The 71,678-nt window shown below is 32.4% G+C and overlaps 6 protein-coding genes across 9 annotated transcripts; 3 read left to right on the forward strand and 3 right to left on the reverse strand.

The window, feature by feature from the left end:
* Positions 1-5,730: 5,730 nt before the first annotated feature.
* LOC119609019 lies at positions 5,731-6,284 on the forward strand. Its single transcript, XM_037963690.1, has 2 exons — positions 5,731-5,973; positions 6,096-6,284. The coding sequence occupies exons 1-2, from the start codon at positions 5,731-5,733 to the stop codon at positions 6,282-6,284; spliced, it is 432 nt and encodes a 143-aa protein (XP_037819618.1).
* Positions 6,285-6,542: 258 nt separating this feature from the next.
* On the reverse strand, positions 6,543-17,625 carry LOC119609020 (dihydrolipoyllysine-residue succinyltransferase component of 2-oxoglutarate dehydrogenase complex, mitochondrial). Its single transcript, XM_037963691.1, has 7 exons — positions 17,351-17,625; positions 16,745-16,839; positions 16,563-16,673; positions 13,317-13,886; positions 11,775-11,919; positions 7,016-7,321; positions 6,543-6,954 (listed from the first exon to the last, which is right to left on the reverse strand). The coding sequence occupies exons 1-7, from the start codon at positions 17,432-17,434 to the stop codon at positions 6,820-6,822; spliced, it is 1,446 nt and encodes a 481-aa protein (XP_037819619.1). The 5' UTR covers positions 17,435-17,625; the 3' UTR covers positions 6,543-6,819.
* Positions 17,626-20,001: 2,376 nt separating this feature from the next.
* LOC119609022 (C-1-tetrahydrofolate synthase, cytoplasmic) lies at positions 20,002-37,935 on the forward strand. 4 transcript variants are annotated; one of them, XM_037963693.1, is made up of 10 exons: positions 20,080-20,222; positions 28,719-28,790; positions 28,875-29,085; positions 30,783-31,142; positions 31,214-31,325; positions 33,254-33,479; positions 33,550-33,723; positions 34,001-35,152; positions 37,162-37,447; positions 37,517-37,935. In XM_037963693.1, exons 1-10 carry the CDS (start codon positions 20,152-20,154, stop codon positions 37,757-37,759), a joined length of 2,907 nt encoding a protein of 968 aa, XP_037819621.1. In that variant the 5' UTR covers positions 20,080-20,151; the 3' UTR covers positions 37,760-37,935. The 4 variants fall into 4 exon arrangements, with proteins under 4 accessions (XP_037819624.1, XP_037819621.1, XP_037819622.1 ...); XM_037963694.1 differs by lacking the exon at positions 20,080-20,222 and adding an exon at positions 20,563-20,807; XM_037963695.1 differs by lacking the exon at positions 20,080-20,222 and adding an exon at positions 28,522-28,601.
* On the forward strand, positions 20,011-23,482 carry LOC119609024 (probable methyltransferase-like protein 15 homolog). Its single transcript, XM_037963697.1, has 2 exons — positions 20,011-20,222; positions 21,955-23,482. The coding sequence occupies exon 2, from the start codon at positions 22,243-22,245 to the stop codon at positions 23,320-23,322; it is 1,080 nt and encodes a 359-aa protein (XP_037819625.1). The 5' UTR covers positions 20,011-20,222; positions 21,955-22,242; the 3' UTR covers positions 23,323-23,482.
* On the reverse strand, positions 37,861-54,896 carry LOC119609021 (cadherin-23-like). The gene is made up of 29 exons (XM_037963692.1): positions 54,281-54,896; positions 51,877-52,032; positions 51,655-51,739; positions 51,390-51,573; positions 51,074-51,243; positions 50,828-51,008; positions 50,690-50,768; positions 50,540-50,634; positions 50,297-50,476; positions 50,062-50,238; positions 46,025-46,218; positions 45,738-45,966; positions 45,345-45,681; positions 45,170-45,283; positions 45,048-45,108; positions 44,834-44,990; positions 44,639-44,774; positions 44,375-44,575; positions 44,203-44,318; positions 44,047-44,143; positions 41,242-41,497; positions 41,046-41,173; positions 40,896-40,987; positions 40,657-40,783; positions 40,485-40,595; positions 40,130-40,419; positions 39,763-40,071; positions 38,164-38,735; positions 37,861-38,107 (listed from the first exon to the last, which is right to left on the reverse strand). Exons 1-29 carry the CDS (start codon positions 54,360-54,362, stop codon positions 37,906-37,908), a joined length of 5,118 nt encoding a protein of 1,705 aa, XP_037819620.1. The 5' UTR covers positions 54,363-54,896; the 3' UTR covers positions 37,861-37,905.
* Positions 54,897-55,054: 158 nt separating this feature from the next.
* Positions 55,055-56,676, reverse strand: LOC119609026 (peptide deformylase, mitochondrial-like). Its single transcript, XM_037963699.1, has 2 exons — positions 56,184-56,676; positions 55,055-55,546 (listed from the first exon to the last, which is right to left on the reverse strand). The coding sequence occupies exons 1-2, from the start codon at positions 56,589-56,591 to the stop codon at positions 55,235-55,237; spliced, it is 720 nt and encodes a 239-aa protein (XP_037819627.1). The 5' UTR covers positions 56,592-56,676; the 3' UTR covers positions 55,055-55,234.
* Positions 56,677-71,678: the final 15,002 nt, after the last annotated feature.

A 71,678-nucleotide genomic window follows, 5' to 3' on the forward strand; every position in this document is an offset into this window, starting at 1 on the left:
TTTAATTAGCCATATTAATTACTATTTAAATTAAAAACAAGTAAGAAAGTATAGTCGGGCGTGACCGACCCTACATCAGTTATAAATATTAAATGTGATTTATTTTTCATAATAAAGCATTTATCTTCTATTACCTTGTTCCGATACATTTAAGCAATTTATTAATAAACAAGTAAGAGTGTTATATTCGGCTGTGCCGAATCTTGTATACCCACCATCAAATCATTGCCAAAAAGGAATGCTTCCTTATAAATAAACTTTGATATTTAAGAATCGATGCTTTTGTTATTATCAAAACAATTTTCTCATTTATTACATCTATGTATAGGGAAATTTTTGTCGAATTTTGTCGCTGTCCTTGTATTTTTAAGGTAGCAAAAAGCGTTAGAGTTATTTTCTGAGGGGACGTTTGGTCAATTATGGACCGATCCTCGTCAAATTTTCTATAACGATTTTAGTTTAGGCTAGTAATGAGCGTTAAAGTCATTTTCCGAAGGGGACCGTATATGGGGGTAGGATAAATTATGGACCGATCGTTATAAAATTTTACAAAGCGATTTAGGTTTCTATAGAATAAGTTTATGTCGAATTTCATCGCTATAGATGCTTCTTTTAGACCATTCTGAGCGTTAAAGTATTTTTCTGAAGGGGACCTTATATGGGGAGTAGGGTCAATTATGAACCGATCCATATACAATTTTACAAAGCGATTTAGGTTCCTATAAAATATGTTCATCTCGAATTTCATCGCTATAGATGCTTCTTTTGGACAGTTATGAGCGTTAAAGTCATTTTCTGAAGGGGAACTTATATGGGGGGTAGGGTCAATTATGGACCGATCCTTATAAAATTTTACAATGATAAAAAGGTTCCTAAAAATATGTTTATGTCGAATTTCATCGCTATAGATGCTTTTTTTAGTCAGTTATGAGCGTTAATGTCATTTTCTAAGCGGGACCTTATATGGGGGATAGGGTCAATTATGGACCGATTCTTATAAAATCTTACAATGATATTAAGGTTCCAAAAAAATATGTTTAAGTCGAATTTCATCGCTATAGCTGCTTTTTTTAGTCAGTTATGAGCGTTAATGTCGTTTTCTGAGGGGTACCTTATATGGGGAATAGGGTCAATTATGGACCGATGCTTATAAAATTTTACAATGATATTAAGGTTCCTAAAAAATATGTATATGTCGAATTTCATCGCTATGGCTGCTTTTTTTAGTCAGTTATGAGCGTTAATGTCATTTTCTGAGGGGGACCTTATATGGGGGATAGGGTCAATTATGGACCGATCCTTATAAAATTTTACAATGATATTAAAATTCCTATAAAATATGTTTATGTCGAATTTCATTGCTATAGCTGCTTTTTTTAGTCAGTTATGAGCGTTAATGTCATTTTCTGAGGGGGGCCTTATATGGGGGATAGGGTCAATTATGGACCGATCCTTATAAAATTTTACAATGATACTAAGATTCCTAAAAAATATGTTTATGACGAATTTCATCGCTATAGCTGCTTCTTTTAGTCAGTTATGAGCGTTAATGTCATTTTCTGAGGGGGACCTTATATGGGGGATAGGGTCAATTATGGACCGATCCTTATAAAATTTTACAATGATACTAAGATTCCTAAAAAATATGTTTATGACGAATTTCATCGCTATAGCTGCTTCTTTTAGTCAGTTATGAGCGTTAATGTCATTTTCTGAGGGGGACCTTATATGGGGGATAGGGTCAATTATGGACCGATCGTTATAAAATTTTACAATGATATTAAGATTCCTATAAAATATGTTTAAGTCGAATTTCATCGCTATAGCTGCTTTTTTAATCAGTTATGAGCGTTAATGTCATTTTCTGAGGAGGACCTAATATGGGGGATAGGGTCAATTATAGACCGATCCTTATAAAATTTTACAATGATATTAAGGTTCCTAAAAAATATGTATATGTCGAATTTCATCGCTATGGCTGCTTTTTTTTTAGTCAGTTATGAGCGTTAATGTCATTTTCTGAGGGGGACCTTATATGGGGGATAGGGTCAATTATGGACCGATCCTTATAAAATTTTACAATGATATTAAGATTCCTATAAAATATGTTTATGTCGAATTTCATTGCTATAGCTGCTTTTTTTAGTCAGTTATGAGCGTTAATGTCATTTTCTGAGGGGGACCTTATATGGGGGATAGGGTCAATTATGGACCGATCCTTATAAAATTTTACAATGATACTAAGATTCCTAAAAAATATGTTTATGACGAATTTCATCGCTATAGCTGCTTCTTTTAGTCAGTTATGAGCGTTAATGTCATTTTCTGAGGGGGACCTTATATGGGGGATAGGGTCAATTATGGACCGATCCTTATAAAATTTTACAATGATATTAAGATTCCTATAAAATATGTTTATGTCGAATTTCATTGCTATAGCTGCTTTTTTTAGTCAGTTATGAGCGTTATTGTCATTTTCTGAGGGGGACCTTATATGGGGGATAGGGTCAATTATGGACCGATCCTTATAAAATTTTACAATGATACTAAGATTCCTAAAAAATATGTTTATGACGAATTTCATCGCTATAGCTGCTTCTTTTAGTCAGTTATGAGCGTTAATGTCATTTTCTGAGGGGGACCTTATATGGGGGCTAGGCGAAATCGTGGACCGATATTGCCCATTTTCAATACCAAACAAACTGCATCAATATAAAATATTTGTGCAAAATTTCAGCTCGCTAGCTGCTTCCGTTTGGACTCTATCGTGTTTTCAACAGACGGACAGACAGACGGACGGACATGGCTAGATCGTCTTAGAATTTAATGAGGTTCCAGAATATATATACTTTTATGGGTCCTAGATGAATATTTCGATGTGTTACAAACGGAATGACAAAAACAATATACCCCCCATCTTTTTGATGGTGGGTATAAAAATTAATTTTCTGAAAAAGGCTTTATATGTGGGCTAGGGTCAAATATGGACCAAGTCCGACAAAAATTTATATTTATATAATATTTATTTGCGCTGAATTCCATCGCGATATTTGTGTTTATAAGTTAATTTTTGACATTCAAGTAATTTTCTGAAGAGGACTTTGTATGGGGGCTAGGGTCAAATGAGGCCCAATCTCTATGAAATTTGGCAAAGTCATCAAGGCTTGCATAAAACTTAGTTCTGCCACTTTTTATCGATATACAGGTATATTTAACATAATTATGAGCTCAGAAGCCCTTTTCGGGGGGTTCTGTTGTATGAGGGCTAGGTGAAATAATGGACGGATTTTAACCATTTTCAGTAGGCTTCTGGGCTTTTGGGCAAAAAAAAAAGCGTGTGTGCCAAATTTCATCCAATTATCTTGAAAATTGTGACCTGTACCTTGCAAGGTTTAAATGGACAACCAGCCAGACGGATGGACGGGCATAGCTTAATGGACTCAGAAAACGATTCTAAGCCGATTGGTATACTTTAGGACGAATATTTTTGTATGTTACAAACATCAGCACTAATCCAATATACCCTCCCCACAAGTAAGTAACAATCAGATATGGACGGTCGTATGATGCCCTATCTATCTATCTATCTATCTATCTATCTATCTATCTATCTATCTATCTATCTATCTATCTATCTATCTATCTATCTATCTATCTATCTATCTATCTATCTATCTATCTATCTATCTATCTATCTACCTATCTATCTATCTATCTATCTATCTATCTATCTATCTATCTATCTATCTATCTATCTATCTATCTATCTATCTATCTATCTATCTATCTATCTATCTATCTATCTATCTATCTATCTATCTATCTATCTATCTATCTATCTATCTATCTATCTATCTATCTATCTATCTATCTATCTATCTATCTATCTATCTATCTATCTATCTATCTATCTATCTATCTATCTATCTATCTATCTATCTATCTATCTATCTATCTATCTATCTATCTATCTATCTATCTATCTATCTATCTATCTATCTATCTATCTATCTATCTATCTATCTATCTATCTATCTATCTATCTATCTATCTATCTATCTATCTATCTATCTATCTATCTATCTATCTATCTATCTATCTATCTATCTATCTATCTATCTATCTATCTATCTATCTATCTATCTATCTATCTATCTATCTATCTATCTATCTATCTATCTATCTATCTATCTATCTATCTATCTATCTATCTATCTATATATCTATCTATCTATCTATCTATCTATCTATCTATCTATCTATCTATCTATCTATCTATCTATCTATCTATCTATCTATCTATCTATCTATCTATCTATCTATCTATCTATCTATCTATCTATCTATCTATCTATCTATCTATCTATCTATCTATCTATCTATCTATCTATCTATCTATCTATCTATCTATCTATCTATCTATCTATCTATCTATCTATCTATCTTATCTATCTATCTATCTATCTATCTATCTATCTATCTATCTATCTATCTATCTATCTATCTATCTATCTATCTATCTATCTATCTATCTATCTATCTATCTATCTATCTATCTATCTATCTATCTATCTATCTATCTATCTATCTATCTATCTATCTATCTATCTATCTATCTATCTATCTATCTATCTATCTATCTATCTATCTATCTACTATCTATCTATCTATCTATCTATCTATCTATCTATCTATCTATCTATCTATCTATCTATCTATCTATCTATCTATCTATCTATCTATCTATCTATCTATCTATCTATCTATCTATCTATCTATCTATCTATCTATCTATCTATCTATCTATCTATCTATCTATCTATCTATCTATCTATCTATCTATCTATCTATCTATCTATCTATCTATCTATCTATCTATCTATCTATCTATCTATCTATCTATCTATCTATCTATCTATCTATCTATCTATCTATCTATCTATCTATCTATCTATCTATCTATCTATCTATCTATCTATCTATCTATCTATCTATCTATCTATCTATCTATCTATCTATCTTTCTAACTATATATCTATCTATCTATCTATCTATCTATCGATCTATCTATCTATCTATCTATCTATCTATCTATCTATCTATCTATCTGAATTACTACTATTATCATGAATTCTTCAAAGATATTTTCAAGATTTAATTTTCAGAATAAATTTTTGAATCATGCTCACTTAAAATTTTTAAAATAAATAATAGATTTTGAACGAATCGTATAAAACGATTTAATTAAACTATAGTAGATTATATTAGAGCGACTCATATTTATAAATAGTTTTTCCACAACCATTCTTCCCCTTGTTCCACATCCTATGATTTGGAAAACAATAAAAACCAAATATCAAAACATAATGACTTAATTAAAAAAGATCTTATTAGCGATAATGTTATTAACGAGACATATTTTGATACACTCATTAACCATAATTGATTTATAAATAGTTGATAAATATAAAATACTTTCCCATAACATTTGCAGTTTAACTGGAACATTTAAAAGACCAACGATGAAAATTTTATTGTGTTTAACTATAATAATTTCTACAAATAAAATTGTCTTATCCTGGGTAAATTAAATGATACTTTATAAGAGAGAAAGTTTTTTTTTTTTTCATTTAAAAAACTCATTTTAAGCGTCCCTTCAACGTTCACCTAACCGATGTAACATGTTTTAGTAATAGTTCTAAAATATCCTATATCAACTGCTCGATTGGTATGGACAGTAATAAGGGAGGATTAAATTTTAATGTGAAGTTTGAGGAAGAAATCAATAAGCCCATGTTTGATGTGATATTAACTTTAAAACGTAACAGCCAACCGGATTTTGTTTTAATCAATACATCATTTAATGCTTGTTCCTTTTTCGAAAATAACAATATTATGCAAATGTTGAAACTAATACGAGATGAGGTTTATTTGTATTCGGAAAATTTTCCCAAAGAATGTCCCATTAAGAAGGTGAGTATAGGGAATAGTGTTCTATAAGTTGAGATTTTTTTGAAGAAAATGTTTGGTAAAAGTTTATCAAAAATTTCAATAAATTGTTAACAATTTTAAAAGTAATTTCTTTTCACTTTCAGAACACTGAGGTCAATATTATAAACCTATACTTTAAAGCCGATAACTTGCCCAGTTATGTGCCGGAATGTAAATTTTCCTTAACATACAAACTTTGGCAATTAAAGGAAAAACTTCTTGAAACCACGATAATGGGTTCGGTGGAAAACAAAATAAAAATGCGCAAAAAGCCTTTAAAAAATACGAATTAAAAATAAAATATACATTTGCTTATATTGGTTTTTAAGACAATATTTTGTTATTTTTTTGTTCTTTTTTTTAATTTTTAGTTTCTTTAATAAATTAAAATAAAACATTTACACAAACATAAAAAAATAGAAGAATTGTTGTAGATAAAGTAGATGATTGTGACAGCAAAATAAACGTAGAAAGTATATAGAATTATTAGCCGGTACTTTGCATAAACATATTTTACATTTATAATTTTAAAGTTTAAACAACAATAGTGATTTTGATAGTTTTATAAATTTATCTTTTTATTTACGAAATAAAACTTGTGTTGTAGAGTTTTTACTTTTTTTTTTAAGTTGGTTTGGTTTGTTTTCCAGTGATTAAGTAGTAGACTTTTATTCATTTCATTTTCATATGCAAGCTGTTTAAACTTTTTTGTGTGTGTGTGTTTTTTGGGTTTTTTTGTATACAAGACTACAACAGCAAACATAAAAGAATTTATACATTGTTCTACAAAGATTTGAAAACTTTTATGTTTAGCTCAAGAGAGTTAATTTACAAGCCAGCTAAAATAATTCTGGGATCTTCAACGGCAGCCTTAATTTTACGTAAGAACATAACAGCCTCACGACCATCAATCAATCGGTGATCGTAAGTAAGAGCTACATACATCATGGGGCGAATGACAACCTGTTAATTAATAAAAAATCGATGTAATTTAATGTTTTCAATTTATATTATTCATATTTACCTGTCCCTTAACAGCAACGGGTCTCTCAAAGATACCATGCATACCCAAGATAGCACTTTGTGGTGGATTGATAATAGGTGTACCCATAAGGGAACCGAATACACCACCATTACTAATGGTGAAGGTACCACCGTCCATATCTTCAACAGCAATAGCACCCTTGCGAGCCTTGTCACCCAAAGCAGCCATAGCAATTTCAATATCAGCATAATTCATGCCTTCAACATTTCTGATAACAGGCACCACCAAACCTTTAGGGGTAGCAACGGCTACAGAAATATCAACATAATCACGATATACGATTTCCTGTAAATGTTTAAAAAAGACAAATATATTAGTGTTTAATTCATGTGAATTTAATAAAATTGTTTAAATTATTTTGTGAATTTAAAACAAATTAAACTCATTTTGTTTCTAAACAGATTAAATAGTTAATTTTCATCACATCTTCTAACTCATAATGTTAATTCGTTCAATAGTCTAGTCTATAGTCTAGTCTATAATCTAGTCTATAGTCTAGTCTATAATCTAGTCTATAGTCTAGTCTATAGTCTAGTCTATAGTCTAGTCTATAGTCTAGTCTATAGTCTAGTCTATAGTCTAGTCTATAGTCTAGTCTATAGTCTAGTCTATAGTCTAGTCTATAGTCTAGTCTATAGTCTAGTCTATAGTCTAGTCTATAGTCTAGTCTATAGTCTAGTCTATAGTCTAGTCTATAGTCTAGTCTATAGTCTAGTTATAGTCTAGTCTAAGTCTAGTCTATAGTCTAGTCTATAGTCTAGTCTATAGTCTAGTCTATAGTCTAGTAGTCTAGTATAGTCTAGTCTATAGTCTAGTCTATAGTCTATAGTCTATAGTCTAGTCTATAGTCTAGTCTATAGTCTAGTCTATAGTCTAGTCTATAGTCCTAGTCTATAGTCCAGTCTATAGTCTATAGTCCAGTCTATAGTCTAGTCTATAGTCTAGTCTATAGAGTCTAGTCTATAGTCCTAGTTCTATAGTCTAGTCCTATAGTCTAGGCTATAGTCCTAGTCTATAGTCTAGTCCTATAGTCTAGTCTATAGTCCTAGGTCTATAGTCTAGTCTATAGTCCTAGTATATAGTCCAGTCTATAGTCCTATTCTATAGTCTAGTCTATAGTCCTCTAGTCTATAGTCTAGTCTATAGTCTCTAGTCTATAGTCTAGTCTAGTAGTCTAGTGTCCTTATAGTCCAGTCGATAGTAGTCTCTAGTCCTATAGTCGAGTTCTATAGTCTTAGTCTATAAGTCTAGTCTATAGTCTAGTCTATAGTCTTCTATAGTTAGTCTATAGTCTAGTCTATAGTCTAGTCTATAGTCTAGTCTATAGTCTAGTCTATAAGTCTAGTCTATAGTCTAGTCTAATAGTCTAGTCTTAGTCTGTCTATAGTCTACTGTCCTATAGTCCTAGTCTATACTAGTCTATCTATAGTCTAGTCATAGTCAGTATAGTCTAGTCTATAGTCTAGTCTATAGTCTATCTATAGTCTAGTCTATAGTCTAGTCTATAGTCTAGTCTTATTTCTATAGTCTATCTATAGTCTAGTCTATAGTCCCTCAGTCTATCTATCTATATCTAGTCTATAGTCTAGTCTATAGTCTAGTCTATAGTCTATAGTCTAGTCTAGTCTATAGTCTAGTCTATAGTCTAGTCTATAGTCTAGTCTATAGTCTAGTCTATAGTCTAGTCTATAGTCTAGTCTATAATCTAGTCTATAGTCTAGTCTATAGTCTAGTCTAAGTCTAGTCTATAGTCTAGTCTATAGTCTAGTCTATAGTCTAGTCTATAGTCTAGTCTATAGTCTAGTCTATAGTCTAGTCTATAGTCTAGTCTATAGTCTAGTCTATAGTCTAGTCTAGTCTAGTCTATAGTCTAGTCTATAGTCTAGTCTATAGTCTAGTCTATAGTCTAGTCTATAGTCTAGTCTATAGTCTAGTCTATAGTCTAGTCTATAGTCTAGTCTATAGTCTAGTCTATAGTCTAGTCTATAGTCTAGTCTATAGTCTAGTCTATAGTCTAGTCTATAGTCTAGTCTATAGTCTAGTCTATAGTCTAGTCTATAGTCTAGTCTATAGTCTAGTCTATAGTCTAGTCTATAGTCTAGTCTATAGTCTAGTCTATAGTCTAGTCTATAGTCTAGTCTATAGTCTAGTCTATAGTCTAGTCTATAGTCTAGTCTATAGTCTAGTCTATAGTCTAGTCTATAGTCTAGTCTATAGTCTAGTCTATAGTCTAGTCTATAGTCTAGTCTATAGTCTAGTCTAGTCTAGTCATAGTCTAGTCTAAGTCTAGTCTATAGTCTAGTCTATAGTCTAGTCTATAGTCTAGTCTACAGTCTAGTCTATAGTCTAGTCTATAGTCTAGTCTATAGTCTAGTCTATAGTCTAGTCTATAGTCTAGTCTATAGTCTAGTCTATAGTCTAGTCTATAGTCTAGTCTATAGTCTAGTCTAGTCTAGTCTAGTCTATAGTCTAGTCTAGTCTATAGTCTAGTCTAGTCTATAGTCTAGTCTATAGTCTAGTCTATAGTCTAGTCTATAGTCTAGTCTATAGTCTAGTCTAGTCTATAGTCTAGTCTAGTCTAGTCTATAGTCTAGTCTAGTCTATAGTCTAGTCTATAGTCTAGTCTATAGTCTAGTCTATAGGCTAGTCTATAGTCTAGTCTATAGGCTAGTCTATAGTCTAGTCTATAGGCTAGTCTATAGTCTAGTCTATAGTTTAGTCTATAGGCTAGTCTATAGTCTAGTCTATAGTCTAGTCTATAGTTTAGTCTATAGGCTAGTCTATAGTCTAGTCTATAGTCTAGTCTATAGTCTAGTCTATAGTCTAGTCTATAGTCTAATCTATAGTCTAGTCTATAGTCTAGTCTATAGTCTAGTCTATAGTCTAGTCTATAGTCTAGTCTATAGTCTAGTCTATAGTCTAGTCTATAGTCTAGTCTATAGTCTAGTCTATAGTCTAGTCTACAGTCTAGTCTATAGTCTAGTCTATAGTCTAGTCTATAGTCTAGTCTATAGTCTAGTCTATAGTCTAGTCTATAGTCTAGTCTATAGTCTAGTCTATAGTCTAGTCTATAGTCTAGTCTATAGTCTAGTCTATAGTCTAGTCTATAGTCTAGTCTTAGTCTAGTCTATAGTCTAGTCTATAGTCTATAGTCTAGTTATAGTCTAGTCTATAGTCTTAGTCTAGTCTATAGTCCCTAGTCTATAGTTAGTCTCTAGTCTAAGTCTAGTCTAAATAGTCTAGTCTATAGTCTAGTCTATAGTCTAGTCTATAGTCTAGTCTATAGTCTAGTCTATAGTCGAAAGTCTATAGTCTATAGTCTAATAGTCAGCATAAGTCTAAGTCTATCTAGTCTAGTCTATAGTCTAGTCTATAGTCTAGTCTATATAGTCTAGTCTCTAGTCTATCTATATTAGTCTAAAGTCTCTATAGTATAGTCTATAGTCTAGTCTATAGTCTAGTCTATAGTCTAGTCTATTGTCTAGTCTATTATAGTATATTATATAGTGTATTCTATAGTCTCTAATCTAGTGTATTGTCTGGGTCTATATTCTAGTCTATAGCCTGTCTATCTTGTCTAGCTGAAAATTAGTTTAGTTCCTTAAAACCTAGTATAGTACTATTTTTGTTATAAGTTAATACTATTTTAAAATTTTGATTTTCCATTCCTGATGTAAACATTTTCTTATCATTGTATTTTTGTATAAGAGAGAGAGAGAGAATATGAGTATTTCATCTTATATAAACAAAAATCGTTAAACAAATCTTATTTAAACTTCTTCACCTAGTAATATGTACAAATTATGCGCATAAATAAAGAAATCAAACAGAAAATTAAAGCAAAAATAAGTAAATAAACAAAAAGCAAAAGCTAACGAAATCTGCAAAAAGTAAATTGTTGACTCATGATCATCACGATTTAAAATTTTGGAAATACAACTGACGTCACAAGTCAGCAGACCTAGAAAATAAAGTAAAAATGTATTTCACAAAATAACTAGAGAATTGCGTAAAACTTATATGTATACAATTGCTTTAGGGAAAGAGTAAAAAAAGAAATATAAGAATCGCCACATTATATTTAAAGAAATATTTGTTAAAACGATAATTATGACGAAAAGAAAAGATCAAATGAAAGAAATGGTTAGGTAGGCAAACAAAAAAAAAGTTTAATGAAAGCCAACCAACCAAAAGCTTAATGCAGTATAATATATGTACATTATTTTTTAAATTTAATTACCGTTTGCCTTTGTATTTAGTTCATTTATAAGAAATTTTTATATAAATGTTGTATTTTTTCAGATAAAGTTATCAAAACGATAAAAAATAAAGAACATAAAAATAAACATAGCGACTGTAGAATATAAGCAATTGCTACGTTTTTTAGAACAATCTTGATTAATGTAGAAGAAATTAAAAAAAATTCTTTTTCTTCAATTATAAATAAAATAAATGATCGTTTTTTAAATAATTTTATCCCAAATAATCTTTAGATATTTAAATATTATATTAATATACTTAATCACAATTTTGCAATTGCAAATGATCGATGGTTTCTTGAAATTCTAAATTCTTTTGTCTAATTAAAGCTTTAAGAATGAAGTACTTTTAAACTATTATGAACGATCAAAACCGTTTTAAAAAGTTTTTAATGAATAAACCTTCATTCAAAAGGTTCGTTTCTTAAACTTCTAAAATTACTGTAAATCGTTAAAACGGCATTCAAGTTTATACTTACAGCACCATCAATAACCGCATTTACAACGGGTTGATCTTGCAAGGCATAGGCAGCAGCTTTGGTAAAGATGGACATGAAACCAATCTTAATGCCAAATTTCTTTTGGAAGGCTTCCAAGTGTTCCTTACGGAAGGCCATAGCACCACTAAGAAAATTAAAATATTTAAGTATAAATTGCCAAATAACTTTTGCTATAGAAATGTTGTCAGAGTATCTCAACTGTTCTAGTTCAGTTGGTAGTATCAGTTCTAGTTCAGTTAGTCAGTCTAGTTCAGTTCTAGTTCAGTTCTAGTCAGTTCTAGTTCAGTTCTAGTTCAGTTCTAGTTCAGTTCTAGTTCAGTTCTAGTTCAGTTCTAGTTCAGTTCTAGTTCAGTTCTAGTTCAGTTCTAGTTCAGTTCTAGTTCAGTTCTAGTTCAGTTCTAGTTTGTTCAGTTCTAGTTCAGTTCTAGTTCAGTTCTAGTTCAGTTCTAGTTCAGTTCTAGTTCAGTTCTAGTTCAGTTCTAGTTCAGTTCTAGTTCAGTTCTAGTTCAGTTCTAGTTCAGTTCTAGTTCAGTTCTAGTTCAGTTCTAGTTCAGTTCTAGTTCAGTTCTAGTTCAGTTCTAGTTCAGTTCTAGTTCAGTTCTAGTTCAGTTCTAGTTCAGTTCTAGTTCAGTTCTAGTTCAGTTCTAGTTCAGTTCTAGTTCAGTTCTAGTTCAGTTCTAGTTCAGTTCTAGTTCAGTTCTAGTTCAGTTCTAGTTCAGTTCTAGTTCAGTTCTAGTTCAGTTCTAGTTCAGTTCTAGTTCAGTTCTAGTTCGTTCTAGTTCTAGTTCTAGTTCAGTTCTAGTTCAGTTTCTAGTTCAGTTCTAGTTCAGTTCTAGTTCAGTTCTAGTTCAGTTCTAGTTCAGTTCTAGTTCAGTTCTAGTTCAGTTCTAGTTCAGTTCTAGTTCAGTTCTAGTTCAGTTCTAGTTCAGTTCTAGTTCAGTTCTAGTTTCAGTTTCTAGTTCAGTTCTAGTTCAGTTCTAGTTCAGTTCTAGTTCAGTTCTAGTTCAGTTCTAGTTCAGTTCTAGTTCAGTTCTAGTTCAGTTCTAGTTCAGTTCTAGTTCAGTTCTAGTTCAGTCTAGTTCAGTTCTAGTTCAGTTCTAGTTCAGTTTCTAGTTCAGTTCTAGTTCAGTTCTAGTTCAGTTCTAGTTCAGTTCTAGTTCAGTTCTAGTTCAGTTCTAGTTCAGTTCTAGTTCAGTTCTAGTTCAGTTCTAGTTCAGTTCTAGTTCAGTTCTAGTTCAGTTCTAGTCAGTTCTAGTTCAGTTCTAGTTCAGTTCTAGTTCAGTTCTAGTTCAGTTCTAGTTCAGTTCTAGTTCAGTTCTAGTTCAGTTCTAGTTCAGTTCTAGTTCAGTTCTAGTTCAGTTCTAGTTCAGTTCTAGTTCAGTTCTAGTTCAGTTCTAGTTCAGTTCTAGTTCAGTTCTAGTTCAGTTCTAGTTCAGTTCTAGTTCAGTTCTAGTTCAGTTCTAGTTCAGTTCTAGTTCAGTTCTAGTTCAGTTCGAGTTCCCAAAGAAAGATCAAACTTACCTCATATCAATTTCATTGAATGTGGTCAACATGGCGTTTACATTTTGGGCTTCCTTCAAACGGGCGGCAATCTTTAGACGCATACGGTTCATTTTGACACGTTGTTCGGTACGAGTACCAGTGATTTGACGTGAATAATCGCTTGGTGGTACCTTAACCTGTGGTGGAACTACACCAGGAGCACGTGGAATAGATGCTGATGGAATAGAGGCAGTTGGAGCTGCTGGTGGTGGTGGTGGGGGACGTGGAGCTGCTGGTTTTGGTGGTGGTGGAGCAGCGGCAGCAGCTGGCTTGGCAGCTGGTGGTGGTGGAGGAGCAGCAGCGGCTGGTTTAGCTGCTGGTGGTGGAGGTGGTGTATCGGCTTTGGGAGCGGCAGCTGGGGCAGCACTGGCATCAGCCTTCTCCAATTTGAATAAAGCTTGACCAGCTTTCACGGTATCACCATCGCTGACCAAAATTTCCTTAATAATACCGCCAAAGGGTGCTGGTACACCGACAGTGGTCTTATCGGTTTCGATTTCCATAACAGTTTGATCGACCTTGACATAGTCGCCAACCTTGCAAGTGAATCTGTAAGAAAATAGAGGAAGAAAGAAAAATAATTAATAGTTGAAAGAATATTAAACAAAATCTACCTTTAAAAAGGAATGGTCAAAATTATTGATTTTTCTTAAAAGTTTTTTTCACTTAATTTTTAATTTTAGTTTTCTTTAAACAACTTTTTTTTAAATTTATAAGATTTCTTAATGGAAATTTCTATTTAATCTTATCATTAATTCTTTTATAATCTAGATAACATTACTGTTAAGACCTCCAAGCCTTCTTTCTACTTTATCAATTTTATTATTCAACTGGTGGTAACAATGAATGCTGTAAAGTAGACGTAAATATTTTAGTTTTGGGAATTTTCACACAAAATAACAACACATGTCCAAAAGAAATAACAATATAATAATAGATTTATTATCTATAAGTACTCGAAATCAAATCATAGTGAAAGTGATTTATTTGTAAAACAAATGAATTATTATTTCAAACAACATCATTATAATTTGCTTTTTTGCATAAGCAAATCGTAAACCTTTTAAAAAGCCGGCCGCCGTTTACCCAGACAACTAGTTTAGCTAAGCGCTGCATTAATTAAAAATCTTATGTGTCTGAGCTTTTAAAATGAGTCATTGAAAAAATCACTGTGTATAAATAATTTAGTTACATGTAAATTTTATAAGCGAAAGAAAAAACAGACAACCTTTAAAATTATGTACAATATTTAGGTTCTAGATTTAAGCAAGATTTTTTTAAATAATTTTAATAAATATTTCGCAAATTCATTATTTGAATTTGTATAAAAAAGGCACGTTTTGTTGGGGTAGTATATTATTGTATTACCTTGTAGTAGATACTGTTTATGTTTGTGTTTTTACAAATATTGTAAGTGTCTTAATACGATATCTTACTTTTAAATTGATGTCAGTCTTTTTAATCGAAATGTTTATAAACAAAATTATTTGTTTTAAAAGAGAAGATTGTGTGGTAATTTTTTGTAGAGCTGCTCATTTATTGCTATAGTTTTGAAATAGATTGAATTTATTACACAAGTTTTAAAAATGATCTTCTTAAACTATAAAACTAGAAAACTTTGATCGTTTCATAAGGACTCATAACTTTCTTATTTTAATCTTCTTCCATGTGGACAACTTCGACAGTTTTTTGAATAGTATATTAAATAGTCTATAAACAAGTCAATGAAATGGTCTGTGAACTAGTCTATGAATTAGTCTAGAGTTTAGTCTATGGACAAGTCTATTGATTACTTCGTGTACTAGTTTATTGACTACTTTATGAAGTAGTCTTTGAAATTGTCTTTTAACGACTCCGTGAACTAGTCTATGGACTATTCTTTTGAGTAGTTTATGAACTATTCTATTGACCAGTAAGTGAACTAGTCTATCATCTAGTGGACTATTCTATTGACTAGTTTATAGACTTGTTTATTGAATAGTATATGAACTAATCTATTGTCTATCCTATGAACTTATCCACTATATATTCTATGAACTAGTCTCTAAACTAATCAATGAAATAGTCTATGATCTAATATATTGACTAGTCTATGAAGTAGTCTATTGACTAGTCTATAACCTAGTCTATGGACAAGTGCATGATCCAGTCAATGAACTCTTCTAGTAGCTAGTCTATGAACTATTCCAAAGACTAGTAGTATAATCTATGCAAATAGCTACTGTCAAGTCTATTGAATAGTCCGATTATTCATACGATTTCATACGATTTATTTGCTTTCAATTAAGAACTCGTGAATTGTTTAGATCACACTTTCACATGTTATATTGTTTACAAATTTATAACAATATGTCACGACAATCGGCTAGAAACCAAACAATTGTAGACATTACGTTTGTTAATTTAATAATATTATGATACATAATAAGAAATTTTATAGAATAAGTTGTAATACAAGTTTTACTTTAATTTTATAAATATAAAAAAACGGCTCGTTAATTAAGAGCAATAACTGGAAATATCTGAATAAGTGTAGAAGGCGCAATTGGTGGATACTAATATTACTACTAGAAGTGATAAATATAGTAAAAACACTTTTTCATAGATACATTCTGACATAATTTTTAGTTTTAAATACCCCGTATGGAGTCGTAACAAGCTGTAATCAATATCCATATAATCAACAGTTTAAACTATTTTACAATAAATAATAGTTTGATTATTTTTTTAGAAAAGGCAGACAGAAAACAGTAAAAAAACTAATTTTGAAACTTTCAATCAGTGAATGTAGGTTCATAGCAGAGGAATCTGTATAACTAAGATGAATTTAATTAAATGGGTTCATTTGACTTATGTTTTTAATAGAAATTAAAAGTTTTCATTTGAAAAGACTCTAAACAGAGTTTGTTGTTTTCCGAAGCCGATTATTTTATTAAATAATCTACTTTGTAAAAAAATTTTAATAAAAAACTCGCTGTTAAATTTATTTGATAAACAACCGTTTTATAATGTTGAAATTTAGCTAAAAACCGGGTAGATATTCAGACAAAAAGTACAAAACAAAAGCTGTGTAAAAGCCAATGACCCACTTAGGGGACCTTGACAAAAAAACGCTATACACGTTTCAAATTAAACCAAAATCTAACAAGGGGAAAGGTAGACGCAAATAAAATAATATTAAAGACAAAATTAAATAAAATGAATAAAAAAGTAAATAAAACTTACTTAACATCACCTTCCGATACGGAATCAGCAAAAGGGGGAACTTTAATGGTTTCCAAATTCCACAAACTAACAGAGGTATGGAAACTTTGGCTGGCCATAACGCCCAAAGGTCTAAAAATTAACAAAATTAATAATTAATTTAATTTTAAAGAGAATTTATTAAATTTTCTTATAAAACCCACCTGCTGGCAGTAACTGCAGACTGGGATTCAGCAAAAAGTTGAGCTTGGACTGTAGCTAATCTGGCATATTGACGAACAACATTGGCACTTTTAACCTGAATAAAAAGAACAACAATAAATAAAAATAATTTTGGCAACAACTACATATTTTCTTTAATATAAAAACAAAATTAAAAGATAAACATTTATTTAGCAGCAGACAGAAAAAAAGTGAAAATCAATGATTGCACAACACTTTTAATAAAAAAATTATTTTGCTTTAAACTTTTTAATAAAACACAAATGTTTTAATATTTTTTTTTTCGTTATAGAACATAATATAAGTCACGTGAATCATACATTTGCTTAAGTAAAAACTCTAATACATTCTGGTTTTCCATTCATAAGTTTTTGTTTTAAGAATTTTAACACTTTTCCACATTACATAATCCATGGGATGCTTAAAATTTTCTTTCATTCATTCGTGTCTTTAGCACAATTGCCCCTTTTCAGGTGTGACCCCCCGCGCCACACCCTCTTGCCCTTTACTCTATAATCTTGCATTTCTGTATGGCATTGACTGCTAAATCCAGTCACTTTCATCCATTTATCCCTTCATTTACTTACTTCTTGGCTACGAGCCGCTTGCATACCCAGACTGAGTACATTACGCGGTAAACGTCGCGATGTTATCGATATTATTCCGGACATTTTTTTAAATTATTTGTTTTTGTTTCGTTCGTTTCTCTATTTGTTTTATATTTAAACAATTTAGAAAGGTTTCCAAATTTTCGTTTTAACAAATTCTTTCACTTTTTTTTCACTTTTTCCCACAGGTCGACATGCGACTCAGTGTAGCAGCAGCACCAATGAACGTTTCCGAAAGCGACGTGAGAGTGAAGTTTTAACAAAAAATTTGACATTTTTCTGGGAATTGTCAAAATGACAAGAAAAAAATTTTGACAATGTGGGAGAGCAAATTGTGGAAAATGTCAAAATGTACTAAAAATAATACAAAAGGCTGGTAGGAAATTTCGGCAGGGATGACGACGAAAATACTTAAAATGTGACTATATTTTTACTTATGTTTTTTTATATTTATAGAACCCAAACATTAATTGTAAAATATTTGGTATTTTGTTTTTTATATGAAAGATCTTTCAATACTGTATCATGGATTTTTGAGCTACACATTTTTCATTAATATTGAGAAAATTACATTAAAAGAGATAGAGAATTTCAATTTAAAATATTTTTAATTTTTTAAATTATTAGAAATCCTAATAAAATTAAGAATTTCCATTTTATATTAAGAAAATTTCACTTAAAATTAAGTATTTAAAATTTTCATTCAGCAGATTTTAAATTAATTTATGAATTGTCATTCCAATTGAAATTTAAGTTAAACTTAAATTTCATTTTGAGAAAATTTTTAAAAAATTTAATATTTTTAATTAATTTCAACTGATGGTAGGGTTATTACAAAAACATTTCAATTTTAATAGTTTTCTTATTTCTTCAATTTTATTTGAAATTTTCTGAATTTCAATTAAAATTTTTCCAATTTTTATTTAAATTTTCTCGTTTTTTTGTGAAATTTTCTAAATATTAAATTTTCATATTCTTTTGGAATTTTATCGATTTGAGTTTGAAATTCTCAATTTTACTTGGAATTTTGTAAATTTAATAGAAGTTCTGATATATATATATTTTAAAATCAGTTTGAAATTCTCAATTTATTTTATATTTTTATCAATTTGTAATGTAAAATTCTCAATTTTATTTTGAATTTTTTAAATTTTAAACTAGGTTTACTCTACATTCTATTTTTATATTTTTCTATATTATACATAGAATTTCAAATTTGTCTACCTCCTTTTAATCCACTCCAGAGTCAAACAATTTCTACTCTAGAGTGTAGAACATACAATTTCTACTCTGGAGTTAACATAAACATTTTTATTGTTAACATTACGAATGTTAATAATAAAATAACAAATTTTGTTAAAAGTAAATAAAATAAATTCAATATTTTTTATAAATTAAAATTTTTCATCTCTCAGGAAAATGAATAAATATTTCTGTGCCAATTTCCGCGCTTTTGAAATAAATTTAAACTAAAAAATCAGTCAAATTCCACAAAATTTAATAAGTTTTGATAAACATTTCTTTATTTCTTCTTTAAATTGTAAAAGTTTTACACTTTGACAATTTATTATGAATATTTTCCAATCTGTATTTGGAACAGTTAACATTTTTTTGAAACGTGCAATCTCAATCGGAATTTTATAACTTAAAAAAAAAAAACAGTTTGAACAAGCTTTAATGAAAATATATAATGAAATATGAAAAGAATTTTTAATTAAAATATTAACAAGTAAAGGTTAGTTCATATCTATCAAAAATTTGAAAGAAAGAAGACGTGCTAGTGTGAAAAAGTCAGAGAAGTAATTAAATACAAAATTTTTATTTTTAATGGCCACGTTATTTTCGTAAAATATTTGATATGTGCCTTAAAGGTGTTAAAATCATAGATTTATTCTAAATTATTGCCTCGTATATAAATAGTTGTGTGAACGTTATTTTTATAGAATTTAAGTGAATAATTTTTGTCAAATTTTAACATAATACAAAATTTTTTGAATGATTTATTGAGTCAATATTGATTTTCTTTAAAATGGGTTATCAAATGGTAAGGTAAATTAAAAACAGACTTTATAGAATTCTGAAATTTGTTTGCTATAAAAATTGTCTGCTTCGAAGTTATGCCAGTTATGAGCGTTAAAGTCATTTTTTAAGAAATTTTAAATTTGTTTCCTATAAAACTTGTCTGTGTTGAATTGCCAGTTAAGGGCATGAAATTGGACGGACAAATTTCAGATCCAGAACTTGACCGATATTGTCATTTTCAATATCAAACAAGCTGCATCAACACCGTTCGGACACTATAGTGATTTCATCAGATATTACATTAGAATTTGATTAATCTCTATATTTAAAAAAAATCGATAAAGTTACGAACAAACGTTATTATTTTATTAATATGACAGAAAATTAAGACTTTACGAATGTCCAAGAATTTGTAATAATTAAAATTAAATATTTTTCATATTTCATTCAAATCGAATAAGAATTATAAATTTTGCTCAGAAAAACTAATTAAAGTAGAAAATTTCTACATTTTACGTTTACCAACACTAGAAATTAGTTTTTGTTCATGACATTTCATGTTTTGATTTGTACTAAATATGTTCAAACAGCTGTTTTTGACATTTAAATTAAAGCGCCCAAAACATTACGAAACGTGAGTGTTTTTACTAGTGGAAGAAAACTTTTCGAAGAAAATGTTATTTTTCTAAATATTTAAAGAAGTAAACAAAAATAAATGTTAATAAATTTTATATAAAACAATAAAAGAACACAAAATTATGTCGGTTCAATACCAAAGATTCTTAAAAGTACTCGAAAAGTGGCCAGCAGAAAAATCAAAAGTCGGCAGGTAAACAAACTTATTACTTTGGAAATTTTTTCCAATCATAGACCATTAACCACTGCATACTGTTATCTCCTACTTACCATTACAAGTTTCATTACATTGCACTTAACACTTCGCTTTTATTTAACTGAAAATTTATCTATCATGTTACTAATCGGTAATTTGAGCTGGGTTATTGAGATTGAGGCTTTGATTTAGTTTTCCATTTGAAATCATGGGAATTTGTTGTTGTTCTAGTCTAGAGGGGTCTGGAGGGGGTGTAAAGTAGATAAAAAATATATTCAACTGTACATATCTAATAGTTTTAAACAAATAAATACATATGTATGTATGACATTTATCCATCGTTGATTTAGTTGCTGTTGGTATTTGCTGTGCTTCAGTTCAGTTGTCTTTTTAAGAAAATTAAAACTTAGTTGGTGTTTTAAAAGTTGTTGTAAATTAGTAGTGTTTTTTGTGTTGTATTGTGGTTTTTTCAATTGTTTGTTAATACTTTGTGTGATTGTGCAACAAAATAAACAAAACCATGTCTTCCAAATATGCCTATCAACTTATTGATGAAGAGTACCTTTTTGGTACTGGACAAGAGTAAGTTTCTTTAAATGTCTAAAATAATGTCTTATTTAGGGAAATACTTATCACTCCAACCGTTAGAAAATGTCAAAGAAATTGTATTTACAATTTTATAGGTATTTTTAAAAAACTTTACTTAACTTTATATTCTGAAGGTGTTTTTTTAAACACGTGGTTGTTATGATTTGTTTTTTAATTTTAATAAGGTTAAAATTGTCTAGCGTAATGTTAAAATTTAATAATTAAATTCAACTAAGTAAATATAAACGCTTTTAAAAAAGGTTTTTAGTTTGCTTAATTATTAGCTGTGTTCATGTACTTGTCGAGTTTTGGAAAAATTATCAAATTAACCAATAATTAGGAATAATTTCACGGTTAAAACTATTTTGTATGAAATTTGTCTATACATCCACTGACAATTTTCAAAACTCTATCAAAGATAAAGAATATTGATTGTACTTAAATAGGTCCTCATTATTTTAAAAACAAACTACATAAACATATTAGACGAATTAGCGAAAACTATTATTTCTGAGAAAAAAGCGGGTGAAGGCTTATCGTCACATTGTTTCAAAAGTTATTAAACAGATCGGGAAGGAAAAAGGTCTAACCGGTATTGTTAAGGCAGAAGAAGTCTAACAAATCTTTCGAAGAGCACCGAACACTTCTATCAGAAAAGCAGCTGTTAAAGTTAAATGATCTGATTCTTTTGTGTCCTGAACCAAAGCTAATGCTGTGTTGAAGACATACATATAAAGTTCAGAAAGTTCCAGATCAATTCTGTAAAGAACTTAAAAGAAAAAAAATCGAATGACAATTTTATAAAAAATAAATTGCATCAACTGAAAGTTTTTTCATAAGCCTACGGCCGTACTTTTACAACAACAACAACTTACAAATTTGAGTTTTTAGTAAAATCCATTTAAAATATTCAAATCCAGCTCTGGTATGTCATTTTTGTTTAGTTTTTATTAACACATCAACTAAAATTATTAAAAACAACCCATCCAACATTTAACTATTTTAACTATTTTTATTTAAAACCATAATCTTTATTTAAATCGTACATAATACAAACTCACATTTGCATTTTTCATAATCAAAACAAGAGTAATTTCCAATAGAACCTAAATATAATTAAATATATAACTCTCATCAATAGGGATCTTGGTGAGCAAATACGTAAACATATAAAAAATTTAACAAATCCAGCAAATTTAACACAAGAAGCCACCGATAAAATCACCAAACAAATAGATTCACTTGAAAGGTTGGCCAACAACACGTACGGACGTAAATATACACGTATTTACAGTTCCACAGCTACTGGACTAACTGCCCAACAGTGTAATCAAGTGTTATCCTCGGAATTTTTACAATATTTAAACGAGGATAAAAAGAAAAATTAAATTACCAAACTCTTTTCAAATTTACTTTAATAACTAACAAAATGTGGCGTAAACAATTAATAAAATCTTATTGTACCATGGGAGGTTCACAACAGGCCACTAATACAGCAGCAAAACCTCCACACATACCGGTATTGTGCCAAGAAGCCATTAACTATTTAAAACCTTTAGCACAGCAAACCTTTATTGATATGACATTTGGTGCAGGCGGCCATACTAGTCAACTCTTGGAACAACATCAAGATATTAAAGTATTTGCCTTAGATCGTGATCCGGTAGCTTATGAATTGGCCAAAAATATGAGCTCTAAATATCAGGGAAGATTAATACCTTTATTGGGTAAATTCTCTGATTTACCACGCCTACTCAAAGATCATCAAGTGGGACGTCATAGTATAGATGGTATACTCTTTGATTTTGGCTGTTCCTCTATGCAATTTGATGAAGCTGACAGAGGTTTTTCCATATCGAAAAATGGTCCCTTAGATATGCGCATGGATCGTGGTTTAAGCAAAAATACCGAACAAATAACAGCGGCGGATGTTTTAGCTCGTGCAGAGGAAGTAGATCTGGTGAAAATTTTAAGAGTTTATGGTGAAGAAAAGGCAGCCAAAAAAATTGCTCGAGCTATAGTGGAGGCACGTGCTGCTTTCTATAAAATAGAAACTACCAAACAATTAGCTGACCTGGTGGCTTCTTGTTTAAGTGATACACCCTTTAGAATGGATAAAATGCAACGTCCCACCCATGTGGCCACTAAAACTTTTCAAGCTTTACGTATTTTTGTTAATAACGAATTAAACGAAATCAATTATGGTATGATATTGGCCAATGAATACCTGAAACCGGAAGGACGTTTAGTAGCCATTACTTTCCACTCTTTAGAAGATACCATAGTTAAACGTCACCTCAATGGCAATGTCATAGAAGGTTTAGCCAATCCGGTACCTTTGAAATATTGTGGTCATGATGTTACTCACGATAAGGAACTGGTGGAATCATTTGTATGTAGTAAATGGAAACAATTGCATAAACATGTCATTGTCCCCGAGGATGAGGAAATAATGCGCAACAGTCGTAGTCGTTCGGCAAAATTAAGAGCTGCCATTAAATTGAAATAGTGATCAGAGAAAAGAGTAAAATGTTTGGTTTGGGATTTTTACTTTATTATTTAAAGTTTTTGTTGTAGTTTTAAGTTACATTTTGTTTAGATTTAAATAAAGAAAAATGTGTAAATGATGAGAATAAAATAAAGCACTGAAGTCGTTTAAAGAAGTTTAATATAATATAGTTTATTTTATATATTAAGGTTCAATTGTAAACTATTAAGGATATTTAATTTAGAAATTTAGAAATTTATAATTGGTTCTTTTTAGAAAAATGTTCATTCCAAATGGTCATTAAACATCTTTATTTTACAACAATAAAGAAAGAATCAAGTCACCCCATAAATCAAAAAAACATACCTGGTTTCCTTTTAATCTTTTAGGAAACTTATCTCTTTTTAAATACATTTTAAAATATCCATTTGGAATTACTTTTTTTTCATTGCTGTTAAATAACATTTAAAAAATTCATGGCTGAATATAAGCAGCTTTTCCCTTGCGTTATTAGACCACAGTGATATAAGCTTTTAACTCTGTTAAAAACATTAGAAACGTTATCACTTTAATAAACTTTTTACTTACTCTGTTAAATGGAAAACAATTTAAATTAGATAAACTTTTATATTATGTTAAATTAACTAAACATTACAAAGTTTTTAAACCATTTATAAATGCACTTAAAGCACATTAATTTTTTTACAAAATAAGCTTTTTGTGCGAACTCCCGCCAAATATTATTTGTCAGCTGACTTCAATAACTATAAACAAGTTTTTTTTCAAAGAAATTTAGTCATTAATTTCATGCATATATTTTTCTTAATTTTTGTTAAAAATAATTTAGTCTTTAAGTGCACAAAAAGGTATTTGTTAACAATTTTAGTAGTAAAAATATTTAAAGTGCAAAAGAAATAATTTTTTATTAAAAAAATAGTAATTCCCAGCAAAAAATATTTGATGTCATACTTTACAAGCCACATCTTAATCACATCTTAAAATGCGATTTCATATTTTTCACTTTTATAAACCAAATATTTCCTTACAAATGAAACCCCAGTTAAAAGTGAGGAAAGAGATGTGGAAAAGTCATTACAAATAACATATTTGAAGTACATCATGATTTGGTGAAAGAGTAGCGAAATTTACATAAGCGTGTCATTAAGAGAATGTGTTTTATTTTTGACATCCAAATATCGGATTTTTACTGCTTCTAAAAATAAGATCAGATGTAGTTCAAAGCTGTCAAAATGAACAACATCCCTCCAATGACACGCTAATGTAAAATTCATAGGTTTTACACCCGAATTTGAAGCACTTCGGGTTACTAGTTGTGATGAAAATTCTACATCTTTTTCCACACTTTTTTTGCTGGGTTATTTCTAAAGGAATTTAGAGAACGGAAATGTATCCAGAATTTTAATATTTCAGCTTATAATTATAATAAGAAATCTATTAAACGATCAACAGAAATGTGTAATCCGCACTTAATTCCATCCGAAATGGTGTCAAATCGGTCGGTTCAAGTTTAGTTCTAGTTCAGTTCTAGTTCAGTTCTAGTTCAGTTCTAGTTCAGTTTTAGTTCAGTTCTAGTTCAGTTCTAGTTCAGTTCTAGTTCAGTTCTAGTTCAGTTCTAGTTCAGTTCTAGTTCAGTTCTAGTTCATTTCAGTTCTAGTTCATTTCAGTTCTAGTTCAGTTCTAGTTCAGTTCTAGTTCAGTTCTAGTTCATTTCAGTTCTAGTTCAGTTCTAGTTCAGTTCTAGTTCAGTTCTAGTTCAGTTCTAGTCCAGTTCTAGTTCAGTTCTAGTTCAGTTCTAGTTCAGTTCTAGTTCAGTTCTAGTTCAGTTCTAGTTCTAGTTCAGTTCTAGTTCAGTTCTAGTTCAGTTCTAGTTCAGTTCTAGTTCAGTTCTAGTTCTAGTTCAGTTCTAGTTCAGTTCTAGTTCAGTTCTAGTTCAGTTCTAGTTCAGTTCTAGTTCAGTTCTAGTTCAGTTCTAGTTCAGTTCTAGTTCAGTTCTAGTTCAGTTCTAGTTCAGTTCTAGTTCAGTTCTAGTTCAGTTCTAGTTCAGTTCTAGTTCAGTTCTAGTTCAGTTCTAGTTCAGTTCTAGTTCTAGTTCAGTTCTAGTTCTAGTTCAGTTCTAGTTCAGTTCTAGTTCAGTTCTAGTTCAGTTCTAGTTCAGTTCTAGTTCAGTTCTAGTTCAGTTCTAGTTCAGTTCTAGTTCAGTTCTAGTTCTAGTTCAGTTCTAGTTCAGTTCTAGTTCAGTTCTAGTTCAGTTCTAGTTCAGTTCTAGTTCAGTTCTAGTTCAGTTCTAGTTCAGTTCTAGTTCAGTTCTAGTTCAGTTCTAGTTCTAGTTCAGTTCTAGTTCAGTTCTAGTTCTAGTTCAGTTCTAGTTCTAGTTCAGCTCTAGTTCAGTTCTAGTTCAGTTCTAGTTCAGTTCTAGTTCAGTTCTAGTTCAGTTCTAGTTCAGTTCTAGTTCAGTTCTAGTTCAGTTCTAGTTCAGTTCTAGTTCAGTTCTAGTTCAGTTCTAGTTCAGTTCTAGTTCAGTTCTAGTTCAGTTCTAGTTCAGTTCTAGTTCAGTTCTAGTTCAGTTCTAGTTCAGTTCTAGTTCAGTTCTAGTTCAGTTCTAGTTCAGTTCTCTAGTTCAGTTCTAGTTCAGTTCTAGTTCAGTTCTAGTTCAGTTCTAGTTCAGTTCTAGTTCAGTTCTAGTTCAGTTCTAGTTCAGTTCTAGTTCAGTTCTAGTTCAGTTCTAGTTCAGTTCTAGTTCAGTTCTAGTTCAGTTCTAGTTCAGTTCTAGTTCAGTTTCTAGTTCAGTTCTAGTTCAGTTCTAGTTCAGTTCTAGTCCAGTCTAGTTCAGTTCTAGTTCAGTTCTAGTTTCAGTTCTAGTTCAGTTCTAGTTCAGTTCTAGTTCAGTTCTAGTTCAGTTCTAGTTCAGTTCTAGTTCAGTTTTAGTTCAGTTTCTAGTTTCAGTTCTAGTTCAGTTCTAGTTCAGTTCTAGTTCAGTTCTAGTTCAGTTTCTAGTTCAGTTCTAGTTCAGTTCTTAGTTCAGTTCTAGTTCAGTTCTAGTTCAGTTCTCTAGTAGTTCAGTCTAGTTCAGTTCTAGTTCAGTTCTAGTTCAGTTCTAGTTCAGGTCTAGTTCTAGTTTCAGTTCTAGTTCAGTTCTAGTTCAGTTCTAGTTCAGTTCTAGTTCAGTTCTAGTTCAGTTCTAGTTCAGTTCAGTAGTTCAGTTCTAGTTCAGTTCTAGTTCAGTTCTAGTTCAGTTCTAGTTCAGTTCTAGTTCAGTTCTAGTTCAGTTCTAGTTCAGTTCTAGTCAGTTCAGTTCAGTTCTAGTTCTTTCAGTTCTAGTTCAGTTCTAGTTCAGTTCTAGTTCAGTTCTAGTTCAGTTCTAGTTCAGTTCTAGTTCAGTTCTAGTTCAGTTCTAGTTCAGTTCTAGTTCAGTCTAGTTCAGTTCTAGTTCAGTTCTAGTTCAGTTCTAGTTCAGTTCTAGTTCAGTTCTAGTTCAGTTCTAGTTCAGTTCTAGTTCAGTTCTAGTTCAGTTCTAGTTCAGTTCTAGTTCAGTTCTAGTTCAGTTCTAGTTCAGTTCTAGTTTCAGTTCTAGTTCAGTTCTAGTTCAGTTCTAGTTCAGTTCTAGTTCAGTTCTAGTTCAGTTCTAGTTCAGTTCTAGTTCAGTTCTAGTTCAGTTCTAGTTCAGTTCTAGTTCAGTTCTAGTCAGTTCTAGTTCAGTTCTAGTTCAGTTCTAGTTCAGTTCTAGTTCAGTTCTAGTCAGCTCTAGTTCAGTTCTAGTCGTAGTTCCCATGGGACTACTTTTACCCAAGCAGCATGCACGCTGTACTGCCTGTAGTAGTTTGCGCACTAGGTTTATATATACACACGGGTGGACATTAGGGTGATCGATTATTCGACATTTTCCAAAAACCTGTTTTCGAATAGTTCGAATAGTTGACATTTCAAAAAAACCGGTTGATATTTTTCAAATTCAGAAAAAACCGGTTAACCGGTTTTCATTATAAATAAAAAAATATATTATAATTTGAAAAAATAATGTTTATGTTTAAATTTGATTGATAAAACATGGCCCGAAATAATTTTTAACAGTTTAACAGATTATAACTTTAGATCTAGTCGTCTGATTTACATTATTTCTTTAATATAAAAAATTAGGAAAATGGTGGGACACTTCTGTTAAACATAAGGTACTGTGTAATCCTAGCTTATTCTGCCCTATTTAGGAAATTTTTATAGGCATTCCAACCAACACTTCCATAATATTTCAGCCATAAATTAATTATTGTAATTGGAATATAATCTTAAGATTGATAAAGTTTTATCAAACAGTTATCAATTTTACAAATAAATTTTTTAATTAATTAGGAAAATCAAAAAAGTTTAACCAAAGGTGCTTTAGAAAAGTATACCCTAGTTCCTCGACTCGAATATTTTTAAAATTTAGACGGGCTGTATTCTTATTTACTTCAAAATTTCATTTAAATAATATTTGAATACAAAGCAAATGAAAGTATTCGAAACCGGTTTTTAAAAAGTGAAAAAACCGGGTTATTCGATATTCGAAAAATCAACATTTAGAAAAAACCGACACTGGTGAAGCAGAAAAAACCGGTTTTAAAACCGGTTGAAAAATCGAGTCGATCACCCTAGTGGACATAGCTTAATTGACTCCTATAGTGATTCTGAGCATATTGTAGGACCAATATACCCTCTCCACTATAAAAGAAGACCTAACTCTAGCACTTTTCCTAACTCAATGAGATCGAAACAATCAGGTCCAAGATTTGAATTTGTCTGCATAAAAGTAGGTGCATATAATACATATGTAGATCGCAAAAATTATTATTAGACCCCAATGTGCACCTACTAATAATATCAAAATAGTATGTAGTATGCTATAAACTATTTACTTTTAACCGTTAATGTTAATAATAAAATATGTAAATATTTATGTAGCCAATTTTCATTATCAAGTTTGTTTTGGTTAAAACATTTGTTTTTATGTAGACCTTTTTTACCTCTACATTAAACTATTAATAATAGATTTAATTTAATCTAAAAAACGTCTTCCTTATCAGTCAAATGACGAATAATGAAAAAAAGAAAACAACAATTTGTTGCCAATATGAATAATTGTACAATTTTGATATTTTTCCAAACCTAAATGACCCTTAAACAAAAACAAAAAATAAAATGATAATCTTTTATGAAAAATTGATACCGTACACAAGCCCCAAAACAAAACTGGGGCTCGTAGAAAAAGTGTAAAAACGAATTTATTTAATCTTCAATTGCATTTGGTGGGTAACGGTTCGAGTGATATTTGTAGATTTAAAAAAAAATTGAAATATTGATACAAATTTTATTTTAATAAAACAAAATTTAATTTAATTTTGTGTGTATTTTTTCAAAAATAGTGTTGTTGATTTTACTCCAACTGCCGAAAATATGTCTGAAGCCAAATTAATTTCGGGTACACAAGTGGCCAAGTGAGTTATCAAATCAGACAGAAATTTAAAAAAAGTGTTCAATGGAAAATTTTTTAAAATTATTTTATTTTTTTTAAACACTAGTGAAATACGTGAATCTTTGAAACAACAGGTGTTAGAATTGAAAAATAAATTACCAAATTTTGCTCCCGGTTTACGTATTGTCCAAGTCGGCGGTCGCGAGGATTCCAATGTTTATATTCGCATGAAAATTAAGGCTGCCAATGAAATAGGCATTGCTGTCGAACATGTTAAATTGCCAAGTACTACAACAGAATTGGAATTGTTAGATAAGGTAAGTAGAAAGTAGTAGTGAATTACATAAGTTTTAGTTGGTATGTTTAGAAATAAACATACAAATTTAAATAGTCTTTGAGAGAAAATTTAATAGGAAAATAATAGAAGTTTATGCAAAATTTAAGGCGTAAAAGAGAATTTGTTTAATTTTAGACGAACAACTTCATATAACTTTCAGGAGAAGTGATGTGATGGATCGGTCCAGATGGAACTTAGTAGAGAGTTTAATGTAGTTTGAATTTTTCTAATATTAATAGAAGATTTATGAATATCAATATGATTTACCGAAGAAAATCAAAAAATCAGTTCTAGTTCAGTTCTAGTTCAGTTCTAGTTCAGTTCCAGTTCAGTTCTAGTTCAGTTCTAGTTCAGTTCTAGTTCAGTTCTAGTTCAGTTCTAGTTCTGTTCGAGTTCAGTTCTAGTTCAGTTCTAGTTTAGTTCTAGTTCAGTTCTAGTTCAGTTCTAGTTCAGTTCTAGTTCAGTTCTAGTTCAGTTCTAGTTCAGTTCTAGGTCAGTTCTAGGTCAGTTCTAGTTCAGTTCTGGTTCAGTTCTGGTTCAGTTCTAGTTCAGTTCTAGTTCAGTTCTAGTTCAGTTCTAGTTCAGTTCTAGTTCAGTTCTAGTTCAGTTTTAGTTCAGTTTTAGTTCAGTTCTAGTTCTAGTTCAGTTCTAGTTCAGTTCTAGTTCAGTTCTAGTTCAGTTCTAGTTCAGTTCTAGTTCAGTTCTAGTTTAGTTCTAGTTCAGTTCTAGTTCAGTTCTAGTTCAGTTCTAGTTCAGTTCTAGTTCAGTTCAGTTCTAGTTCAGTTCTAGTTCAGTTCTAGTTCAGTTCTAGTTCAGTTCTAGTTCAGTTCTAGTTCAGTTCTAGTTCAGTTCTAGTTCAGTTCTAGGTCAGTTCTAGTTCAGTTCTGGTTCAGTTCTGGTTCAGTTCTAGTTCAGTTCTAGTTCAGTTCTAGTTCAGTTCTAGTTCAGTTCTAGTTCAGTTCTAGTTCAGTTCTAGTTCAGTTTTAGTTCAGTTTTAGTTCAGTTCTAGTTCTAGTTCAGTTCTAGTTCAGTTCTAGTTCTAGTTCAGTTCTAGTTCAGTTCTAGTTCAGTTCTAGTTCAGTTCTAGTTCAGTTCTAGTTCAGTTCTAGTTCAGTTCTAGTTCAGTTCTAGTTCAGTTCTAGTTCAGTTCTAGTTATCGATCTATTTATCATAAAAAATCTTTACAACAGTTTAATTTGAATATATACTTGAAAATATAAGATAGATTATGGTGAAGCATAAATTCTAATTAGCAAGGGATTAAAATAAATTAGGAAATATATTATAAAATTAACCAAAAGTAGGCGCCATACTCTCTGCTCATGTACTATTGTTTAAAGTAAAGTGTTGTAGAAAAATATGTTCACTAAATACGTAATAATGTTTTCCTTCTGTTTAGATAATGAATAAAGAATTTCTAGATTATTCTGGATAAGACCAATTACATATATGAAGGTGAAGGTTAAAACTTTTTGAAGTGCATACACAAGTATAACTATTAAAATAGTTAATCGATAATTCGTTCGATTATTCTAGGTGTTTAGACAAAAATTTGTATAAGGTGAATGTTAAAGTTTTAAAGTGAAATTAGAACAGAAATTCAAAATCAAACAAATTACTGATTTTGTCTTGCTGAATATTTAAAGTGTTTTCTTAATTTTTCTACTTCCTCCTTAGATCAATTTCCTCAACAATGATCCCAATGTTCACGGTATCATTGTACAAATGCCTTTGGATTGTGAGAATAAAATCGATTCCCACAAAGTTACCGATGCCGTTTGTCCCGAAAAAGATGTCGATGGTTTGCACACCATGAACGAGGGACGCGTTTCGATTGGTGATTTAAGCGGTTTTATGCCCTGTACTCCTTGGGGTTGTATTGAATTGATCAAACGTTCGGGTATACAAATTGCTGGTGCTAATGCTGTCGTTTTGGGACGTAGTAAAATTGTGGGTACACCAGCTGCTGAGCTTTTGAAATGGCATCATGCTACCGTCACAGTTTGTCATTCAAAGACCAAGAATATTGAGGATATTGTAAGTAGTGGTTTTGTGGAAAAAATGGATTAGTTGTACTTTATAAGATTTTCTTCGGGTTTGGATTTTAGTGCCGTACTGCTGATATTTTAGTTGTCGGTATTGGTGTACCAGAAATGGTTAAGGGATCTTGGATTAAACCTGGTGCTGTGGTAATCGATTGTGGTATCAATGTAAAGCCAGGTAAGAAATAATTGATTATTGAAAGTTTTTGTTAACAATTATACTACTGCGTAACAGTTCTAGTTTATTTCAAGTAAATTCTAGTTCAGTTCTAGTTTAGTTCTAGATCAGTTCTAGTTCAGTTATAGTTCAGTTCTAGTCCAGCTCTAGTTCAGTTCTAGTTCAGTTCCAGTCCAGTTCTCGTTCCATTCTAGTTTAGTTCTAGTTCAGTTCTAGTTCAGGACTAGTTCAGTTCTAGTCCAGTTATAGTTCAGTTCTAGTTCAGTTCTAATTCAGTTCTAGTTCAGTTCTAGTATAGTTCTAATTCAGTTCTAGTTCAGTTCTAGTTCAGTTCTAGTTCAGTTCTAGTTCAGTTCTAGTTCAGTTCTAGTTCAGTTCTAGTTCAGTTCTAGTTCAGTTCTAGTTCAGTTCTAGTTCAGTTCTAGTTCAGTTCTAGTTCAGTTCTAATTCAGTTCTAGTTCAGTTCTAGTTCAGTTCTAGTTCAGTTCTAGTTCAGTTCTAATTCAGTTCTAGTTCAGTTCTAGTTCAGTTCTAGTTCAGTTCTAGTTCAGTTCTAGTTCAGTTCTAGTTCAGTTCTAGTTCAGTTCTAGTTCAGTTCTAGTTCAGTTCTAGTTCAGTTCTAGTTCAGTTCTAGTTCAGTTCTAGTTCAGTTCTAGTTCAGTTCTAGTTCAGTTCTAGTTCAGTTCTAGTTCAGTTCTAGTTCTAGTTCAGTTCTAGTTCAGTTCTAGTTCAGTTCTAGTTCAGTTCTAGTTCAGTTCTAGTTCAGTTCTAGTTCAGTTCTAGTTCAGTTCTAGTTCAGTTCTAGTTCAGTTCTAGTTCAGTTCTAGTTCAGTTCTAGTTCAGTTCTAGTTCAGTTCTAGTTCAGTTCTAGTTCAGTTCTAGTTCAGTTCTAGTTCAGTTCTAGTTCAGTTCTAGTTCAGTTCTAGTTCAGTTCTAGTTCAGTTCTAGTTCAGTTCTAGTTCAGTTCTAGTTCAGTTCTAGTTCAGTTCTAGTTCAGTTCTAGTTCAGTTCTAGTTCAGTTCTAGTTCAGTTCTAGTTCAGTTCTAGTTCAGTTCTAGTTCAGTTCTAGTTCAGTTCTAGTTCAGTTCTAGTTCAGTTCTAGTTCAGTTCTAGTTCAGTTCTAGTTCAGTTCTAGTTCAGTTCTAGTTCAGTTCTAGTTCAGTTCTAGTTCAGTTCTAGTTCAGTTCTAGTTCAGTTCTAGTTCAGTTCTAGTTCAGTTCTAGTTCAGTTCTAGTTCAGTTCTAGTTCAGTTCTAGTTCAGTTCTAGTTCAGTTCTAGTTCAGTTCTAGTTCAGTTCTAGTTCAGTTAGTACAGTTCTAGTTCAGTTCTAGTTCAGTTCTAGTTCAGTTCTAGTTCAGTTCTAGTTCAGTTCTAGTTCAGTTCTAGTTCAGTTCTAGTTCAGTTCTAGTTCAGTTCTAGTTCAGTTCTAGTTCAGTTCTAGTTCAGTTCTAGTTCAGTTCTAGTTCAGTTCTAGTTCAGTTCTAGTTCAGTTCTAGTTCAGTTCTAGTTCAGTTCTAGTTCAGTTCTAGTTCAGTTCTAGTTCAGTTTTAGTTCAGTTCTAGTTCAGTTCTAGTACAGTTCTAGTTCAGTTCTAGTTCAGTTCTAGTTCAGTTCTAGTTCAGTTCCAGTTCAGTTGTTATAGTTTAGTCCTAGTACAGTTATAATATAGTTCTTGTTCTCTAAATTACGTAAGAGAGCAGCTAGTGAAATCTATTTTAAAAACATATTTTAGTTTTTTAATTCATATAATAATTTTTTGTTTGTATTCTTATCAGTTTGTTTTTTATTTTGGCCCCACTGATAGAGAAGGTCATTTGTAAATTAAAAAATGTATATACATATTCCATACTCAATAATTTATGTTTAGATTTCACAGCGTAAATATTTCAGAATTGTTGATAATATTATTCTCTCACTGTCTCTTTAAGATCCTACCAAAAAAAGCGGCACTTGTTTGGTGGGTGATGTTGATTTTAAAGAAGCTAAATTAGTAGCTTCTGCTATAACTCCTGTACCTGGTGGTGTTGGTCCCATGACCGTAGCCATGTTAATGCAAAATACTGTACGTTCAGCTTTTACAGCAGCTGAGAAATTATTGAGAAAGACATGGGATTTGTCACCATTGACATTGAGACCCGCTAGACCAGTACCCAGGTTTGTAATTTGTACTTATTTTCGAAACATTTTCTTTGGTATTTAAAATTTATTTTTTTTTGGTTTTCAGTGATATTGTTGTAGCTCGTTCTCAGACACCCAAGAATATTTCATTATTGGCCAAGGAAATCGGTTTAATCGGTAATGAAGTGTCTTTGTATGGCAATAAAAAGGCTAAGATTGCTTTAAGTGTTTTGAAACGTTTGGAGTCAAGAGGTGAAGGTTCATATGTTGTGGTAGCGGGGTAAGTTGATCATATTTATCAAATATCTGTTAAGAAATTAAAAGAAACCGGTTTTAAATCAAAGATATTCTTTATTAGTTATTCGGACTTAAAACATTTTCACGCTAATCTAACGATATCTTAAACGTTTTAAAAACACAATAATTCATTATCAATTCTTGATCCTCTAATCTAAATACTATCTATGAGTGGGAACTATAATCACACACTTTAAGGTCAAACATTTCATAATTAAAAAGTAAATAACAATTTAATTTTTTTAACAATTAATTTTTAGCATCACACCCACTCCCCTCGGCGAGGGTAAAAGTACCACCCTTATTGGTTTAGTACAAGCTCTCTGCGCCCATAAAAAACGTAATGCTATCGCCTGTATGCGTCAACCCTCACAAGGTCCCACTTTTGGTATTAAGGGTGGTGCCGCCGGTGGTGGTTATGCCCAAGTTATACCCATGGAAGAATTTAATCTACATCTTACTGGTGATATTCATGCTGTCACTGCTGCCAATAACTTAGTGGCTGCTCAATTGGATACACGTATTTTCCATGAAAATACCCAAAAAGATCAGGCACTCTACGATCGTTTAGTGCCTCGCATTAAGGGTGAAAGAAAATTTTCGAAAATCCAATTGAGACGTTTGCAACGTTTGGGTATTCACAAGACAGATCCTGATAGCTTAACTGATGAGGAAAAGGGTAAATTTGCCCGTTTAGATATTGATCCTGATACCATTATGTGGGAACGTGTTGTTGATATGAACGATAGATATTTGAGACAAGTAACTATTGGTCAATCTGGCACCGAAAAAGGTTTCACACGTACCACTTCCTACTCCATCTCGGTGGCTAGTGAAATTATGGCAGTTTTAGCTTTGGCCAAGAATATGGAAGACATGAAGGATAGATTATCGAAAATGGTTGTGGCTTTTGACCGTAAAGGTGACCCCGTAACAGCTGATGATTTGGGTTGTACCGGCGCTTTAACTGTTTTACTTAAGGATGCTTTAGAACCCAATCTAATGCAAACTTTGGAGGGTACCCCCGTTATGGTACATGCTGGCCCATTTGCCAATATTGCTCATGGCTGCTCTTCGAATGTGGCCGATGAGATTGCCCTGAAATTGGTGGGTGAGGAAGGTTTCGTGTGCACTGAAGCCGGTTTTGGTTCTGATATTGGTATGGAAAAATTCTGCAATATTAAATGCCGTTCTATGGGTCGCAGTCCAAATGCTGTTGTTTTGGTAGCCACCGTTAGAGCTTTGAAAATGCATGGTGGTGGTGCTCCTGTTACAGCTGGTGCTCCTCTGAATAAACAATATACCGAAGAGAATTTGGAATTGTTGGAGAAAGGTTTACCCAATTTATTGCAACACATTTCGAATGGTCGTACTTTCGGTTTGCCCGTCGTTGTGGCTATTAATCGTCATAGGTAAGTGGATTTTAATAAGTTATATATATTTTCATTGAGTTCAATCAATTACTAATGTTATGAGCTGAATTTTACCTTTTGGTTCGACTATTAACCGTTATCATCAATATTAGGACAAACATATTCCACAATTCCACCAAAAGTTAACTAGATTTACTCTATTAATGATCTAAATAGTTTAGACACTAAGGATAATTTTTTTTAACAATTTGATCAGATAATACAAATGTTTTTAGGGAGAAAAGATACGTAATTTGTTTAGGATCTTAAATTTAATGGAAGAAATTTTGAAAACTGCTAGTGCTTGAAACGATTAAGTTTCAAACTTTTTAGATAAGAAGATATGTAATATTTGACGATATAAAACTTGTACTTCCTTCCTAGTCTTAAATGCTTAATAAAGTTGTTGATGGTTTGTTGTAGGAATTTTGTATGGAAAATGGGAGTAATAAACCTAAACTAAACTATTAATATTTAGTCAGTTCTGGTTCAATTCTAATTAAGTTCCGGTGCAGTTCTGTTCTCAATTTCAAGTTCTGTTGAAGTTCAGTTCTAGTTTAGTTCTAGTTAAGTACTTGTTCAGTTCTAGTTTCAGTTCTAGTTCATTTCTAGTTCAGTTCTAGTTCAGTTCTAGTCCAGTTCTAATTCAGTTCTAGTTCAGTTCTAGTCCAGTTCTAGTTTAGTTCTAGTTAAGTACTTGTTCAGTTCTAGTTCATTTCTAGTTCAGTTCTAGTTCAGTTCTTGCTCAGTTCTAGTTCAGTTCTAGTTCAGTTCTATTTCAGTTCTATTTCAGTTCTATTTCAGTTCTAGTTCAGTTCTAGTTCAGTTCTAGTTCAGTTCTAGTTCAGTTCTAGTTCAGTTCTAGTTCAGTTCTAGTTCAGTTCTAGTTCAGTTCTAGTTCAGTTCCAGTTCAGTTTTAGTTCAGTTTTAGTTCAGTTTTAGTTCAGTTCAGTTCTAGTTCAGTTCTAGTTCAGTTCTAGTTCAGTTCAGTTTCTAGTTCAGTTCTAGTTCAGTTCTAGTTCAGTTCTAGTTCAGTTCTAGTTCTAGTTCAGTTCTAGTTCAGTTCTAGTTCAGTTCTAGTTCAGTTCTAGTTCAGTTCTAGTTCAGTTCTAGTTCAGTTCTAGTTCAGTTCTAGTTCAGTTCTAGTTCAGTTCTAGTTCAGTTCTAGTTCAGTTCTAGTTCAGTTCTAGTTCAGTTCTAGTTCAGTTCTAGTTCAGTTCTAGTTCTAGTTCAGTTCTAGTTCAGTTCTAGTTCTAGTTCAGTTCTAGTTCAGTTCTAGTTCAGTTCTAGTTCAGTTCTAGTTCAGTTCTAGTTCAGTTCTAGTTCTAGTTCAGTTCTAGTTCAGTTCTAGTTCAGTTCTAGTTCAGTTCTAGTTCAGTTCTAGTTCAGTTCTAGTTCAGTTCTAGTTCAGTTCTAGTTCAGTTCTAGTTCAGTTCTAGTTCAGTTCAGTTCTAGTTCAGTTCTAGTTCAGTTCTAGTTCAGTTCTAGTTCAGTTCTAGTTCAGTTCTAGTTCAGTTCTAGTTCAGTTCTAGTTCAGTTCTAGTTCAGTTCTAGTTCAGTTCTAGTTCAGTTCTAGTTCAGTTCTAGTTCAGTTCTAGTTCAGTTCTAGTTCAGTTCTAGTTCAGTTCTAGTTCAGTTCTAGTTCAGTTCTAGTTCAGTTCTAGTTCAGTTCTAGTTCAGTTCTAGTTCAGTTCTAGTTCAGTTCTAGTTCAGTTCTGGTTCAGTTCTAGTTCAGTTCTAGTTGAGTTCTATTTCAGTTCTAGTTCAGCTCTAGTTCAGTTCTAGAGCTAGAGGGTATAAGTTTGTTATGATTTAGCGTTCAAAAAGACAATATCGGTTCATGATTTCATATTTTAAGTTAATTTTCAAAGTGTAAGTGTAAATAAAATTCAAGATAAAGATATCCCATCATACGCATTACATTAACAATCTAATCATTACTAACCGGAACTAACAATTAAAAGTCAGCAGAAAGAAGAATAAAAACAAAAAATCATTGAAAATTTTAGCTCTGACACTGATGCTGAACACGAGTTGGTTAAATCGGCTGCCCTTAAAGCTGGTGCCTTTGCTGCTGTCGTTTGTACTCACTGGAGTGATGGTGGTGCTGGAGCTACTGAATTGGCTGAGGCTGTTATTAATGCCTGCAAAAATTCCCATAACTTCCAATATCTATATGACAATGAATTGTCGTTGTTGGACAAAATGAATACCATTGCCCAAAAAATGTACGGTGCAGCTAAAGTGGAACTAACGCCTAAAGCACAAAGTGCTATGGAAAAATTAACTAAAGCTGTAAGTTTTTAGTTAATATTCATCTTGTATTTTCTCATGAAATCTACCATATTTGTAATTTTTTTCAAGGGTTTTGGCAATTTACCCATTTGCATGTCTAAGGTAGCCGGTTCGCTTACCGGTGATGCTGCCATTAAGGGCGCTCCTAAGGGTTTCACTTTAACCGTTAGCAGCATGCATGTTTCTGCTGGTGCTGGTTTTGTCGTAGCCATGTGTGGTGAAATCACTAAAATGCCTGGTTTACCCACACGTCCCAGCATTTATGATATTGATTTGAATACTGAAACTGGTGAAATTGAAGGACTTTTCTAAATGCAAAAGAAACATCAATTTATTTTGTATATTTGTGGACAAAATTATTTGTATTTTTTAATATAATTACTCTTTTTAATTAATTAAGCTGATATTGTGTAAAGTTTAAAATATTTGTTAAATGTAAATAAATTGTATAACATGTTTTAATAACGGTTTTTATCCAAATCTTTTTCTAAATTATTGGTTTTATCTTTGACATTGAAAAAATCATTATTTAGGATTTTATGATCAAAATTAGAGGTGGCTGTTTTGTTATTGGTTTCAAAATTATTCACACAATTCATTTCGAATAGGGGATCATCATGTAGATCACGAAAATCATCTTCATCATCCTCGGATTCGGAGCTAGGGGTAAAAATTTTATAAATATTTAACAAAAAGTTAAATTTTACCAAACTCACCTAGTTTCATTGTCATAGACCCCTCCTCTTTGTTTGATTTCATTTGTTTGTTTATTAAATACAGGATTAGAACCTTCTACCGAGAAAACATTCATTGAAGGTCCTGCCAATCGATTAAGATTCGAAGCCACCGAACCAAATTCTGCCGGTTCAAAAGCTTTCAATTGTCTCTTTAAAGATCTTATTTTCAAGATATATAAAACGATCATTATAGCCGCAACAGCGCCTAATACAATATTTAATCCCCCTAAAACTGTTATTAACCAATTCTCTACAAATGGCGTCTGTGCTTCCATTTCGATATGGGGAATATCATTTAATATAAGATTATGATGTTGTAGAGAATTTTGTAAACGTGATATGAAAGCTAAATCATTAGATCGTCTTTGGATATCGTAGGCTTCAACGGCTTCATTGTTGTGTATAAAATGTACTTTAACTTCTGTTATAAAGGCTGATGAAGTATTGGTGGCTGTTTGTCGGGATTTTTGGTTACGTATATTCGTGACGTCATCTATTGAGTCAATATTGCAGATCTCATAGCCATAGATTTCTTGAAATTGTTCTCGCAACTGGAATTAGAAATAATTTAGAAGGGTTTATAAAGAATTCTTTCTTTCGTAATAGCACTTTTTTAAGATAATCTAATGTATTGACTAGTATATGAATTAGTCTATAAACTAGTGTGTCGACTAGTTTACAGACTAGTCTATGTTCTACTTTATCGAGTTTTTCTAGGGACTAGTCCATGAACCAGTCTATTGTCTAGTCTGAGGGATGGTTAACCGTCAGTCCATAGACTGACTTATCTATGAACTAGTCCTTCGACTAGTTTATCCACCTGGTTATGCGTTAGTTTTTGAACTAGTCTAACGACTAGTCTATGAACTAATCTAACGTCAGGTCTACAAACTATTCCTTCTAATAGTCTATTAACTAGCCTATCGAATACTCTACGGAATACCGACTAGTCTATCATCTAGTCTAGTCTTTATACTAGCCTATGGACTAGCCTATTGACTAGTTTATGGACTAGCCTATTGACTAGTATATGGACTAGCCTATTGAATAGTCTATGGACTAGCCTATTGACTAGTCTATGGACTAGCCTATTGGTTAGTCTATGGACTAGCCTTTTGACTAGTCCATAGACTACTCAACAGAATAGTTCATAGACTAGTCCACAGACTAGTCAAAAGGCTAGTCATGGGCTAATCCATAGACTAGTCTATAGACTAGCCCATTGTCTAGTCTATGGACTAGCCCATTGACTAGCCTATGGACTAGCCTATTGACTAGTCTATGGATTAGCCCATGACTAGCCTTTTGACTAGTCTGTGGACTAGTCTATGAACTATTCTGTTGAGTAGTCTATGGACTAGCCTATCCATTGGACTATGGACTAGCCTATTGACTGGATTATGCAATAGCCTTTAGACTAGACTATCGAATAGGGTACGGACTAGCCTTACGAAGTCTATGGGCTAGTCTATAAACTAATATGCAGACTAACCTTTTGAATAATCTGCAAATAAGTCTATAGACTATTCTATGGACTATTCTTTTAATAAATCTATGGACTAAAAAAATCATACTTACAAATTTCTCATTTTCTCTTATAACTTGTATATCACTCAAGAATACAAATTTCACACGATTCTTTTCCGAAACAATATAAATTTTTACTGAAGCTCGAGCTATATGACCCACCAAATCCACAGCCTCTATATCAAACATTAGATAACCTTTCATATTATTTGTTACATAAGAATTTAAAATTAAAACTCCCGATTCCGAGTCCAAGTATAAAATCTCGGAATAATTTTGAGCCAAATTTTCACCATGAACTTCATAGGTTGTTTGAGATAACGCATAAACTATAATGTCCTCCAAATCGGGATCTAGGGCCTGTAATAAATTAAAATTTGTCAAGAAATATATAACTCTAATAAGCAAAATCGTTTACCTTAAATGTCATTATATGTTTTCCTATGGAATCTTTGGTTGTAATACCTGCCGCATACATATCTTGGGTAAATTTTGGATCATTATCGTTAACATCGTTTACTGTTATGTTCACTAACAAGGTATAATTTACACTATTAGGATTAGTTATTAGACCTTGCTCATTATTGGAGACTTTTATGCGTAAACTAAGTTTGTCAATGTTTTCCCGATCCAAAGTGGTATTTAGTTTTAAAAGTCTTGTTTCAGGGTTTAATATGAAATTTTTGGCATCTTCAGGGTGAAAAGAATCTAAGAAACATTTAAAAAATATAAATCAGTCCAAAGTTATAAACCTTTCAGTAAGTTCCTCTTACCATCTATAAAATAATATAATTTATATGCCTCATCAGGATCATCTAAACCCTCATTTTTCGGATCATAAGCTTGTGGTATGTAACGTTTTTCGAAAAGACCTTGTTCGTTTTCTTAAAAAGAATTCAAATATGAAAAAATCTGCAACTTTTAAACTAATTAAGGATTTATTACCAGTAAAATCAGTATTAAAGGTCTCCTGTAAAAACATTGGATTACCCAACATATCTACAAAAACAATCTTAAGATTTCTGATTTCCGAAGAAGTACTACCGCCACCATCTATGGCACGCAAATTAATCTAAAAAAGAATTTACAACATAACATTAAATAAATCACAATAAGTTTTAAAAGGGTTTCCTTTAATTTTGAAGTATTTTTCGGAATAAATCGTGGCACTGTCATTAACTTACATTATAGATACCAGCTGTCATTAATTGTTTGACATAAAAGTTTGTAGAATTACGCGATTCCTTAACCAACTCAAAATATTTATCATGACCCGCTAAAAAGAATTTAATTTTAATAATTAAATCAAAAAGTTATGTCCTATTAAATACTACCATCACTAGAAATTTCAAAATGAACATCTCCATATTCTCCACCATCCGGATCAAAGACCTCAAAAGGTTTTAAACGTGTAACACAATCGGCTTGATATAAAGGACGTAAAGGTTCTTGCAGGGAATAGCTATAAAGAATAGCATAAGTTATTATGCCTTTCATTACTTCAAGCTACTTATCGTTTTAAGATATTACCAGATTCTTATAGATTTCTGCTTTGTGGGATTCACAATTTGAGGTTCATGAAAATTGTATGGTTTTATGTTGACTTCATATACGGAAGAATTTCTTTGTTGTGGTAGACCCTGATCGGAGGCTTCTATTTCGAGCTGCCACCAGCCATAGTAACCTTTTAAAGATTTCAAAGTTTTTAAGCGTCCAACACGATTGCGTAAAGTTGTGATGGTGAACAAATCATTAAAATCATGCACATCGGGATTGAAGTTTTTAACTAAGTGAGAGAAAAAAGGACAAGAAATTAATTATCGCATATTCATTGGTCAAAGTAAAGTTTCGTCCCTAAATGGGTGCACTATCACTTGCCGGAAGTACCGTTAAAGATCGAACATAGGGATGTCTAAGACATGGAACTTTAGACGACAACTTACTAATACCAGACCTTAAATATAAGCAGCATGCTTATGTAAAGGAACGATCGGTGGAAACCGCTTAAAACGAAGTTGTCCACTACATAGGTGAATCTTTCGATAGCAAACTGTATACACTGGCGGTATGCATTGACATCGAAGGCGCTTTCAATAACGTGCTCACTGATACCCTTATCCAATCCCTAGACCAGTTTTATGTTGACCGGGTGCTTCGTAACTGGATCAACTACATGCTAAGGAACAGATGGATAAGCTGCGAGATGTACGATATAACTATCAGGAAAAAGGTATTTCGCGGTATACCACAGGGTGGCATTTTGTCACCTTTACTCTGGGTTACCACGATTAATAGCCTCCTAAGGACCCTAACCGAGAAAGGACTTAGACCTGTCTGCTATGCAGACGATGTCGTAATACTTTTAAAGGGAAAGGATCCAAATTACTTGTGTAGAAGAGCTGAAGAGGCTCTTAATACAGCCTTGAGCTGGGCTCAACCGAGAGGCCTCAATGTGAAGACGGAAATCTGTCTTTTCACAAGAAAGACAAAAATTTCTACATATACTGAACCTTGTTTCCTGGGCAAGAATATACCGGTGACAGACAAAGTTAAGTACTTAGGTGTAATACTTGACCGGAAATTAAAATGGAGACACCACATAGAGAATAGAATCAACAAGGGATATCATGCTGGGCGATATGTAGGAGAACCATAGGCATGAAATGGGGTCTTAGTCCTACTATGACAAATTGGCTTTATAAAAGTGTAATTAGACCAAATCTAGCTTATGCTTCAATAATCTGGTGGACTGCTTTGGACTAAAAATGTAATATCAAACTACTACAGGGAGTTCAGCGTACATGCTGCTTGGGTATAAGTGGTGCCATGTGTACTACTTCAACCAAGGCTCTGGAAACGTTGCTAGATATTCCACCCATTGAAACATATATAAGATATGAGGCGGCGCTTACAGCCGAACGGCTCTTTACTTTGGCGAACTGGCCAAAAACGGTTATAGGACACGTCATCAATGTATACTGGACACATTGGAAGGTTATACACATTCATCGGACATGCCTGATCGCATACCAGACACAGAATATGTCGGAAACTTTGAAACGCTAATCCCAGATAGAATGTCTTGGTCAAGCGGAACATTCGAGTAAATACCAGTAGGAATCCGTTGTTACACGGATGGCTCTAAATTAGGGGACAAAGTGGGCCTGGGGTTCCATATTGAAGACCCAGAAACAGAAATATACCACCGTTTACCTAATCATAACACAATCTTCCAGGCAGAAGTACGAGCAATAACGGAATGTGTAAATTGGATTAGAATAAATATGGCGCCCACAGGGTTTAATATATTTACCGACAGCCAGAAGGCAATTAGGGCGATATCAGGAGATAGAATTAAATCTAAGACCGTATTGGATTGTAAGAAAGCTTTAACTGAATACTCTCCCAGAGGTAAGGTTCACATCATATGGGTACCAGGCCACTCGGGAGTAGTCGGCAACGAAAGGGCGAATGTAATAGCTTTAAAGGGAAGGGAGCTCGATGTAGTTAACCTGACAAACGCAAAACCATTCGACGCAACAAAAGCTGAATTAAAAATATGGATGAGAGAATCCCATAAGTCCTCTTGGAATAATGAAACGGTGGGTAGAACCACAAAGATTCTATGGGGTGACCCTGATGAGAGCAAGAAGAGAAATCTCCTCAAAATGAGCAAGTCTGAGGTTAGTATGATGGTACGTATTCTGAGTGGACACACAGGATTACGTGCACATCTATACAAAATTGGACGTGCGGATTTAGACGAATGTAGAGCATGTGAAGGGGACAGTGAAACTCTGGAGCACTTTCTTTTCCATTGTCAGGCATTCGTCGAAGTTAGATCCAAGTATCTTGGAAGTGATGTTATTCCGGAAATAACATTCTTAAACAACACCGATTGGAAGATTCTTAGGAATTACGTCCAGGAAACTGAGTTTCTGAACGTGGAAAAATAATACATTCAGTGAACAATTTTTTTTTTTTTCATGAATTGGAGCGCACAACAGGCCCAATAGTGGCCTAGGTGTATTTCTTCGGATTTGATGTAGTATACATCCTTCTATCAACCTAAAAAACCTACTAATACCAGAACTCAAATTTCAGTTCTTCAAGTGATCTAACAATCTTCTCGGTTGTCTTAATTCACTAACCTGCTGATTGCCTGGTTCTGTTTGGCGACTCATGGATCGCCTGGGTTGGCAAACTGATCTACCATTTAAAAATTAAACACACTTCCTAATAATTCACTTATGTTCCTACAGATTTAATCATGTAGATCTACAAACTTGGTCGCAATGTCATGTTGAGTAATTTATTACTATTACACAAACTTACCCGGTTTTATAGATAATATAGAATAAACAAGTTGAGAATTGGGCGTATTAGGTTCATCTCGATCTTCTGCTAATAAATTCAATTTAGACATGGTATTCTAAAAAATTATACAAAAAATATTGAAAAAGTTTTTAAAGTATATTTTAAATATCTAACCCCTTGATCAGCTTCTGAAAATTCCGGTTTAAATTGTTGATTATCCGGCATTATGGGAGCATTATCATTAACATCCCTCAAAGTGACATTTATAAATGTAGACTTTTGATTAACGGCTAAAATAAAAAACTAGATATATTGCAATCATTAGACGAATAAACCGTAAACTTACGCCCATAAGCAGAATTGATAAAATTGAAATTATCTCTTATATCAATGGGTATATAATGATAGGTAATACCCCGGTCTCGATCAAGTAAAAAACCATTACGTAAATTAACTTTAACTTCACCATTGGTGGTATTTATTTGGAATAAATTATGTAACTCTGCCAAAGCGCTATTAATGGTATATTCCAAACTATTGTGAGGACCTGGTTAAATAGTAAAATTATATAGTAACTTGCAGAAAGTTAAGGACAATTTGTCAAACTTACTATCTCTATCATTATCATGAGCTTTTATTTGACCCACTATAGTTCCAGTGGTGGCATTTTCATAAATAAATACTTGTTGTTCAAATTCATCTAAAGTGGGCACTTGATTGTTAATGTCCAGCACAGAGATATTAATCTGTAAAGAGATTTTTAAAGCAAATTCTTTCTATAGAAAGTGATTTTTAAACTACATACCTTTCCCTTGGTCTCATGTACAGAATCGCTGACAATAACTTCATACTCCAGATTATACACTTTAGGTATATCGCATTGTATCAGACCTGTTACTTTCAGTAAACCGGTAGTACTATTTATGGCTAACAAGCCCGTTTTTGTAAGATTACCTATGGGTCTAGGAGATTTTGATAAATAATTATAACAGTTTTAAAACCAATTACTAGAAATTTACCTTATTTTATAGGTTATATTATTATTTCCTGCGCCATCTATATCGTAAGCCTCAATGGTACCTTTTCATATTGTTATTAATATATAAAAATCGTTTAAAGTATTTAAACGTTGATAACTCACCTATTGTACTCATTATATCCTCCAATTCGGTAACACTGCGTGGCTCCTCTAGAGTACCGATAACAAATTGTGGAGGATTATCGTTAATGTCATCTATTCTTATGGTCAAGACAGCTAAAATGAAAACCTAAAGAATAAAATATCTCTAATTGTGTCTAATTAGTGTCTTCTCTACCTGTAGAAGAATCTTCATTTAATTCTTGATTTAAATCTCGAACTTTTATGGTTAAAAATATCGTGTCATATTTTTCATAATCAACCGGGAACTTGAATTCATTATTTATCTTTAATTGGCCATAAACTAAGTTATTAGTCAGCAATTCACGTTCAATTATAAAGCAGCCAATAAAATAACTTTTGTCCACTTCCTGGCCACTTTTGGTGGCGTAAGATTGAGACCATAGAATTTCAAAACTCAAATTTGCTGAAGAATCAGGATCGCGAGCCTCAATTTTATCGGTAATAAGACTTAAAGCTGGAGAGTTTTCGGTAACATTAACAATAAAACGGGGCTGTAATAAAGAATAGAATAGAACTTCATATTTATGTAAAGTTTCATACTATTTACCATTCTTAGTTCCGGAGTTTCGTCATTAACATCCAATATCTTAATTTGCAATTGACTATATGAAGTATGTAAATTTTGACTATATTCCGTGATAAGGGAATCTTTAGCTTGTATTTGTAGCATTACCAAAGATTGGCGTTCATAGTCAAATACATTAGCTTTATTTAAAGTTATTAATCCTGAACCAGAATCTATAGCAATGCCTTGCATACTGCCCACTATAGAATGTCTGCAAATTAATCAATTTATTAACAATAAATTAATATATTCATTCATTATAGACTTACAATACTCTATCTCCTATATCACGATCTTTGGCTTGCACTTTTATTAATTGTGTTCCTTCGGTAGCATTTTCATAGATTACAATTTCATACAACTCACGTTCAAATATAGGCCATTCGTCGTTCCAGTTTATTAGCTCGATATTTAAAGTGACTTCATTTTCGTGTTGCAAATTTTCCACTTCTTTCGCTGTAATCTTCAAAGAAAACAAAAAACAAGAAAATGGATTTTTATGTTTTCACCCAAAAATGAAAACGACTTTTAGTAGGAAATAAAAGTGATCACAGCTCTAGCTCTTATAGTTTAGCCAGAAAATGGACTTTTATGTTTTCACTAAAAAAATGGAATTTTAGTGATCACAGAATTTCATTGTTTTTGCTCTAGCTCTTATAGTTTAGCCAGAAAATGGACTTTTATGATCACAGATTTTCATTGTTTTTGCTCTAGCTCTTATAGTTTAGCCTGAAAATGGACTTTTATGTTTTCACTCAAAAAATCGACTTTTGTTAGGAAGTAAAAGTGATCACAGATTTTCATTGTTTTTGCTCTAGCTCTTATAGTTTAGCCAGAAAATGGACTTTTATGTTTTCACTCAAAAAATCGAATTTTAGTAGGAAATAAAAGTGATCACAGATTTTCATTGTTTTTGCTCTAGCTCTTATAGTTTAGCCAGAAAATGAACTTTTATGTTTTCACTCAAAAAATCGAATTTTAGTTGGAAATAAAAGTGATCACAGATTTTCATTGTTTTTGCTCCAGCTCTTATAGTTTAGCCAGAAAATGGACTTTTATGTTTTCACTCAAAAAATCGAATTTTAGTTGGAAATAAAAGTGATCACAGATTTTCATTGTTTTTGCTCTAGCTCTTATAGTTTAGCCAGAAAATGGACTTTTATGTTTTTACTCAAAAAATCGACTTTTGTTAGGAAGTAAAAGTGATCACAGATTTTCATTGTTTTTGCTCTAGCTCTTATAGTTTAGCCAGAAAATGGACTTTTATGTTTTCACTCAAAAAAATCGAATTTTAGTAGGAAATAAAAGTGATCACAGATTTTCATTGTTTTTGCTCTAGCTCTTATAGTTTAGCCAGAAAATGGACTTTTATGTTTTCACTCAAAAAATCGACTTTTGTTAGGAAGTAAAAGTGATCACAGATTTTCATTGTTTTTGCTCTAGCTCTTATAGTTTAGCCAGAAAATGAACTTTTATGTTTTCACTCAAAAAATTGAATTTTAGTTTTAAATAAAAGTGATCACAGATTTTCATTGTTTTTGCTCTAGCTCTTATAGTTTAGCCAAAAAATCGACTTTTGATAGGAAATAAAAGTGATCACAGATTTTCATTGTTTTTGCTCTAGCTCTTATAGTTTAGCCAGAAAATGGACTTTTATGTATTCGCTCAAAAAATCGACTTTTGTTAGGAAGTAAAAGTGATCACAGATTTTAATTGCTTTTGCTCTAGCTCTTATAGTTTAGTCAGAAAATGGACTTTTATGTTTTCACTCAAAAAATCGAATTTTAGTAGGAAATAAAAGTGATCACAGATTTTCATTGTTTTTGCTCTATGTCTTATAGTTTAGCCAGAAAATGGACTTTTATTTTTTCACTCAAAAAATCGACTTTTGTTAGGAAGTAAAAGTGATCACAGATTTTCATTGTTTTTGCTCTAGTTCTTATAGTTTAGCTCTAGCTCTTATAGTTTAGCCAGAAAATGGACTTTAATGTTTTCACTCAAAAAATCGAATTTTAGTTGGAAATAAAAGTGATCACAGATTTTCATTGTTTTTGCTCTAGCTCTTATAGTTTAGCCAGAAAATGGACTTTTATGTTTTCACTCAAAAAATCGACTTTTGTTAGGAAGTAAAAGTGATCACAGATTTTCATTGTTTTTGCTCTAGCTCTTATAGTTTAGCCAGAAAATGGACTTTTATGTTTTCACTCAAAAAATCGAATTTTAGTAGGAAATAAAAGTGATCACAGATTTTCATTGTTTTTGCTCTAGTTCTTATAGTTTAGCTCTAGCTCTTATAGTTTAGCCAGAAAATGGACTTTAATGTTTTCACTCAAAAAATCGAATTTTAGTTGGAAATAAAAGTGATCACAGATTTTCATTGTTTTTGCTCTAGCTCTTATAGTTTAGCCAGAAAATGGACTTTTATGTTTTCACTCAAAAAATCGACTTTTGTTAGGAAGTAAAAGTGATCACAGATTTTCATTGTTTTTGCTCTAGCTCTTATAGTTTAGCCAGAAAATGGACTTTTATGTTTTCACTCAAAAAATCGACTTTTGTTAGGAAGTAAAAGTGATCACAGATTTTCATTGTTTTTGCTCTAGCTCTTATAGTTTAGTCAGAAAATGGACGTTTATGTTTTCACTCAAAATATCGAATTTTAGTAGGAAATAAAAGTGATCACAGATTTTCATTGTTTTTGCTCTAGCTCTTATAGTTTAGCCAGAAAATGGACTTTTAAGTTTTCACTCAAAAAATCGAATTTTAGTAGGAATTAAAAGTGATCACAGATTTTCATTGTTTTTGCTCTAGCTCTTATAGTTTAGCCAGAAAATGGACTTTTATGTTTTCACTCAAAATATCGAATTTTAGTAGGAAATAAAAGTGATCACAGATTTTCATTGTTTTTGCTCTAGCTCTTATAGTTTAGCCAGAAAATGGACTTTTATGTTTTCACTAAAACAATCGAATTTTAGTAGGAAGTAGAAGTGATCACAGATTTTCATTGTTTTTGCTCTAGCTCTTATAGTTTAGCCAGAAAATGGACTTTTATGTATTCACTTAAAAAATCGAATTTTAGTAGGAAATAGAAGTGATCACAGATTTTCGTTGTTTTTGCTCTAGCTCTTATAGTTTAGCCAGAAAATGAACTTTTATGTTTTCACTTAAAAAATCGAATTTTAGTTGGAAATAGAAGTGATCACAGATTTTCATTGTTTTTGCTCCAGCTCTTATAGTTTAGCCAGAAAATGGACTTTTATGTTTTCACTCAAAAAATCGAATTTTAGTTGGAAATAGAAGTGATCACAGATTTTCATTGTTTTTGCTCTAGCTCTTATAGTTTAGCCAGAAAATGAACTTTTATGTTTTCACTTAAAAAATCGAATTTTAGTTGGAAATAGAAGTGATCACAGATTTTCATTGTTTTTGCTCTAGCTCTTATAGTTTAGCCAGAAAATGGACTTTTATGTTTTCACTCAAAAAATCGAATTTTAGTAGGAAATAGAAGTGATCACAGATTTTCATTGTTTTTGCTCTAGCTCTTATAGTTTAGCCAGAAAATGGACTTTTATGTTTTCACTCAAAAAATCGAATTTTAGTTGGAAATAAAAGTGATCACAGATTTTCATTGTTTTTGCTCTAGCTCTTATAGTTTAGCCAGAAAACTTTTATGATTTCACTCAAAAAATCGACTTTTGTTAGGAAGTAAAACTGATCACAGATTTTCATTGTTTTTGCTCTAGCTCTTATAGTTTAGCCAGAAAATGGACTTTTATGTTTTCACTCAAAAAATCGACTTTTGTTAGGAAGTAAAAGTGATCACAGATTTTCATTGTTTTTGCTCTAGCTCTTATAGTTTAGCCAGAAAATGGATTTTTATGTTTTCACTCAAAAAACCGAATTTTGGTAAGAAATAAAAGTGATCACAGATTTTCATTGTTTTTGCTCTAGCTCTTATAGTTTAGCCAGAAAATGGACTTTTATGTTTTCACTCAAAAAATCTAATTTTAGTAGGAAATAGAAGTGATCACAGATTTTCATTGTTTTTGCTCTAGCTCTTATAGTTTAGCCAGAAAATGGACTTTTATGTTTTCACTCAAAAAAACGAATTTTATTAGGAAATAAAAGTGATCACAGATTTTCATTGTTTTTGCTCTAGCTCTTATAGTTTAGCCAGAAAATGGATTTTTATATTTTCACTCAAAAATTCGCTCTATTTCTTCCAATATAATGGATGATTTTCGTTGGGAAATAAAAATGATCACTAATGATCGTGAAATATGAATGTTAAATAAATACAAAAGTGTACCTTTAGTTCAAAATTTCTCCAATTTTCGTCTTCATAATCCAATTGATCGGCATGTGTTACTGTTAGAGAAAATTCAGTTTTCTGATAACCACTATTAGGTATCATGGTAAATGCTTCGGCATATTTAATTGTTTCAACGGGATTTGTCAGGAATACATTGTAGGTGGCGTTTGAACCCTAAAGTAATATAAATATGCTGATCAAATTGGTTCATATTTTATATTCATCCACTTACCAAATCTAAATCTTCTATAAAGAATTCCTGCAGTGGCAAAGTTAAGTATTTTGACTCTAAAACTTGTACTACTTGTGGTTCTAAAGTAATCTCTGGCTTATGATCATTGATATCCTGAACTATTAAAATTGTGGAGTTTTTTATAAACCACAAAGGATCATCACATTTATAGGCACAAGTCTGAAAGATGAACAGAGACCATTAAATCGGTTTAAGTGTAAATTGAATTTTGAAATAACTTACATAGAAACTAAAAATCTGTTGTTTTAAAAGATCACGATCTATGGGTTGAATATGCAACAAGCCCGTCGAGGAGTTAATGGTTATAAATTCAGAGTCTAGAGAAAAATATATGCATTTAACAGTTGTTAATATACAAGATCTTTTACTTACAATCTTCCTCAAACTTGAGCCTATAGCAAATGGGTTTATCAATACCTGTATCGCCATCTATAGCTTTTAAACTGAAAATCTTGAGAATTTAGAACATTTTAGAATTGTTGTATTTAAAATGAGTTATAACCTTAATACCTGTTCTTCTTTTTCATTAAAAGTGGCCGTTGTTAAAGGTCTTACCCATATAGGATCACGATTTGGTAAATCGATCACTTCCAATATGGCAAATATATCACCCGTGTTATTATTCGTATCATACACTTTGACATCAAGATTATAGATGGCTTTCTCCTCGTAGTGCAGTTCTTGAAGAAGTCTTGAGTAAAACAGATTATTTTGAAAGTCTCGTAAAGATTTTGTTTAAAACTAATGGCAACTTACTTTAATTTATATTGTTTTTCATAGGTCGTGGTCTCTCCGTGCTCCACAAATGCGAATATAGAATTTTCATTATTTTTACCTACCGCCTCTATGCGTATATTATTACGATCCATACCATCCGGATCATAGACCGTGAAAATGCAATCAGATATGTAATTCGAATGAAGTTCCTAGAGAGTATTTGAAAAAAGTTATGATTTTATGAAATTTTAAGCTTTATCTTGAAATTTTAGGTTTGTATCTGTGCTAAAGTATCCAAACTGATTGTAGAGATCGAACTTTTAATGTTAATGTATAATCTTCAAAATCTACTCACCTCTACCCTACACGGTGAAGGAGCATATGTTAGCGTAGGTGGATTATCAAAAATATTTTCCAATTTAATCAGAACACTAGGTTCCACCGCATTTGACAACGCAACATCTTTAATATAAATTTGAAAGAAATAAATACGTTGTTGAGGATTTTCAAAATCTTGACGCTTTTCTATGGTAATAAACCTGTAAATAAACATAAAACATAATAGAAGACTTAATAATATTTACAAACAATTTGTTAAATAAAACTGATTTTTCTCATACCATTGATTGTCTGTTAAAATAAGTCTAGCACCCAATAAGCTATTGTCACCAATATCAAAAGCTCCCAATAATGGTGTACTAGTGCCTATGTTTATGGAAATAATGGAAAATTTTTCAAGCAACCATTATCATCATCATTATTATTGTTATTGAAAATAAGTAATTTTTAAGTAGTAAGTATTTTTAAGTATCTGCTGAGTATACTTATGTAAAATTTCTTACCATTATAATTGATTTTGGCCAATTTGTATGGTACAACAAGTTCTTCTCGAACATTAATCGTTTGTACACCTACAGCTGTGTCACTTGTTTGCCATTGGATACCGGCAGTATGAGGATCTATAAAATAAGGTTCTTGCCATTCATCTGCTGTTAGAACTGTAAAATATATTCGAGATGTAGTGGAACAAGTAAAGTGAGAACAATTTGAATTGTTAACAAGTATTTGTTACTTGTTTGATAAAATAGGATTTTCAACTTAAATGTTAGTTAGGACACAGTGGTTAAAAGTGATCTTAAATGCTGTAGACATTTATAGTATTTCATTATATTCATCTGAGAATATTTTGTTATAATACCCCTCCATCCTTAATCCCTGTTCCCCTTTTAATCCCGAACTTCCAGTTAATATTAGTAGTATTCTAGTCTGTCAGACGGGAGGTCGTGGGTTTGATTTCCAAATAGGTGAAGGAATGCAGAAGACGATCAACAGAGGCTAGGAGCATTTCCGTGGATTTGAATTAATAAACATCAACCTTTCTAACTAACTAACGAAACGAACTAACGAACGAACGAACGAACGAAACGAACGAACAACTAACGAACGAACGAACGAACGAACGAACGAAGAACGAATCGAACGAACGAACGAACAACGAAGAACGAACGAACGAACGACGAACGAACGAAACGAACGAAGAATCGAAGACACGAACGAACGAACAACGAACGAACGAACGAACGAACGAACGAACGAAAGAACGAACGAACTAACGAACGAACGAACGAACGAACGAAGAACGAACGAACGAACGAAGAACGAACGAACGAACGAACGAACGAACGAACGAACGAACGAACGAACGAACGAAGAACGAACGAACGACGAACGAAACGAACGAACGAACGAACTAACGAACTAACGAACGAACGAACGAACGAACGAACGAACGAACGAACGAACGAACGAACGAACGAACGAACGAACGAACGAAAACGAACGAAGAACGAACGAACGAACTAACGAAACGATGACGACTATGCTAGCTAGCGAGCTAGCTAGCTATCTAGCGAGCGATCGACATATCGATCTATATATATAGAGAGCGAGATGAGCGAGAGAGCGAGCGAGCGAGCGAGCGAGAGAGCGAGCGAGCGAGCGAGCGAGCGAGCGAGCGAGCGAGCGAGCGAGCGATCGAGCGAGCGAGCGAGCAGAAGCGAGCGAGAGAGAGAGAGAGCGAGCGAGCGAGCGAGCGACAGAGCGAGCGACGAGAGAGAGAAGCGAGAGAGAGAGAGCGAGCGAGCGAGCGAGCGAGCGAGCGAGAGAGCGAGCGAGCGAGCGAGCGAGCGAGCAGCGAGCGAGCGAGCGAGCGAGCGAGCGGAGCGAGCGAGCGAGCGACGAGCGAGCGAGCGAGCGAGCGAGCGAGCGAGCGAGAGGAGCGAGAGCGAACCGAGCGAACGAGCGAGAGAGCGAGCGAGCGAGCGAGCGAGCGAGCAGCGAGCGAGCGAGCGAGCGAGCGAGCGAGCGAGCGAGCGAGCGAGCGAGCGAGCGAGCGAGCGAGAGAGCGAGCGAGCGAGCGAGCGAGCGAGCGAGCGAGCGAGCGAGCGAGCGCGATCGAGCTAGCGAGCGAGCTAGCTAGCGAGCGAGCGATCGATATAGCGATCGATCGAGCTAGCTACCGACATATCTATCTATCTATCTATCTATCTATCTATCTTATCTATCTACCATCTATCTATCTATCTATCTATCTATCTATCTATCTATCTATCTATCTATCTATCTATCTATCTATCTATCTATCTATCTATCTATCTATCTATCTATCATCTATCTATCTATCTATCTATCTATCTATCTATCTATCTATCTAACTGACTGACTAATATCATCCATAATCTAGTACTGTAACCAAGCGATAATTTCCTTAATCCAACGATTCATGATAAGTAATTCTGAACCAGTGATGAAAAACTATGGCTTTTCCAGACGGAATATATGGCTCGATTTCGAATGAATTATTGATAAAAAGTTCTACATTTGTGGCTAAATTTTTTGGGGAATAAAAATGTGCTCTTAATGAATCGAGTAAATCCTTAAAAATCAGGTTCTACAGTAATTATTGATCAATATTTGTTTTCTAAAACTTATATTTTGCGAAGTCTATTTCAACCACTCTGTCCTTAAGGTAAAATATTAGTTTGCTATATGAGTCATTTCATATTTAGCCGAATTTATTTTAATAAATTTTAAATTTTCTTGGAATTTTTTACAATAATATTTGCTACAAAAATATTTATTGAAAATAAAAAAAACTCAAACAAAAAAGGTATTTTTTTAAGTTTTTTTTAGCAGTTTCCTAAGAAATGACTCATATATTTAAACATGATTTGTTTTACTACTTGCCAATTTGTATATTTCCATCACTCAATATTAAAATAATGATTATAAGAAGTATATTAATGGGAAGTTGGGTGACAGAAAACATATTATTTCTTGTGTTTATATAAAATAACAATATTGATGATTTAAAACTGTCTGAGTAGTAGAAAATGTTATCATTTATTTCTTTTGTGATTTTGGTTTTTCTTTTAAACAATGATTTTTACAGATAACAAATTTTATTTCACACACATTGCAATAGATGAAAAGATATGATGAATATGTTTATTTGTAATACATATTTCTTTTGGAAGAATCTTTTTTTGTTCTTATTGTCATTATTCAATATTTCGTTATCGTCATCATTAATTTAAAACATGTTGACAATGTTGTTGTTTGTTGTTTTCATGTTGTTGTTTTTTCTTTTCATTTAAAAAAAAAGGTAATGCTCTTAAAAAGATGAGATTTTTTGTGAAAGGTAAATGGCTTTTTCCACACTGATATTTTAATAAATTGATTGTATATATTTTAAGCACTGTTTAATGATTATTTTTAATGTATTTATATTTGGCTTAAATTTGAATTGTTCTTTTTCAATTTTAAAATTTTAAAGAAATTTTAGTTTTTTAATTGCGCTTTTAGAGTTTGATCTGAGACAGTTATTTTGATACTGAAATGGGTTTGTTAAAATACTTTATCAATTTCTATTTCAAAGTAATTTGATAAAAAATTTTAACATTTTTAAGATAAAATTGAAAAATATATGAAGTTTGCTAAAAAAGTAATGTAATTAAATTTACAAATAGACTTTATTTTTCAATAATTAATAACAAAACTAGTAATATTTCAAAAATTGCACCTAATATTGTAATCTGCAGATTTTGAAAATCAAAACAAAATTCTATTTTAGAATGTACAATTTTCTTTTCTTAGAAAATTTGAAAGTAAAAGTTTCCTCTGAGATAGTGTATTCAATTTTTACTTATAAAATGGTATTTCCACACGTCCTGCCTTTGAATTGACCGTCTCCCAACAGGTGCAATAAAATGTTGAACGATCCATTTGATCTATATATAGTTTGCCATCTAAATGATCCATTTCATGTTGTGCTATACGTGCATTCCAACCTGTTAGTTGTAGCTCGGAGGGTGTATCCCTTTTACCTATGCCCGTTAAGGTAACACCTTCGTAACGTTCAACTTCCGCAGAATAGCCACGAACACTCATACAGCCTTCGGGATGTTTATGTTTAGTGTAGTTGGTTACTTTTAAGGTGGGATTAATCATAACCTGGAAAGAAAGATATTAAAAATAAATTAAGAAGTAATTATATGAAAGTGAAGATATCTATCTATCTATCTATCTATCTATCTATCTATCTATCTATCTATCTATCTATCTATCTATCTATCTATCTACCTATCTATCTATCTATCTATCTATCTATCTATCTATCTATCTATCTATCTATCTATCTATCTATCTATATCTATCTATCTATCTATCTATCTATCTATCTATCTATCTATCTATCTATCTATCTCTATCTATCTATCTATCTATCTATCTATCTATCTATCTATCTATCTATCTATCTATCTATCTATCTATCTATCTATCTATCTATCTATCTATCTATCTATCTATCTATCTATCTATCTATCTATCTATCATCTATCTATCTATCTATCTATCTATCTATCTATCTATCTATCTATCTATCTATCTATCTATCTATCTATCTATCTCTATCTATCTATCTATCTATCTATCTAACTATCTATCTATCTATCTATCTATATCTATCTATCTATCTATCTATTAAAATTTTTCACATTGTCTCCCATTCTCACACATTTTTATTAAAATTTTCACAATACATTTCAAATTTCTTAAGCCCATCAATTAAACACTCCTTCAAACTTACCGTCAACGGCAGTGGTGACATCTTCCTAGCCTCATAGACTTCCTTTGTAAATTTCTTATCCAAATCCTTTCTAAATTCCATAACAATAATACGCAAAGATACACCAATTTGTGGTGCGGCTATCCCGACACAATCGTACTTTCTTAAAACTTTTATCATTTGATCCACAATCATATCAATTTCTTTACTATTTAACATATCCTTTGGTACCTCAGCGGCTGCTGAACGTAACACAGGATCTCCAACTTGTGTAAAGTGGCCATAGGGTGGTTGATTGCCCTGTTTTGGTGTCCAGAAATCACGATACATTTGACGAAATGTTTTACATTTTCTTGTGGTAGTATGTATAAACCTTTTAGAGGTGTTGATTAGGTTGAAAGGAAGAAGATTTAACTTTTGGAGAGCCATTAAAATCAATAACTTTAAAAAATTCAAGAATTTACGCAATTGAAAGAAGAACAAATAAATGCCGGCTAAAGAAAACAAAGTGTAAACAAATATCAGCTGTTGAACAATGGTCGTAATTTAGCGTTTTTTGAAAAATAAAAACAAATATTTTATGATTTCTATTGAAACATTGATTTCTAATGTTAAATTTAATTAAAATAAATAACTATTGAACAAAATTTATTGAAAACGGTTAAACATCTTGAACATTTTCGAAAAATATTGAGTTTATCAAACAGTTTTGTAAGTGTTTTTTTAACAAAATACTATAGCAACACTGTCTTGGCAGGCAAGTCAAACAAGAGTGCTGCCAAGTTGTTAGCATTAACAGGGGATGTTAAATTTAAAAGTAAAGTAAGATTAACATTACATGAAACGAAAACCGTTATATTTGAAATATATAGATAGTAAATACAAACATAACTAAATGAATATTAAATAAAAAACACTAACTAATATTTTATTGCAACTCAAATAAAAACCTTTTCATTGATTTTATTTATGACTTTTGCCACACATAAAAGTCGTTTTCTCATAAATATTTGAATGAACCATCATAAATTTTCATTCCCATTTACATTTAACTACATACATACTATGTATTTGTGGGTGATGAGTAAGCAGAGCATTATATACATACCTTCCATGTTAAGAAAATATTTGAACTAAGCCGTATAGAATCAAAGTTTAAAATTATGACAGTATGTTCTTTTGCCTCTTTTGCCCTCCAAAAACATTTTTAGGTCATTCATCATTTGGGCGAAACAATTTGAAAACATGATGCCTTAAACATTTTATTTAAAAATAGAATGGATAAGAACAATTTTTGTTGCTTTAAATAAAAAAGTAAGAATTCCACAAACGACTGGTGCGTTTAATTGTTTTGTACTTTCAAATGAAATAGGAATACATTTAGAATAATTTATTTTTGGAACTCTTCTAAAATGAAAATTGATATTTTTATTTTTAAATCAAGCGTTTTTATATTGTGTGACCTTTAACTTTTGTATTCTTGAGAAGAGACAAACGGGAGGAAAAAAAAATGTTACGCTGGAAAAAAAAGGGAAGGCGGGAGGGGGGAGGGGACGGGGAACAAAGAGGGAGGAAAGACAGGGACCACGAAAACGAAAACGAACGAACGAACGAACAAGAAACGAACGAACGAACAACGAACGAACGAAACAACGAACACGAACGAAACAAGAACGAACGAACAAAACGAAGAACGAACGAACGAACGAACGAACGAACGAAGAAAACGAACGAACGAACGAACGAACGAAACGAACAGAACGAACGAACGAACGAAGAACGACACGAACGAACGAACGAAGAACGAACGAACGAACGAACGAAACGAACGAACGAACGAACGAACGAACGAACGAACGAACGAACGAACGAACGAACGAACGAACGAACGACGAACGAACGAACGAACGAAGTAAACGAACGAACGAACGAACGAACGAACGAACGAACGAACGAACGAACGAACGAACGAACGAAACGAACGAACGAACGAACGAACGAACGAACGAACGAAGACGAACGAACGAACGAACGAACTAAACGAACGAACGAACGAACGAACGAACAACGAACCGAACGAACGAACGAACGAACGAACGAACGAACGAACGAACGAACGAACGAACGAACGAACGAACGAAACGAACGAACGAACGAACGAACGAACGAACGAACGAAACGAACGACAACGAACGAACGAACGGAACCGAACGAACGAAGAACGAACGAACGAACGAACGAACGAACGAACGAACGAACGAACGAACGAACGAACGAACGAACGAACGAACGAACGACGAACGAACGAACGAACGAACGAACGAACGAAACGAACGAAGAACGAACGAACGAACGAACGAACGAACGAACGAACGAACGAACGAAAACGAAAACGAAGAACGAACGAACGAAAACGAACGAACGAAACGAACGAACGAACGAACGAACGAACGAACGAACGAACGAACGAAACGAACGAACGAACGAACGAACGAACGAACGAACGAACGAACGAAAACGAACGAAGAACGAACGAACGAACGAACGAACGAACTAACGAACGAACGAACGAACGAACGAACAACGAACGAACGAAACGAAACGAACGAACGAACGAACGAACGAACGAACGAACGAACGAACGAACGAACGAACGAACGAACGAACTAACGAACGAACGAACGAACACGAAAGAACGAACGAACGAACGAACGAACGAACGAACGAACGAACGAAACGAACGAACGAACGAACGAACGAACGAACGAACGAACGAACGAAACGAACTAAGAACGAACGAACGAACGAACGAACGAACGAACTAACGAACGAACGAAACGAACGAAACGAACGAACTACGAACGAACGAACGAACGAACGAACGAACGAACGAACGAACGAACGAACGAAACGAACGAACGAAGAACGAACGAACGAACGAACAACGAACGAACGAACGAACGACTAACGAACGAAGCGACTAACGAACGAACGAACGAACGAGAACGAAGATACGAACGACGAACGAACGAACGAACGAACGAACGAACGAACGAACAAGAACGAACGGAACGAAACGTAACAACGACGAACGAACGACCGAACGAACGAACGAACGAACGAACGAACGAACGAATCGAACGAACGAACGAACGAACGAACGAACGAACGAACGAACGAACGAACGAACGACTAACGAACGAAACGAAGACGAACGAAGAACGAACGAACGAACGCAACGAACGAAACGAACGAACGAACGACGAACGAATACGAACGAACGAACGAACGAACGAACGAACGAACGAACGAACGAACGAACGAACGAACGAACGAACGAACGAACGAACGAACGAACGAACGAACGAACGAACGAACACGAACGAACGAAAAACGAACGAACGAACGAACGAACGAACGAACGAAACGAACGAACGAACGAACGAACGAAAGAACGAACGAACGAACGAACGAACGAACGAAACGAACAAAACAAACGAAAACAAAACGAACGAACGAACGAACGAACGAACGAACGAACGAACGAAGAACGAACGAACGAACGAACGAACGAACGAACGAACGAACGAACGAACGAACTAACGAACGAACGAACGAACGAAAAACGAACGAACAACGAACGAAACGAAAACGAACGAACGAACGAACGAACGAACGAAGAACGAACGAACGACTAACTAACGAACAACGAACGAACTAACGAAATAACTAACTAACGAACTAACTAACAACTAACACTAACAAAACTAACTAACTAACTAACTAAAACTAACTAACTAACTAACTAACTAACTAACTAACTAACGAACTAACTAACTAACTAACAACTAACTAACTAACTAACTAACTAACTAACTAACTAACTAACTAACTAACTACATATATGAAAAATAAAATAAAGCTTCACCAAACATACTTTCTTACTTGTTACTTTAAAATTTCTGTTTATTTCAGCAAATCGGACTAAACCTTTAGGAATTGCCGATTATTACGCCTTGAGCCTAAAAGCACATAACCAGTTGAAAAAAAAAAAGTTTAACGACTTCAACCACACTTTTCGTGGTGTAATTCCTAAACGTTTACTTTTTAAATTTTCAATTGAATTTATCAAATTTTCACGTAATTCATCTTCAACCAAGCATGATAAAAAAGTAAATGTTATTTTAACGAGTTTTTATGTTCATTCCCTCGCTTTTGTGCTGAAATATTGTTGAACTTTTTGTTGATTTATGACACCTTTGTAGATGTGTAATCCTTTTGTTTGCAAAACAATACAAAATATGAAAAATAAACTTGTTTAGAAGGTATTAAAAGTAGAAAGTAAAACAAAGTAATACAAAGCGGATTTATTGAGATATATTGTCATATATGTACAATGGATTAGGGTGAAAAAATCAATATGGAAAAGTCTTTTATTTCTTTCTTTAAAGAGAATAAACTAAGAAGGGTATCAAAGCCCATCTTGCAGTATTGGTTAATTGTCTTTCTTATATAAATTATTTAATTATTATATTTGATTTGTAGACACCACAAAAATTAATTATATTAAAAACAATAACGGAACAAGCAATTATAATTTCAATTAAATTACCCACTCAATGATTGAAGTCTGGCAAACAAAAGATTATTCTAATTTCAAACTTTATTTAATTTCAACAAGTTGATGTTATGTTTTCAGCTCAAGTTGAAAACCAGTTGTGTGAAAGGAAAAGGAAATTGGCCTTAAGCAAACACAATGGCAGCAAGTGTTATTTATTCTCTTTTATTACTTACCTTTACACCATTTTCCTACGCATGAAGAAATTTACATTTGGAGCTAGAGGGACCGTAAAAGGCTTTATATAAAAACATTAAAATTAACTTTAATGCTAAAGTAAAAGAATGGGCTGGGATTTATCTTGAAACATTTTAAGACATCAGTAATACAAATTTAGATTTAGGAATAACAAAAAAGGATTATTCACAGGCAGCAATCCATTAAGTTTAAGTTTTTTTAATAAGAACAAGTTGTAAATTTTTATTGTACATTTGAAATTTTATTTAATGGATTTTAACTTTATATTTTACGAAAAGGCGAGTGTTATTTTTGTAATTTAGGGTGTGTATAATTGATATTATTTTCAACTGAGTTAGTTAAGGTGAAATAGGCAACATTCTTAATTAAATTTCGTACACCTTTTTATACCCTACACCACTTTAGTGGGGAGGGTATATTGGGTTGTGCTGATGTTTGTAACGCACAATAATATTGGTTCTATACCCACCTTAAAGTATACCAATCGGCTTAGAATTATTTTCTGAGTCGATTTAGCTATGTCCGCCCGTCTGTCCGCCCGTCCGTCTGTCCGTCCATGTAAACCTTGTAATCAAACTACAGGTCGCAGTTTTGAAGATAATTCAATGAAATTTGGTAACATGATCTTCTGTTGTCCCAGGGACGAAAATGGTTAAGATCGGTCCATTATTTCACCTAGCCCCCATACAACTGAACCCCCGAATAGGGCTTGTAAACCTTGTAATCAAACTACAAGTCGCAATTTTGGAGATAATTCAATAAAATTTGGTACATGATCGTCTATGGTACCGGAAACGAAGCCTGTTGAAAATGGTTAACATCGGTCCATTATTTCACCTAGCCCCCATACAACTGAACCCGCCGAATAGGCCTTTTAAATTCTTAATTATGTTTAATATACTCCTATCTCGACAAAAAGCTGTAAAACCAAGTTCTATACTAGCCTTAATAACCCTCATGAATTTTATAATTATAGGGCCTCATTTGACTCTAGTCCCTACAAAAGCCCCCTCGAAATTTTACTTAAATATCCACAATTTTATTCCACAATAAATGGCTTAAGTATATCTGAGGCAAGGTACAATTCAACTTTAATACTTCATTATGAAAACTAAAATTATCAAATGACTATGACTAGACTATGACTAGACTATGACTAGACTATGACTAGACTATGACTAGACTATGACTAGACTATGACTAGACTATGACTAGACTATGACTAGACTATGACTAGACTATGACTAGACTAGACTATGACTAGACTAGACTATGACTAGACTATGACTAGACTATGACTAGACTATGACTAGACTATGACTAGACTATGACTAGACTATGACTAGACTATGACTAGACTATGACTAGACTATGACTAGACTATGACTAGACTATGACTAGACTATGACTAGACTATGACTAGACTATGACTAGACTATGACTAGACTATGACTAGACTATGACTAGACTATGACTAGACTATGACTAGACTATGACTAGACTATGACTAGACTATGACTAGACTATGACTAGACTATGACTAGACTATGACTAGACTATGACTAGACTATGACTAGACTATGACTAGACTATGACTAGACTATGACTAGACTATGACTAGACTATGACTAGACTATGACTAGACTATGACTAGACTGACTAGACTATGACTAGACTATGACTAGACTATGACTAGACTATGACTAGACTATGACTAGACTATGACTAGACTATGACTAGACTATGACTAGACTATGACTAGACTATGACTAGACTATGACTAGACTATGACTAGACTATGACTAGACTATGACTAGACTATGACTAGACTATGACTAGACTATGACTAGACTATGACTAGACTATGACTAGACTATGACTAGACTATGACTAGACTGACTAGACTATGACTAGACTATGACTAGACTAGACTATGACTAGACTATGACTAGACTATGACTAGACTATGACTAGACTATGACTAGACTATGACTAGACTATGACTAGACTATGACTAGACTATGACTAGACTATGACTAGACTATGACTAGACTATGACTAGACTATGACTAGACTATGACTAGACTATGACTAGACTATGACTAGACTATGACTAGACTATGACTAGACTATGACTAGACTATGACTAGACTATGACTAGACTATGACTAGACTATGATAGACTATGACTAGACTATGACTAGACTATGACTAGACTATGACTAGACTATGACTAGACTATGACTAGACTATGACTAGACTATGACTAGACTATGACTAGACTATGACTAGACTATGACTAGACTATGACTAGACTATGACTAGACTATGACTAGACTATGACTAGACTATGACTAGACTATGACTAGACTATGACTAGACTATGACTAGACTATGACTAGACTATGACTAGACTATGACTAGACTATGACTAGACTATGACTAGACTAGACTATGACTAGACTATGACTAGACTATGACTAGACTAGACTAGACTAGACTATGACTAGACTATGACGACTATGACTAGACTATGACTAGACTATGACTAGACTATGACTAGACTATGACTAGACTATGACTAGACTATGACTAGACTATGACTAGACTATGACTAGACTATGACTAGACTATGACTAGACTATGACTAGACTATGACTAGACTATGACTAGACTATGACTAGACTATGACTAGACTATGACTAGACTATGACTAGACTATGACTAGACTATGACTAGACTATGACTAGACTATGACTAGACTATGACTAGACTATGACTAGACTATGACTAGACTATGACTAGACTATGACTAGACTATGACTAGACTATGACTAGACTATGACTAGACTATGACTAGACTATGACTAGACTATGACTAGACTATGACTAGACTATGACTATGACTAGACTATGACTAGACTATGACTATTTGTATTTTTTCGTCAAGTTATGAAGGAGTCAAAAATATTTTTTGAATGTTCTCTGGTTTAAAAGATACATGGGGTGCAAAAAAAGTACCAAAATACAGTTTTTACCCCTTTATTCCCTAAAGGGGCCAAATTTGAAAAAAGTACGAGATTATTTTTTATTTTTTAAATTAACGGCAATAAGCTTTAAACTGTTTTTGTATCTTTTTCTAGTTTAGGAGATATGAGGTTACCGAATTTACCCTTTTTACCCCCTAAACATTCGAATTTCCAAAAATCCCGTCTTAGTGGATCTATTTGGTGGGAGGCCAACCTCCTGTCCAAAATTTCAGCTCTTTAGCTTCAACCGTTTAGGCTGTGCGATGATGAATCAGTCAGTGAATCAGTCAGTCAGTCAGTAACGTTAGAATTTATAGATTATAAAAACCATATTTATAAATACAATAATAACAATGATAACATCTGTATAATCGGATTATAATATACATTAAATTGAATCCTTTTTTGCATGTAACACTTTCTTGTTGCTCATACGTGCTTTATTTATGAAAAATCCTGTTAATACAATGTATTTTTTTTAAATTTTATGAAATAAATATACAAACATACCAATGAATTGTATAGACATTGACGTAGAAATGAGCAAAAGGATTTAGTTAAATTCTATTGTTAATTTTTTATTTATTGTATCAAAGTGGGGGAAAAATAAGAAAAACTAAATTTAATAAAACACCTATTGTAAGAGTTTCCTTCCTTTTGAAATATTTCAGCATTATGTCAATACAATCATTTGTTTTCCAATCGATACTTTTGCTTAGAAAGTTTTTAACAACTCTTTAAAAAAAAACTTAAAAGAATTTTTTATTATTTTCCTTTCTTCTGTAGTGTCGCATTTGATTGTTATTCCTGTTGTCATTCAGGTGTTAAATTCATTTATATTCATAACAAATAATTAATAATTGAATATTCGTGCTTATTTATTTATTTATTTATATTTTTCTATGGTGAAAATATATTTCTTTATTTATATTTTTTTTGCTGTTGTCTATGAATTAAACCACTTAAGGTCCTTTCATATAGATATTTATTCCATAATATTTATTTGGCATGAAAATGCCAAAATAATAAACATGTTTACAAAGAAAATTTTTTAAATTGCTTCTTCAGTTTTCTTTTTTCTTGTTTAACTCAATGAAGTGCAAGACTCTGAAAAATATTGTTTTGCAGACAAAAATTATAAAAATGTCTTATTTTTTATCTACTTACATACATATATTTACGTTGAGAAGTGTTTCCAATTTATTTTCGAAATAGAGTTATTTTGAATAAAAACCAAAAAAATCACATAGTCATATTGATTGACCATATTTGTTTTAAGATAAACATATAAAAAAGGTTGATTTAAAATTTTTCTTTAGATTGAAAACTCAATCAAGTGCATTTTAATTCTGCAGACACACTGAGACGTATAAGTATTAAAGAATTTTATCAAAATAAAAGTAAATAAATCATACGCCTCATTGTACATTTCAAGTTTTCAATTTATGGTTAAAATTTATTCATATTTCTATTAAAAGTATTGGCATTAAAAGTAAAACATAAATTACTTTAGTCATAGTCTAGTCATTGTCTGGTCATAGTCTGGTCATAGTCTGGTCATAGTCTAGTCTATAGTCTAGTCTATATATGACTAGACTATGACTAGCCTATAGACTAGACTATGACTCGACTACGGACTAGACTATGTCTCGACCTATGACTAGACTATAACTAGACTATGACTAGACTATAACTAGACTATGACTAGACTATGACTAGACTATGACTAGGACTATGGACTAGACTATGACTAGACTATGACTAGACTATGACTAGGACTATAGACTAGACTCTAGACTAGACTATAGACTAGACTACAGACTAGACTATAGACTAGACTATAGACTAGACTATAGACTAGACTATAGACTAGACTATAGACTAGACTATAGACTAGACTATAGACTAGACTATAGACTAGACTATAGACTAGACTATAGACTAGACTATAGACTAGGACTATTAGACTAGACCTATAGACTAGACTATAGACTAGACTATAGACTAGAATATAGACTAGACCTATAGACTAGACTATAGACTAGACTATAGACTAGACTATAGACTAGGACTATAGACTAGACTATAGACTAGACTATAGACTAGACTATAGGACTAGACTATAGACTAGACTATAGGACTAGACTATAGACTAGACTATAGACTAGACTATAGACTAGACTATAGACTAGACTATAGACTAGACTATAGACTAGACTATAGACTAGACTATAGACTAGACTATAGACTAGACTATAGACTAGACTATAGACTAGACTATAGACTAGACTATAGACTAGACTATAGACTAGACTATAGACTAGACTATAGACTAGACTATAGACTAGACTATAGACTAGACTATAGACTAGACTATAGATTAGACTATAGACTAGACTAGACTATAGACTAGACTATAGACTAGACTAGTCTATAGACTAGACTATAGACTAGACTATAGACCAGACTATAGACTAGACTATAGACTAGACTATAGACTGGACTACAGACTAAACTATAGACTAGACTATAGACTAGACTATAGACTAGACTATATACTAGACTATAGACTAGACTATAGACTAGACTATAGACTAACTAGACTAAACTATAGACTAGACTATAGACTAGACTATAGACTAGACTATAGACTAGACTATAGACTAGACTATAGACTAGACTATAGACTAGACTATCGACTAGACTATCGACTAGACTATAGACTAGACTATAGACTAGACTATAGACTAGACTATAGACTAGACTATAGACTAGACTATAGACTAGACTATAGACTAGACTATAGACTAGACTATAGACTAGACTATAGACTAGACTATAGACTAGACTATAGACTAGACTATAGACTAGACTATAGACTAGACTATAGACTAGACTATAGACTAGACTATAGACTAGACTATAGACTAGACTATAGACTAGACTATAGACTAGACTATAGACTAGACTATAGACTAGACTATAGACTAGACTATAGACTAGACTATAGACTAGACTATAGACTAGACTATAGACTAGACTATAGACTAGACTATAGACTAGACTATAGAGTAGACTATAGACTAGACTATAGAATAGACTATAGACTAGACTATAGACTACACTATAGACTACACTTTAGACTACACTATAGACTACACTATAGACTACACTATAGACTACACTTTAGACTACACTATAGACTACACTATAGACTACACTATAGACTACACTATAGACTACACTATAGACTACACTATAGACTACACTATAGACTACACTATAGACTACACTATAGACTACACTATAGACTACACTATAGACTAAACTATAGACTGGACTATGGACTAGACAGTGTGGGTGAATTTCTCCAAAAAAATTAAAAGATTAAGATATTAAATGGCATACTTTTTATCTTCAAACTTTATTTGTAGAGGGTTAATGTATTATAAACAACTATGAGTGACCTTCATATATTTATGCCAATTAAAAACTACATACATATACATATTTTTAAACAACTTAAAAAATATATACCTATGTATATACATACATAAATAGTATAATAATGAAATACTTAATACAAAACTTGCTAAAACTGTCTGGTCTATAACTAAAAAATATATATATATATATACGTTGACAAAAGAAGTCTAAAGAAAAAATATTTTTTGAGTGTAAAAATTTTACCCTCAAGGCCGTACAACTTGACAATACACATGTGTATAGAAGGCAAAAAACTTTGATATTAAAACTTATTCCTTAACATTTTCGCACAATAAAGAGCCAATTTAAAAAGGACCATCCTTACATACATACATATATTTATATAAACCTCAAAACAAACAAACATAGATTGATTTTGGGTTCGTACTTTAATCCTTCTTAAGGCCACCACACACTTGTTGCCTTTACATCATGTATGTGAACTTTTCCAATCTTTAATACATATTTCAGGCATTTTTTTATTTTTGAAAATTGCATTGTCACTCATCATTTAACATGTGTTGAATATGTATACAGGATTATGGTAAATACAAAGGGATCAAATATAAACTGAGACTGAAACAAATTCAATTTAGGTTTAACATTTTTACTTTGGTCTGCCTAAAGATGAAAAATAATAATAGGAAAAGCTGATTTAACATGTTCATTTTTACGTTTCTTTAATATTCCCAGACAAACATGGTAACGACTTGTACTTACTCAATAATTGTACTTCTCAATGACTACTACATACCGCCTGCATTACTTGGAAGGAGTCTAGATAGATATATAGATAGATAGATAGATAGATAGATAGATAGATAGATAGATAGATAGATAGATAGATAGATAGATAGATAGATAGATAGATAGATAGATAGATAGATAGATAGATAGATAGATAGATAGATAGTAGCATAGATAGATAGATAGATAGATAGATAGATAGATAGATAGATAGATAGATAGATAGATAGATATAGATAGATAGATAGATAGATAGATAGTAGATAGATCGATAGATAGATAGATAGAAGATAGATAGATAGATAGATAGATAGATAGATAGATAGATAGATAGATAGATAGATAGATAGATAGATAGATAGTAGATAGATAGATAGATAGATAGCTAGATAGATAGATAGATAGATAGATAGATAGATAGATAGATAGATAGATAGATAGATAGATAGATAGATAGGTATAGATAGATAGATAGATAGTAGATAGATAGATAGATAGATAGATAGATAGATAGATAGATAGATAGATAGATAGCTAGATAGATAGATATGATAGATAGATAGATAGATAGATAGATAGATAGATAGATAGATAGATAGATAGTAGAAGATAATAGTAGATAGACAGATAGACAGACAGACAGACAATTAATATATAAATCTTTTAGCACAGGTTTTATTTCTTTTTGTATGATTGGAAAAAGCTTATTTTGGAGAATCATTTGTGTGATGTGTATTGGTAACAAATGATCCCAGTAGGATTTTGAGTTAACTTAAAACTAACTTATGGTTAACCACAAATGAGTCAGAGGTGACTCAAAAGCTAGCCATTTTGCTTATAAAATACTATTCAGTTTTTCAATGTGATGTCATAGGAACGAGTTAGTACTCACTCACTATACATCAGTTTCAGTTAACCAGAAGTTACCTCAAGATGAGTTAGCTTCTAGTGCATAAATAAAAGATCAGCTGTGAGTTACCTGTGCAATTTTCTTATATTTTTATACTATTTTTAACAAATTGTTACTGATTATAAATGCGTTCAATACGCAGCAATATTTCCTTCCTATATACACCATTATCTATGTCTTATATTCCTGAAAATGTTAATTTAATAATAATAAATTCATTTTTCATTGCTGAAACAAATTTTCATTTTCATAATTTCATTTTTATACCCACCATCAAAAAAGATGGGGGGGTATATTGTTTTTGTCATTCCGTTTGTAACACATTGAAATATTCGTCTAAGACCCATAAAAGTATATATATTCTGGGTCCTTATTAGATTCTAAGACGATCTAGCCATGTCCGTCCGTCTGTCCGTCCGTCTGTCCGTCTGTCTGTTGAAAACACGATAGAGTCCAAACGGAAGTAGCTAGCGAGCTGAAATTTTGCACAGATACTTTTAGTTGATGCAGTTTGTTTGGTATTGAAAATGAGTAATATCGGTCCACGATTTCGCCTAACCGCCATAAAGGCCCCCTTCAGAAAATGACTTTATCGCTCATAACTTGCTAAGGGAAGAACCAATAGCGGTGAAATTTGGCACAAATATGTTTTATGGGAACCTAAATCTCTTCGTAGAATTTTATAAGGATCGGTCCATAATTGACCCTACCCCCCATATAAAGTCCCCTTCAGAAAATGACTTTATCGCCCATAACTGGATAAGAGAAGCCTTAATAGCTGTGAAATTCGGCACAAACATGTTTTATGGGAACATAAATCTCTTTGTAAAATTTTATAAGGATAGGCCCATAATTGACCCTACCCCCCATATAAAGTCCCCTTCAGAAAATGACTTTATCACCCATAACTGGCTAAGAGAAGCATCAATAGCGGTGAAATTCGGTACAAACATGTTTTATGGGAACATAAATCTCTTCGTAGAATTTTATAAGGATCGGTCCATAATTGACCCTACCCCCCATATAAAGTCCCCTTCAGAAAATGACTTTATCGCATATAACTGGATAAGAGAAGCGTTAATAGCGGTGAAATTCGGCACAAACATGTTTTATTGGAACATAAATCTCTTTGTAAAATTTTATGAGGATAGGCCCATAATTGACCCTACCCCCCATATAAAGTCCCCTTCAGAAAATGACTTTATGGCCCATAACTGGCTAAAGAAGCATCAATAGCGGTGAAATTCGGTAAAAACATGTTTTATGGGAACATAAATCTCCTTGTAAAATTTTATAAGGATAGGCCCATAATTGACCCTACCCCCATATAAAGTCCCCTTCAGAAAATGACTTTATCGCCCATAACTGACTAAGAAAAGCATCAATTGCGGTGAAATTTGGCACAAACATGTTTAATGAGAACTTAAATCTCTTTGTAAATTTTTATAAGGATAGGCCCATAATTGATCTTAACCCCCATATAAAGTCCCCTTCAGAAAATGACTTTATCGCCCACAACTGGCTAAGAGAACCATCAATAGCGGTGAAGTTCGGCACAAACAAGTTTTATGGGAACCTAAATCTCTTTGTAAAATTTTATAAGGATAGGCCCATAATTGACCCTACTGCCCATAAAAAGTCCCCGTTAGAAAATAACTTTATCGCACATAACGGGCTAAGGAAAGCATCAATAGAGGTGAAATTCGGCACAAACATGTTTTATAAGAATTTAGATCTCTTCGTAAAATTTTATAAGGATCGGTTCATAATTGACCCTATCCCCCATATAAGTACAGAAGTAAAATTTTACAGAAACAAGTTTTGTCCAAGCCAAAAGTTCTTTATCAAATTTTATTAGGATCGGTCGTTAATTAACCCTTTCCCACTTGTAAAGTCCCCTTCAGAAAATGACTTTAAAGCTCATTACTAGCTTAAAACTGCAAGTACATCGATGAATTTCGACATAAACAATTTTCGTATTAGCTAAAATCTCCCACTAAATTTTATGAGGATCAGTCTGTAATTGACCCTACCCCCCTATAAGGTCCCCTTCAGATAATGACTTTAACGCTCATTACTGACTCAAAAATGCGATTACAGCAGTGAAAATCTACGTAAACAAGTTTTGTACTAGCCAAAAACTAAAAATCGTTTTAAATTTTAGAAGTATCGATCCATAATTGACTTATACGGGGGTGGGCGTATAGGGGCGCCTTTAACGATTCACTCCAGATAATCACTTTAACGCTCATGTATGGCTCAAAAGTTCTTCCAAATTACGGGAGTTTTATAGGACTGGAAGTATTCAACTGAATTTGATGAGGATAACTAATCAAACACCCATTTTCGGTTCCCTTCAGATAAATATTTTAAACCTCATGACTGAATTAAAGATACAAGTACAGCTACATTAGATACAAATAATGATTGTATAAACCAACAAGGAAAGGTCCATAATTGACTTTACCCTCCATATAACCACTCTTACAAAAAAACAGTTTATGGTTATAAATATTGGATCAAACAAA

This window comes from Lucilia sericata, unplaced genomic scaffold (assembly GCF_015586225.1).
Source record: "Lucilia sericata isolate MDLA Ls3-8-SP2 unplaced genomic scaffold, ASM1558622v1 Contig000914F_arrow, whole genome shotgun sequence".
NCBI classification, from domain to species: Eukaryota; Metazoa; Arthropoda; class Insecta; order Diptera; family Calliphoridae; genus Lucilia; species Lucilia sericata.

Bases quoted from the DNA above. Each gene is read 5' to 3' on its own strand.
- LOC119609021 (XM_037963692.1), bottom strand. From the start codon at position 54,362: ATGTTTTCTGTCACCCAACTTCCCATTAATATACTTCTTATAATCATT. The intron at 52,033-54,280 runs GCAAGTAGTAAA...TATATTTTACAG, and splicing joins TGATGGAAATATACAAATTG to TTCTAACAGCAGATGAATGG. The intron at 44,775-44,833 runs GTATGTAGTTTA...ATCTCTTTACAG, and splicing joins TACATGAGACCAAGGGAAAG to ATTAATATCTCTGTGCTGGA.
- LOC119609022 (XM_037963693.1), top strand. From the start codon at position 20,152: ATGTCGGTTCAATACCAAAGATTCTTAAAAGTACTCGAAAAGTGGCCA. The intron at 28,791-28,874 runs GTGAGTTATCAA...TTTAAACACTAG, and splicing joins TCGGGTACACAAGTGGCCAA to TGAAATACGTGAATCTTTGA. The intron at 31,326-33,253 runs GTAAGAAATAAT...TGTCTCTTTAAG, and splicing joins TGGTATCAATGTAAAGCCAG to ATCCTACCAAAAAAAGCGGC.
- LOC119609020 (XM_037963691.1), bottom strand. From the start codon at position 17,434: ATGTCCGGAATAATATCGATAACATCGCGACGTTTACCGCGTAATGTA. The intron at 16,674-16,744 runs GTGGGTTTTATA...GTTAATTTTTAG, and splicing joins TCTGCAGTTACTGCCAGCAG to ACCTTTGGGCGTTATGGCCA. The intron at 11,920-13,316 runs GTAAGTTTGATC...TAATTTTCTTAG, and splicing joins TTCAATGAAATTGATATGAG to TGGTGCTATGGCCTTCCGTA.
- LOC119609024 (XM_037963697.1), top strand. From the start codon at position 22,243: ATGTGGCGTAAACAATTAATAAAATCTTATTGTACCATGGGAGGTTCA.
- LOC119609019 (XM_037963690.1), top strand. From the start codon at position 5,731: ATGGACAGTAATAAGGGAGGATTAAATTTTAATGTGAAGTTTGAGGAA. The intron at 5,974-6,095 runs GTGAGTATAGGG...TTTCACTTTCAG, and splicing joins AAGAATGTCCCATTAAGAAG to AACACTGAGGTCAATATTAT.
- LOC119609026 (XM_037963699.1), bottom strand. From the start codon at position 56,591: ATGGCTCTCCAAAAGTTAAATCTTCTTCCTTTCAACCTAATCAACACC. The intron at 55,547-56,183 runs GTAAGTTTGAAG...CTTTCTTTCCAG, and splicing joins TGTCACCACTGCCGTTGACG to GTTATGATTAATCCCACCTT.